The sequence below is a fragment of the Chenopodium album genome, chromosome 1 (genome assembly GCF_948465745.1).
Source record: "Chenopodium album chromosome 1, dcCheAlbu1.1, whole genome shotgun sequence".
NCBI classification, from domain to species: domain Eukaryota; kingdom Viridiplantae; phylum Streptophyta; class Magnoliopsida; order Caryophyllales; family Amaranthaceae; genus Chenopodium; species Chenopodium album.
In genome coordinates, this window is record NC_137834.1 from 28,024,734 (window position 1) to 28,096,822 (window position 72,089).

At 41.4% G+C, this 72,089-nt stretch overlaps 1 long non-coding RNA gene across 3 annotated transcripts; it reads left to right on the forward strand.

Moving 5' to 3' along the window:
• Positions 1 to 50,377: 50,377 nt before the first annotated feature.
• LOC145643045 (uncharacterized) lies at positions 50,378 to 55,881 on the forward strand. Of its 3 annotated transcripts, none has more exons than XR_014115740.1 (9): positions 50,378 to 50,826; positions 51,622 to 51,740; positions 51,867 to 52,003; positions 52,172 to 52,311; positions 53,109 to 53,344; positions 53,439 to 53,527; positions 53,637 to 53,714; positions 55,266 to 55,415; positions 55,616 to 55,881. It is a non-coding gene; the product is annotated as an uncharacterized LOC145643045 (long non-coding RNA). The 3 variants fall into 3 exon arrangements; XR_014115739.1 differs by having other exon boundaries at positions 51,867 to 51,988; XR_014115741.1 differs by having other exon boundaries at positions 51,867 to 51,988; positions 55,661 to 55,881.
• Positions 55,882 to 72,089: the final 16,208 nt, after the last annotated feature.

Below are 72,089 nucleotides of genomic sequence, written 5' to 3' on the forward strand. Positions count from 1 at the left end.
GACAAGATGGGCGTCTCTCATCATCTACGTCCTCCGGCGCCGTAGTTTATTCATGTGCTTTTTTTTTTTTTTTTTTTTTAATTTTGACTTTGTATAGAACTTTGCCTTTATTAGACTCATTTATTAGACATATTTGTATATACATACCACTATGAGTTTATTTATTTAACATTTATTTATTATTTTTTTTCATTTTTATGTGCATGTTTGCGTGAAAAAATTCCATCATTTTTATTATTGATGGAGGGTATCCGACTTTCTCCCCCAAAAAAGAAAAATAAAAAAATAAAAATATTGGATTTACAAAAAACTTAAAAATTAAGTCTAAATAAAATCCAAAAAATATAATTGATATATTTGATATATTAATTAAAAAAAAGAAAAAGGGTATAAAAAGAATAAAAGATTGTAAAGTCATTGTTTAGACTCGAATCAGCCAAAAAATGCGGTTTTGTAAATCTAGGATATCTTCTCCTTCCTTGCCCAATGATGTGAAGAGGTGGCTTCTGGAGAAACCTTCGAAGGACATGAAGAAAAATCAGAGCAAAACTGACGTGAAGAGTCGTCTAGGTGACAAAGTGGTTCCCGTTAAGGAACACTTGGGTGAAAAGGTTGAGTTCAAAACACCTACAATGCCTAGGAAGAAGAGCTCTACGAAGGATAAAGGGAAGAAAAAAGCTAACACTTCAGAGAAGAAGGCTTGGGTAGAGAAGAAACATGGAGTCCTAGCTAAGGGAGAAACTATTTACTCCAAAATTGAATGTTGGTCCTCTAAAGGATGCCTACTAGCTAAAGTCATGTATGATGAAGAGGATACAGACAAATATTGGAAGAGAGCAAAGAAAGAGAAAAAATATTAAAGCATTACTTAACTTTCACTTATTAGACTTAGTTTTAAATTTAAAGTTAATTTGTTTAAGCTTTATTTAAATTCCATCAATAATGTAATTGTTAGTTTATTTTATTAATTAAATTTCAGCTTTTTAATTAAATCATCTTCTTTAAATTAAATTTATTAAAGCAATGAAAACTGAAAATTTAATTTTCCAGAAATTTTTTCGAGTACGGAAGTCGAAAATTTTCCGAAAATCACCGAAATATTCCCAGGTACTCCCAGAAAAATAGCGCCGCTCTTTTACGACTGGCGCCAGCTGCGGCAGTTTGGCGTCAGGCGACAGACACTGTCGTCTGGCGCTAGAGTTAATCGGCTGGCGACGGGATTTTTTCCGTGACGCCGATGCTTCGTCGAATTTCTGTCGAATTTATTTTTAAGTCTAGGATGCGAGGTTTGCAAAAAAATAAAGTGGCCGCACCCATAAAGGGTTGCCTACGTATCCTTTCTTAAGGAATCAAGCCAAACGTAGCTCTCTTGAGTACCCTACTCAAGTAATTATGGGTAGTACTTTTTAAGTTGGTCAAGGTTTGTCATGTTCGAGTCATTGCCATCCATATCAGTTAATTTTGCTGCACCTCCTGATAGGATTGTTTTGACAATATAGGGTCCAGACCAATTAGGCCTAAATTTCCCCCTTGGATCTAAAACATTCTTCCTTAATGTTTTTAACACCATGTCTCCCACTTTGATGTTTCTTGTCTTGACCTTCTTATTAAAATGCCTAGCCATACGAGTTTGGTAGCATTGAGTATGATGTAGAGCTTCTAGTTTTTTTTCATCAAGTAGAATTAGCTCCTCAAATCTCGCCCTAGTCCATTCAACTTCATCGAGTTTGCTTTCTAATGCAATGCGTAGAGATGGTATCTCTAGCTCTACAGGTTGTACGACATCCATTCCATAAACCAAGGAAAATGGCGTATTTCCTGTTGATGTGCGAATTGACGTGCGATAACCCCACAATGCGAAGTGGAGTTTGTCAGGCCAATCCTTGTAACTTTCTGTCATTTTCTCGATGATAGTCTTTAAATTTTAATTAGCCGCTTCGACTGCTCCGTTTGCTTGAGGTCTATAAGGAGAAGAATGATGGTGTTGAATGCCATATTTTTGTAACAATTCTTCACACTCAGCTTGAAAGTTATATCGACAAATAATATTTCTTTCGATAAAGAGTGCTACATGTTTTGCAGTGAGTTTAGCGTATGATTGTGCTTCGACCCACTTTGTGAAGTAATCAATTGCTACTAGGATATATTCATGACCTCCTGTTCATGGGGGGAGTGATTTTACCAATAATGTCAATTCCCCATGTAGAGAATGGCCATGGTGAAGTGTAGGTGTATAGTAGAGATGGAGGAACATGTTGTAAATTGGCATAAATTTGGAACTTAGGGCATCTTTTTACGTATTGATGACAATCCCTATTCATGGCAGTCCAATAGTATCCTTCTCGCATTATCTTTTGGATTAGCATTTTTCCATTCACATGAGTTCCACAAACTCCTTCGTGTACTATCCTCATTGCTTTTTGGGCATCCTTTTTACCTACACATAAGAGAGCTCGACCCTTAGGTACCCTTTTATGTAACTCGTTTTCTATGAGTACGTATTGGGAAGCCAAGAGTCTTAATGCTCGTTTTGCTCTTTTGTCAGCACGGGGAGGGTATTCTCCTTTGGTGATATAATTAAGTATATCCGTATACCACGGTTCTTCTTCTTCTTCTTATTCTTCTTCTTCATCTTGGATCACTTCATCATCTTCTATAGCTTGAATATAAGCCGGTTTATGCCTTTTTTCTATAGTTAGAGGCATTTGCTCAATTTTCGTAGGAATCCTAACCATTGAGGCTAGTCTTGCCAAGGCATCAGCAAATTAATTTTCCTCTCTAGGTAGATACGTGTATTCTACCTTCTCTAACTTATTGGTAAGAGTTTCTAGATAAGTTTGGTTAGGGGCTAGACTTTCGCTCCTTACTTTCCATCTCTTAGAGATCTGATTGATGATCAATGAAGAGTCCCCGAATATTCGTAATTTCTTCACTCCCAATGCCAAAGCTATTTCAAGGCCTACCACGGATGCTTCGTATTCAGCAGCGTTGTTGGTAACGTCGAAATCTAGCTTTATGGAGATTGGAACATGCTCTTCTTTAGGTGATACTAGTAATACTCCAACGCCACATCCTTTTTGGTTTGAGGCTCCATCGAAATATAAGGTCCAAGTATCATCCTCCGTGACCATCAAGTCTTCGTCTGGAAATTCATTGTCGTGTATTGGCGTTGAATCTTCTATTGGAAAGTCCGCTAGAAAATCTGAAACCACAGATCCTTTGATAGCTTTTTGAGGCATGAATCTTATATCGAACTGGGCTAAGTTGACTATCCATCTTGATATGCGCCCATTGAGTGTAGACTTCTCGAATAAATACTTGAGTGGATCCAATCGGGAAACTACAAAGACTATATGCACAAGCATGTAATGTCTTAACTTGGTTGTGACCCACACCAATGCGAGGCATAATTTCTCAAGTGGTGTATAGTGTACCTCATACTCGAGCAACTTTTTACTTAGATAGTAGATTGCATTTCCTTTGCCTTCTTCTTCTTGTGCGAGCATGGCTCCCATTGTTTCTTTGGTGACTGTTAAGTACAACCTGAGAAGTATTCTTGGAAGTGCTGGTGCCAATGCGGGAGGATTTGAGAGATATGCTTTGATCTTTTCAAAGGCTTTTTGACACTTGTCATCTCATATTACTGGTACATTCTTTTTAAGCTTTGGAATATTGGTTCACATATTGTTGTCAATTTTGATATGAACCTGCTTATGTATTGTAACTGGCCAATAAATCCTCGAATTTGCTTCTCGGTTTTGGGCGGTGGCATTGACATGATTGCCTTGATCTTGGTTGGGTCTATCTCTATTCCACTAGAGCTTATGACATAACCCAAAAGCTTGCCTGAGGTGACTCCAAAAGCACACTTGGATGGGTTTAACCTCATGTTGTATTTTCTTAGCCTTTCGAAGAATTTTCTCAAGGCTATTTGATGGCCTGGGCGATCTTTTGACTTCACAATCATATTGTCCACATATACCTCAACTTCTTTGTGCATCATGTCATGGAGCAAGGCAGTCGCTGCTCGTTGGTAAGTAGCACCTACGTTTTTCAACCCGAATGGCATTACCGTGTAGGAGTAAGTACCCCATGGTGTTATGAAGGTTGTTTTCTCCATGTATTCTTCCGCCATGAGAATTTGATTGTACCCCGCGTATCCATCCATGAACGAGAGAAGTGCATGATTCGCTGTATTATCTACCAAAATATCGATGTGTGGTAAAGGGAAGTCGTCCTTTGGACTTGCCTTATTTAGATCTCGATAGTCGACACACATCCTTACCCTTCCATCCTTTTTCGGAACTGGGACGACGTTGGCGAACCATTCGGGGTATTTGGATACCTTTATAAAACCTGCAGTTATTTGTTTTTGAACTTCTTCTTTTATTTTAAGAGCTACGTCGGGTTTCATTCGACGCAACTTTTGTTTCACAGGTTTCATTCCTGGAATTAGCGGTATGGTGTGTTGAGCTATTTCTCTATTAATGCCTGGCATATCTTCATATGACCAAGCAAATACATCGATGAATTCTTTAAGTAGATTGATTAAATCGGTTCTTTCTTGTTCATTAAGTGTTAATCCGATTTTAACTTCTCTTTTATTGGTTGAATCATTTGAGATATCAACCGTCTCAGTTTCCTCAATTATCAGCGTTTTCTTTTCATGTGTTTCCATTTCTTTAATAAGTTCTATGTCATTTTCATTGTTAGTTAAGCAATGCTCGTCATCTTGGGTTAAAGAAAAGCACGAGGAGTAAGAGGAAGAAGACATATTATTAAACTCAGAAATCATTACATCGAAAAGAGTTATGTCCTCAGGGACTTGATTGCTAACTATCCTAGGGGAAGATATAGAAGAAGGGGGTGCTACAACTAAGGACTTAGATGACTCTACAGGAAAAGACTCTGACTCTGACTTAGACGACTCTTCGAACATCGGTCCTTGCCCCGTCGTAATAGAGATTCTCCTTCCACTTGGAGTTATTTTGGGTGTTTTTGTCCCTCGGGAGAGTTACAACACGAAGACTGATCCGGCGTGAGCTGTACCTGCAAAACAAACGGAGACAACGGTTGGGTGGTGCTCCGCCTCCGACGAATAAGTTAGTAACTTGAAGGGAGAGAAAAAGGTGCGGAAGTTTTGGGGGGTATCTGCTCGGATTCCAAGCTTAGATGTCTCTATCACAGGGACAGTTTGTAATAAATGGTAAAACGTGCCCTCCAAAAGAGGGGAATCTCCCTATTTATAGGGTCCTCGGGATTTGTGCCCCTGATTAGGTCACTGAACCCTAATCATTGGTAGGCTGCGCCGCATTGCGGCTTTCTCGGGATTTGGGCCTGAAGGCCGCCATTCCTCCCAGGTTTCTGGAGTGACACGTTTTAAGCAGGGGTAGGTCCACCTTGGGCCATCCTGGGGCTGACACGTGTCATCCTCTAATTGGACCACGTGGCGGGGTAAAATTACCCTAAACATTTTCCCCTCACAGATGTGACGTGGCACGCCACGTGGCATCTGTGACACGCGTCACGCTCCGATTGGTGGTAATTTTACCGCCAAAGAGTAACCGTTCACCTTCTGAGTAAATTACGGGAATTCCCCCGCATTTACCCTCTATATATAGCCGTTTACCCTCATAATTTTGTACGTTTACAAAAATTTTCAAGAGAGACAACTTTGAGAGAGCATAAGTCATTCGTTTGAGTCAAGCGCAAGCAAGAAAACTCGTTCTTTGTCAACCTAGCCGGACCCGTCTATCTTCAGATATCAAATCTAAAGGTACCGTTTCTGCCTCTCTCAGCTCTTTTTCTTGTTTCACCGCTTGTACATATTTCTTGCAATAAATGGATGCATCACCAACACACACGGCACAGCCTAGGTTAGAGTCCAGCTGGTCACCAGGGACGGCTGAGTCTAGGACTGGGAGTGCCGTCTCGGGGTGTTGGGACCACCCTTTTGCTTGGATTCCGACCATTTATGTGTCTGTGCAGGACACAATGGCTCGGACTATGCAGACGGCCCCCGATCCGGACTACAGAAGCGAGGGCTCAGGCGGTCAAACGCCTGAGGGAGAAGCGTCTGGTCAGAGAAACCAGACGGCTCTGGAGAGATCCCCTCCGCGTGCCCCTTCAACTCCCGCAGATCCCTTTTTGGAAGAATGCGACCAAGACGGCGATGAAGCCGTCTCAGCTCCTTTGCCACAAAATGAGGAGGAGACGGAGAGCGACAGCTCCGCCTCCACTTCTGAGAGCAGTGACGACTTGCCACCGCTTGAAGATAGTGAGGAGGAGGAGAGGAAGAAGTGGAGTGAGAAGAATGACCCCTTCAAAATCCACATCTCAGCCAAAGACAAGGGTCACATGGAGGAGAACTTAAAAAGATTTTAAAAAAATTCACCCGTTAGGAGACGGGTACAAGATCAGAGTGCCGCCTGAGGACGGCACCATCGCCTGGGAAGACGATTAACAGAACGCCAACAGCTACTTCGGCTGTTATGAGGTGGCGTTCAAGGCCGGTCTTCGCTTTCCCCTTCACCAGGCGGTGAAGGCAATCTTGAGAGGCTACGGCCTCGGAGTCTGGCAACTTACCCCCAATTCTTGGTCAAACATCTTGGGGTATGTTGCCGCCTGCGAACTCCAGGGGCTCCATCCCGGCTGGGAAGCTTTTGCTAAGATGCATTATCTTAGCCGAAGCCCAGGCGGCTGGAGGGCGTGGTACACTTTAACCACGTATCCCCAATACATGATGACCTTAGACAAGGTCTCCAAATTTGACGGCTGGAAGCACAGGTTCTACCTTCTGTCGGCTCCCAGCAGGCGGGAGAACTACGATTTTCGCCAATACAATAAGAAGCCCGAACCGATGGGCCGGAAGTGTGCTCTTCCCCGGATCCTAGATGAGGACTTCGACAAAATAATTGAGGCAGATTTTTTCGGCCTCACAGACGCAACCTTGTCAACCGGGGAGACAATAAAAGTCCCCAAGAACTGGATCCCTAAGAGCGCCTGGTTCAGGGACTAGTGTTTCTTAGCCGCCTGGGGGCTAGGAAACATGTTTACCAAACGTATGCGCCTGAGTTCACATCCGCCTGTAGTACTTCTGTATCAGAATTGCTTGATGATGTATTAATCAACTTTTTTTCTTTTTGTAGAAGAAGCTTTAAGCATGTTGCAGACGGAGAAGACACCCAAGCGGTCCTCTACAACCATCCGCAATGAGCTTGCGGAAAAACAGGCGGTCGCAGTCAGGGCCAAGGTAAAAAACGCTTGGCTCTTCCTTAGATTGGCCTCAAAGTTTATTATCTCTGGATGTTAACGTTAACTTGGTTATTTTTACAGGGAGGAGAGGTAGGAAAGACGTTTGAGAAAGATCTCAAACGGGCCAGGGAGGAATCCGCCTCCACCCCTAACAAGACCAAAAAGTCCGCCTCCGCCTTAACTCCTGGCGCCTCAGCCGGGAACCAACAGATGCGGATAGGGGGGCAAAATGAGAGGATAGGCGGCAGTCTGTGCCTCGACCTCGTCAACCCCCTATCAGCAATCGGGGGGTTCACCACGCCTGCAAGCGGCTCCCGCTTGGCCGGCTCCGAAGGTAAGAACCCATTTGAATCCCCGCCTGAGCTGGGGTGGCCTTTGCGAGTTAAATCCCACTCCCAACAAACGTCATCCTCAGACGGTCGGCAACAGATAGGTGTTGCCTTAATTTCGCACTCATCACCTATTGATTATGGTGCAGATCAATCTCCCCGCTGGCCAGACGTCTAGAAGCATGCTAAAGCCATGCTGGAGGCGGTGAGCAGGAAGGACAAGAACGCTATCCCTAGGATAGAGACGTTCAACCTGGAACGAATCTTGTCCCTTCTGGCTGAGGTAAGATACTTTACAACTCTTTCCAAATGCTTTACTCCACCTGCAATATTAACTTGATTTGTTTTTGCAGGCTCTGCTGCGGGTAGACGAGCTCAAGCGTCCTTATTCCCCCAAACGGGAAGAGGTAAAAAGGGCCAAGAAGTCCGCCACAAATGCTGATAATGTTGCTTTATACTCCACTATCGTAAATGAACTTGAAACTAAAGCTATCACAATGACACAGGCGTCGAAAATCCAGCAACTGGAGGCGGATCTGAAGACGGCCAACCAGCGGGTGAGCGACGCTGAGATGGCTCAGAAGAAGGCGGAGGAGGCCTAGAAAAAGGCAGATGAGGGCCTCAAGAAGGCCCAGGCGGACCTTGGCACACTCCAAGGTGTTTCTGAAGAGAACACCAACCTAAAAACCAAGGTTGAGAAGCTGGAGAAGGAGGCTGCCCAGGCTCAGATAAACTTTGCAGCAACTCTGGAGGCGGAGCAAAACCGCCTGGTTGCTGAAAGCGATGCTGACAACGACGCCCGCATGAAGATCGCCTGGCCTGCCTTGTACCCAGACAAGGATTATGGCATCTGGGCACTGGCTCACAGGTACGCCGAGGACGTGGTGTACTTGAGAGAGAAAGGTGAGCTAGAGCCTGAGTCCTTCGACGCCTGGGCTAACGCCAACACTGAGCTTCCCGCGCCTAAGCTACCTAGTCCTGGTGAAGCGCATGAGATTCCCTCAGATGATGAGGAAGAGAAGGACCAGGAGGAGCCGCCTATGGGCCAGAAGTGATTTTCAGCGGCAGTATGCCAACTCCTCTTTTCCGGCATGCGTGCCGAGTATTCTTGTATTTTTCGGCTGAGGAGCCGGGTAATCAACAATTTCTATCTTCTCCCGGACGGGTTCCGGTTAACATTTGATCCACTACAACTGTTTGGTTTGGTGGACTTTTTATGAATGCACCGACTGAGTCGGTTTTGATCTTTTTGCATTTATGTTTGGATTTCAATTTTTGCATTTGTGCGTATATGCCTGATTTTTGTCCAACTTATGAAAACCATGCGGCAATTTGTTTTCCTAACTTATTAAAAGCCGGTTGTCCTTGCCCATGGACGGATGTGTGGTTGGTTTCAAATTGAGTTGGTTGATTAACTTGGGAACGTTTTATGCTACAAAGAGCATGATACGTTTGTAATTCAATCATTCACAGTAGTGATTGCCCCAAACCAAGTGCACAGCCGTACACCAACAGGCGTTCCAGTCACTAACCAAACGGTTTTTCTCCGTCTTGGTAGAGATTGCATAGCCATTGCACAACCCTTTTGCCCCAATTGGGATAGAAAGTGCAACTTTGGAATAAATAACCTAAGTGAGAACTTCAACCGGTGACTGACTGATGCCTAGGGGCATCCGGTATTCGGTAACTTGATCGTTCTTCACAGATCATTCTGGTTAGACGGCTATGAGTTGACCAATTCGGTCGTTCAATTTTTGCCGTCTGCATACGTATGTAGAACTGACAAATAGTCTGTTCTCTGCGACGATTTCACCCGGAGGGATGTCGCCAGACGCCTTGGTCCATGTTGGGACAGACGGTTTTATAAAATAAGCAACCATCCGGCTGTTTTAGCCTTTGGTCTTGTTTAGGACCGGTTGTATAGCCACTAAGCGTTTTTGTGCTTAGTTTTTAATCGGGGCATTGACCGAGCGTTATTACAACATTGAATTTACACTAAGTGTCGAACTTAGTTGGTTAAACAAAAAAGCCCATCTGGGTATTACCCAGACGGACAGACAATTATTTAATCATACCAAGTATCAAACTTAGTTAAATAAACAAAGGATCCATCTGAGTATTACCCAGGCGGTCAAACAAATGTAACCTTTACTAAGTATCAAACTTAGTTAGGTAAATGAAGAATCCGTCTGAGTATTACCTAGGCGGATAATCACAAAACAATTTTGCAAACAAAGTCTGAATTCTCATTAATTGACTCACTTTTTACAAAAAATTTACATTCTCAGAAGTAGTACTTTTTCAAATTGTCTACATTCCAAGTTCTAGGCAGGCGTCTGCCGTCTGGAGTTTCCAGGCGGTAGGTGCCACCTCTTACTTCTTCATAAATCCGGTAGGGACCTTCCCAATTTGGAGTTAGCTTTCCCAGCTCATTGGCCCTACCGGTTGCCTCCATTTTCCGTAACACTAAGTCGTCAACTTTCAAGGGACGCTTGTGTACTCTCTTGTTGTAAGCTCTGGTCATTCTCAGACGGTAAATCTCATGACGCAAGGAGGCATTGCCCCTGCATTCTGGGAGTGAATCCAATGCCAAGCGCATTGCTTCCTAGTTTGCCTCTTCATCATATAGCATGACTCTGAGAGTCGGCTCGTAATGTTCAATGGGCAAGACGACTTCAGCACCGTAAACCATGAGAAATGGGGTTTCACCGGTTGCCCCCTTTGCTGTTGTCCGAATAGCCTATAGGACATGGATTAACTCTTCTGCCCACAAGCCACCAGCTCTTTCAATTTTCTTCTTAATGCCCTCCGAGATTAGTTTGTTGAAGGCTTCAACTTGGCCGTTTGCTTGGGGTCGGACGATTGATGCATAACAGCTTGAGATCCCTTGATCTCCCAACCAAGTTTTGAGCTGAGGTGTCTCAAACTGAGGACCATTATCGAACACTATAGACATAGGCACCCCATACCGAGTGATAATGTTCTTCCAGATGAAGGAAATTACATATAAGGTCTTGATGTTCTTAACCGCCTCAGCCTCCACCCACTTGGTGAAATAATCCACAACCACCAAGATGTAGCACTTTCCGCCTGGAGCAGGTGTGTAAGGACCTAAGATGTCCATGCCCCATTTTGCAAACGGGATTGGGCTGTGGATGGTCGTCAGATCAGTAGCCGGACGGTGAATAAGTTTGCCGAATTTTTTGCACTTGTCACACTTCTTCACCAACTCCTTGGCGTCTGCCTCAAGAGTAGGCCAAAAATAATGTCGTCTGGCTCTGACGGCTAGGGACCTGCCGCCTATGTGGGAGGCGCAGAATCCCGAGTGCAAGTCTTCGAGAACTTCCTTCCCCTTTTCCGGGGTGACACACTTCAACAGAGGCTTCAAAAACCCCGCCTTGAAGAGTTCTCCATTTCTCAACTCGAAGCTTGCAGCTCGCTTCTTCAGGACGGCTGCCTCCTGTGGCAAATCAGGAAGTGTACCGTCTGAAAGGTAGTCCCGGATGCCATCCATCCAGGTAGAGCTTCGGTCAAGAATTCCAATGGGCTCTTCATAGATGCGTCTTTTTTCAAGTACTTCCCAGAAGACTAATCGAGGCGTATCATGGCTGGCGGAAGATGCCAGTTTTGACAATGCATCCTCCTGGTTGTTGTCCGACCTAGGCACTTGATTCAGACGAAATTTCTCAAGTGCCCCAGCCTCTTCTTTGACTGCCTGAAGGTATTTGATCATAGCCGGATGAGTTGCCTCATATTTTCCCTCATACTGGTTAACGACCAACTGTGAATCAGAATAGGCGTCAATTCTCATTCCCCCTGCCGCCTTACACATACGGATACCGGCTAGCAGGGCTTCATATTCCGCCTCATTGTTAGAGGCCTGAAACTTGAACCGTAGTGCATCTCATATATGTCCCTTTCCGAGGACTCGTAGATTACACCTGCACCACATCCGTTCTTTGTGGAGCTCCCGTCTACATACACTTTCCAAACCTGATCAAGATTATCCGGAGCCACCGGACGGGTCATTTCAGCAATGAAGTCGGCAAACGCCTGACCTTTCACTGCCTTTCTTGGTTCGTAAGTGATTTCAAGACTTTGCATTTCAATAGCCCATTTCAACATTCTCCCGGATGACTCCAAGGTGGACATTAGCCGCTTGAGTGGCTGGTCGGTGTAAATCACCACCGAATGTGCTAGAAAGTAAGGCTTCAGCTTTTTGAATGCCATATACAAAGGAAGGCCAAATTTTTCAACCATGGGGTACCGGAGTTCAGCATGTTTGAGAACATGGCTAATGAAGTAAACCGGGAGCTGAACGCTGTCTCGCTCAGCAAGGAGAACGCCACTGAGAGCATGATCTAAGACGGATAAATACATGTACAACGTCTCCCTAGGCAAGGGACTGACTAGCCTAGGTAGAGAATGAAAATGTTCTTTTAACTTCTGGAATGCCGTCTCAGCATCGTCCCCCCATTCAAACCTGGTCTTCTTCCTGATTGCTTGGAAGAAGTAAAGGCATTTGTCGCCTGACCGGCTGAGAAACCTCCCCAAGGCGGCCAGGCAACCGGTGAGTCTCTGAACTTCCTTGACAGAACGGGGTGACTTCATGTCAATCACCGCCTGTATCTTTTCGGGGTTAGCCTCTATTCCCCTTTGATCAATCAGGAATCCGAGAAACTTCCCAGACTCAACACCAAAGACGCATTTTTTAGGGTTTAACATGACCTTATGCCGCCTGAGGGTGGTGAATGTTTCTCGGAGATCAGCAAGGTGATCCGCCTGTTGCTTGGATTTGACTATCATGTCATCAATATACGCCTCCACATTCCTCCCAATTTGATTAATGAAGACCGTATTAATCATCCGTTGAAAAGTGGCAGGCGCATTTTTCAAGCCAAACGGCATCACAGTATAACAGAATAACCCCAAATCAGTGACAAAGGCCATCTTCTCTTGATCTTTCTTCCAGAGGGGTATCAAATGGAAGCCAGAATAGGCATCCATAAAGCTCATCAAGGCGTGACCGGTTGTAGAGTCGACCAGACTGTCGATCTTTGGAAGCAGGTAACTGTCCTTTAGACACGCCTTGTTGAAGTCTGTGTAATCAACACTCATGCGCCAGGTCCCATTCAATTCGGTTTTTTAACAAGGACCACATTGGCCACCCAGTCGGGGAAATTACAAGGCCGAATGAACCTGGCGTCTAGCAGCTTCTTGACTTCGGCAGCTGCCGCCTGACTTCTTTCCTCGCCGTGGTTTCTTTTCTTTTGCCGGATGGGCTTCTTTTTGGGGTCCACGGCGAGTTTGTGGACAGCGAGATCCGGGCTGACGCTTGGCATCTCTTCCACTTCAAAGGCAAAAATGTCTTTGAATTCTTTCAGCAGAAGGTGCAAGCTTGCACCCAGAGTAGCATGAGCAACCGTCCTAACCTTTACAGTACGCTCTGGACGGCTGTCATCCAGAGCGAGATCAATGTTTTCACCAGCCGGTTGGGGACGGAGCTCGTCTGACCGTTCACTGGTCAGTGATTGCTATTTTTTCTCTTTCTTCACCTCCACCAGCAGAGGTGCCTTTCTTTTCTTCCCGACTGCTGGTGGGGCAGGTACCGGCTCGGCATCCTTGACATTGTCAAGATCTATTGGTTCCTGGCCGCCTAGGGCCACAATATCTTTGACGGCTGAGAGATAGCACTCCGGGGCCGTCTTCTGATCCCCATTTAAGGAACCAACAGAGCCGTCATCCCTCTCATACTTGATGAGCATGAGAGACGGGATGATTACCGCCTTGGCTTCGTTGAGAGTTGGCCAACCAAGGATAATGTTGTAGGCGGTCAACTCCTCAACGACCAAGAATCTGACGACAATATGTCGTCCCTGGCCTTTCTCTCCCAGTCGAATGGGTAAGTCAATTCTTCCGGCTGGGTAGACCATCCCACCCCCAAAACCAACCAAGGGGTGGGTGACCGGATGCATGCTGCTGACATTGTATTTCAGCTTTTGCAGGCACCAGAGGCTAATGATGTCTGATGAGCTGCCGGTGTCAATAAGGATCCGTCCAACCAGCTGGTTGGCAACCTTACATTCAATGACAACCGGGTCATCATGCGGACGGCGGACGCTGCCCCTGTCCTTCTCAGTGATCAAGACGTCTGGGAAGGAGGAGCTTGCAGACGCCTGCTCATCATCATCTTTGTCCATCTTTCGAAGATGGCTTTGGTGCCCCGGATGGTAGGGCCACCGCATGAGAACCCGCTTGCTATTGTGTAGACCGGCTCCTTGTCGGTATCCGAGCTACTAGCAGGCTGGGGGGTAGTCTTGGAGGACTGACCCTTGTTCTTCTTTTTTGCCCCGGCTGGGGACTTAGAAATGTAGGACTTTAACATCCCCTTGTCAGCCAGACGGTCCAACGCCCGTTGAAGGCTGAAGCAGTCGTTGGTGTCATGGCCAACTTCCTCATGGTATTGGCAGAATTCGTTTTTATTCCTTGATTGAATGGAACTTTTCATTGGATTCGGCTTCTCTAGGGACAACCGGTCCTTAATTTCTATGAGGATGGAGTTGCAGTCCTTGTTAAACTCGTACTTAGGAACGTACAATTTAAATTCTTTCTTTTTCTTCTGGGACGGCTGGTCAGAGTCACTAACCGCCCAGATTTCTTTTCTTTTCTTGCTCTCTTCTTTATTTTTGGTCGGCTGAGCAGGCCGGCTGTCTTTCTGTTTTTCAGACTTCTTGGAGTCCGACTGATTACCAGGCGAGCAGAGGTCGATTCTTGAATATAGCTTTCCGCCTCCCTCAGGGCCGCCTGTAAAGTGAAAGCCCCTTTTCTGACTAGGTCGAACTTAAAAGTCGACCCGTCTCTCAGACCCTTGAAAAAGTCTGTAAAAGCTACCTCATCAGACAGTCCTTGGATCTGAATTCTAATAAGATTGAACCGCCTGACATAGGAGTGCAACCCTTCTCTCTCCCCCTGCTTAATGGTGCTCAAGTCCAGGCTTGTTTTCTTAGTAGGGATGTTCATTGAGAAGTTGGAAGCAAACAGGAAGGCAAGCTTCCTGAAACTATCAATGGACCCGCCTGGCAAGTTGCCAAATCATTGTTGGGAAATGCCCTTCAATGTAGCCGGGAAACATCGACACCAAGCGGCATCATCCAACCCATGTAAGTACATGAGGTTGGTCTTGCGCCACCCTTGTAGTGTTCCTGCTGCTGGAGTGATGAGCTTTGAGGGGTCAAAGCTTTCGCTTTGTAGGACCGTTTGTATGAGCAAGGAGTTATCCTTTATGTACGTCGGCTCATCTTTTTCTCGCCCAAATAGTAATCCCATGACATTAAAGTCAAAGCATGGGGGTGGTTTCTCCTTGAGGATAGGAGTTGGGATTTCATCTAGAAAATAGCAATCTAGGAAAATTTTGAATCCCGGTTTCCTTATGCCATTTACGACAAAAGGTTCGGGAAATTCGTAGCATGGATAGTCCTCTCCTTCTTTTATGAATTGTCCATTGAGAGTAAGAGGATACTGATCCATTGGGATTGCTTTCTTTTGGATGCGAGCATTCCTACGTGCCTTTGACTTTTCCTGGGATCGCTTGAGATCTTCCCGAGTCGGTTTGAAACCAAGTCCGAAAGTGTCTAATTTAGGGAGGCCAGGTGATTCCAGCGATTTTGCTATTCCTTTCTTCTTTCCTAGAGTCATACCAGGAAAATGTCCTTGTTTCTTCAGAGTAGCGTTCACTGTCATATTGGAGTGGGGGTCGTGGTAGAGAGGGGTCCTTTCATCCTCCTCGATTAAGGAGACCTCTTCATTAAAGCCCCACAAGTCTTTATCGTCTTCATCGTGCTCTACGTAAATGATGGGATTTTCTATAGCTTTAATCCTCATGGGTAAAGCATCGATTGTGATGGGAATTCCTCCAACTATGGCCTTTACCTGTTGGTGGAGCGATGAAGGGACGACCTTTAGGTCATGAAGCCAAGGGCGTCCTAACAGTAAGTTGAATGAGGCTTTTATATCTACCACTTGAAATGTAGTACCGTGTTCTATCGCTCCCGCCGTTATATTCATGGTAATCTTGCCAAGAGCTTGACGACGAGTGTTATCATAAGCTCTTATTCCTTGTGTTGACGGGGTTAAGTCTTCATCCCTTATGCCTAGCATCCTCGCAGTTCTGAGTGGACAGACATTAATGGCCGATCCATTGTCTACAAGAGTCATAGGGATGTTCATTCTCTTGCAAACTACTGTGAGGTTTAGTGCCTTATAATTCTTGTCACCTTCCGGAGGTAAGTTCTTGTCGGAAAAGGTGATCAAGTTGATAGGACTAGGGAGATCACTCGTAAGGAAGTTAACCAAACCCTCAGGAGTGGTGTCAGAATCTATCCATATCTTATCCAAGACATTCATCACTGCCAACCTATGCTCTCGAGATGTTGCTAGAAGCTTCTATACATTCATTTCATCCTTGGTTTTCTTGAATTGTTTGACAATATCATTGTCTTCTATGATAGGTATGGGAACTTGCTGCGTAGTTGGTATAGGTTGTGTTGAAATGGGAGGTTGCATTCTCCCAGATCTCGTGAGGACGTCTATAGAAGAATCCTCTTCAACCCAGAAATCATCCATGGAATATGACACTGAAGGTGGAGGTCCTTCCATGTCTTTTAAGTAGACGTCTTCTTTATCAATATCCCAAACCCCATTAATGCTTATGTCTTCCTCTTGTGGAATTCAGACTAGATTTTTGTCATCAATCATTTTCTGAATTAAATCTTTAAATTTAAAACAGTTTTCAATAGTGTGACCCCCTGATTGATGGTATTGACAGTAGAATCTATCTGTCCTTTTTAGCAATTCAAATGGTCTCAGTTTGAGAGGTTTAACCTTGCCACTCTCGGAGAGCATATTGAACATTTTAGCGTATGACATCTCAATTGGAGTATAGAGTCTATTACTCTTCTTGGGTCTGTCAATTACTTGTAGAGAGAAGGGTTTCCCAGTTTTCTCGTTAGCTAGAGGCAATGGGATCTTGTTTGCTTCCATGAGATCTTGAAAGAGGTTTTGAAACCTGTAGCATTCATTTGTGGTATGACCGTTTCCTCGATGGTACTTACAATAGGAATTGGGATCCCATCTTGAAGATCGCTTCTCTGGTGTTGGATCCTCGGTAGGGCCAATAGGTTTGATTAGTCCTTGATCAAAGAAGCGATCAAAAGTAGCATCATAGGTCATTCCCATGGGTGTGAACTCTCTCCTGGGTTTATTTTTTGTGGGTGGAACCTTGTCACACTTTTTCTAAAGCTCATCTAATTGTTTCTTCGCAACTTCGAGAGCTTCATGTAGCAAGTTTGATCCCTCCAACATGGACAATGTTAGCAACCGTACATCCTCTTTACTTGCTAATTCTGGAAAGTCATCCATGGCATCGAAAAAGATCTCCTCCTCTTCTACGATAGCATGGATTTCTTCGATAGGCTTGATGAGAGATGAGGGATCAACCTCGTTTTCTTCATCAGAGATGGCCAAGGAGTGAGCGAGAGGTGCATTGTCAATGCTTGGCTTCTTACTGGCAGGAGGCAATGGCAGTTTGTTGTTATCGATTAAATCTTGAATAGCTTCCTTAAGCTTCCAACAATTTTCGGTAAGATAGCCCTTACCTTGGTGATATTTGCAATGTGCATTGTGGTTCCAGTTAGCTGTCCTCTTCTCGACCGGTGGGTCCCCAAATGGTCCAATAGGAGTTATAAGATCTTTTGCATTTAGGCGGTCAAATGTGGTGTCATAACTCAAATCTATAGGAGTAAAGTTCCTCCTAAATGGTTTCTATTGTCCTTGATTATTCATAGCAAGGACTTCACTTAAGTTAAAGGTACTAACATTGTTTGAGTGGGTGGTTTTGGAAGAAGAAGGATTGTCGTTCTTCTTGCCTTTCCAGCCACTGTTAGAGTTACTGTTAGCAGCTTTCAGCTTAGCTAGGTCGTCTTCAATATTAATTCCAATGTCATCAACGACCTTGAAGGTATGAAGATTATTCTGGTATTTGAGATGCTTGGAGTACTTCTCTTGAAGGTTTTTGATGAATAACCTCACAGATTCTTTTTTGCTTGCTACTTCAATCATCTTAGCAGAGGTTTCTCTCCATTTGTTGAAGAAAGAAGTGAAACCTTCATTCTCCTTCTGCTTGAGAATTTCCAGTTCCCTAAAGTTAGTTTCAACTTGAATGTTGCACTTGTACCTATCAATGAAAGCGTTTACTATAGACTCCCAAGTAGAGGTTCTTTCTTTCTCAAGAGAGAAGAACCATTGTTGGCAAACGGTTTCAATAGATAGAGAGAACAAAGAGGGAAACACCTTCTTGTCAATACCCTTAATGCTCATTATTGTTTCGAAGGCTCTTAGGTGAAAATAAGGGTTATCAGTTGCTTTGAATTTCGGGATGTCGTTGGCATTGAACTTCTGCGGAAGAAGATCCTTGTCCACCGAGACCCCTTGTGAGCTAATTCCTTGAAACTTATAGTCACTAGACAATTTGCTCAGACTTTCTTGCATGAGGTCCATCTATTGTTGCTTCACAGGATCATCGATTTTGAGGGTTAAAACCTTTAACGCCTCAGTCACAGTAATCAATTGGTTCCTGAGCTCATTAACTTCCTCTAAAGTTGCCATTATTGTCTTAGCTTTCCTTTTACGAGCAATTGGTTTGTCAAAAAGTTGAACTTGAATAAAAAGGTTGTCTTTGATCAAACGCCCTTCCTTTCTTGACCACGCACTGTAAATTAAACCATTTTGTTTTAATGACTTGACTTAAATTGACTTTGACTTTACGGGTTTTGAAAAAGAAAAAAGCAAAAATATGGTGCATATTAGGGTGCATATTTTTGGCAAAAATAAGGTGTACATTTTTGGGGATTAAGTATAGGGTTCAAACAAGTGGTTTAATTGGAGGATTAATATCCGACTTACCCCCCCTAAAAAAATGACGGAAAATACGCGCATACAAGACTCTCTTAGACATGGTCAAAGTGTGCATTAGTCTGTGCTTTATGTGGTGAGTGTAAGTGACATGCTTTGACTCTTGTGTAAGACCATGGGACTTAGTTCTTAGACTCGATTAATGACTTGACATGGTATTATTACCAGTAAAAATTAACTGAATTGACTAGTGTAGACACCTAAAAATGTCTCCCCAAAACCAAACCCGATGATGAACAACCTTTCACCACCACTATTGGTCGGGTTCAGTATTTAATCCCGAGAGTGCTTAAAAAATTGTATTTGATTAAATTCATATTTTTGAACAGCCTATGGATTAATCTTGATGTTTGGTAAAAGCATAGTTTTAATTTCAGCCCAAATTTATTATTTAATTTTAGCCCAAATCTTTTATTTATTTTATTTAATTATATATTTTCTTATTTTAGCCCAAATAATAATAAGTCAGAAAAGGCTCGAAATTATCAATCGGCACTTAAAATGCCGAAGGAAATTAAGGTTAAAAATGTATTTAGACGGAAAAGCGGGCTAGGAATTCCCGCGCCACGGCAGGTACCCACCGTGTCACGGGAATCATTCCCGTCTGACGGTGGGATTTCCCGTGACACGGGAAATCTCTGTGTCTTTTCCACGTAAACCCTTAACGCGTTTTCTTCCCCGTTTACTGAAAATTTCCCGCGTCACACTAAAAATGCACCATGTCACGGGTATGTTTCCCGTCTGACGGTGGGACTTCCCGTGTCACCGTACAGTTTGCCGTGTCGCGGGATACTTTTTTAGGGTTTTTACCATTTTAGGGTTCCGTGTGCTCCCTCGGCACATTTTCTCTATAAACACCCCCTCATTTCTGATGTACGGGGCATCAATTAATTCTCTAGTTGATTTTTCTCTCTTCTATGCTCTAGCCTAAACACTAGCCTACCCTTTTTCTTTCAAAATTCCTTCTTCAAGTACTCCAAGGAGTCCATACTTTACTCGTGGTTCTGTCCTTAAGCCAAGGCGTGAAAGGTAGAACTGTTTGAGGGTTTGGCCCCAAATCAACTCTACTTAATTTAATTTAATTTAATTATTGTTCTATTATTATTATTTCCTTGAAGCAACTAACTCGTTTATTATTTTGTAGTTGCAAACAAACAGAATCAAAGTAAGAATTATGTTCCTTTTATTTCTATTATTTTTCTAACGATTTTATATTGTTGGAATTATGGCTAAATTGCTTCCAATATTAATGTTTATTCTATTATTGTTATGATCACCATATTGCATGTTTAAAGGGAATATGTAATTGAAAATCACGCCTAATAAGATAATTTGGATAACCGGTTTAGGTCCCTTTTTAATCTTGTTGTTTAATTCAAGTGATCACAAATATTTTTGAATTATATGTTGCATTAATATTAAACCAATTTAGCTTAATAATAGATTGGAGCAAATTGAATCTCTGTTTGTATGCCTTTGAGATCGCAGGAATCATTTTCCACTATAAGAATCGAGTAGAGGCCAATACGGGCGAATGTGACTCCATGACTCACTTCGTACCATCATCCCCGATCCTCCTTTCATGGTTCCGAACCATATGGAGCTAGTAATCTCATGGATTATGAATGGGGTGTAACCTTCACGGGTCAATCGTTGTTGCCTATCGTTGTCCCTTAATCGTGGTTGTCTTTTATGATCCGTGAACGGTTTACAAGTTCCTTAAAAACTTGTTGGCGGCTCCCTACTTTATTTGTCCCTAATCGTATTATGTCAATTCCCACTTCCTATGAGTGCCAAGCATATTCACACATGCTTTAACATAGGCGCACTTCGAGCGACGCCTACAATTTGGCGACTCCACTGGGGAGGATTCTTGGTTATTTATCGATTTGAGTGATCGGTATTTAATTAAGATGAGTGGATGAGACTTGAAAGATTCTTGAATTGTATTCCTGCGATTTAATTGGCATTGTCACATATACATATGCTTTTTTTTAGGTTACCTATTTTGCCACAATAGTACGTGTTCTACGTATGTGGCTAGCTCGGGGGATTTATGCTCTATCAACCCGAAAACGCTCATGGCAATAAGGGTTCATCCGAGTTTTTAAATCCACCCAAACCATGGAGTCGAGTTCGATTTCAACACGAACTCGCGGAGTCGCCCGTTGGCATATACCCTCAAGGGAGGCTGCCTTGCTAACGCGTTCAAACTCTTAACCATGGTACCCTTTTGACACCCAAAGCTTGACCAATAGTTGAACATAGATCTTGACTCTAGGTTGCGAATTTTTTTTTTTACATCATCGTGCCTAAATGCTATGTGGTTGTTCGGTGCTAACCCTCATGTGTTTACTCTTTTGTTTAACCCATGACCGAGGGTTTTTATTCTCACATAGTAATTAATACGGACCTAAAATCGATTAAAATCTGGAAAAATCACAAAATTGACCTGGAACTGCGCACCGTGTCACGGTATGTTCTGCCGCGCCACGGTGAACAGTGCCGTGACACGGGGCTTTCTACCGTCTGACGGTAGACTGCATTGTTTCACGACAGTCAGCACCGTGACACGGTGCCCAGGAAAAGTGTCCTGTCAGTCTTTTTTCGGTTTTTGTGCGTACGTATGTGGTTTCTGTGTCCAGTTTGGTGTCATGTCTAGCTATACGGTCAAAACACGCGTCCATAACCTCACTTAATCACTCACATATCGTGTTCACACACTTTTTTCCTTAGTCGTGCACTACTTTTTTACCGTATTTTAGGATAGTCTTGTTTTTTGTGTCGTTTTTTTTTCGGAGTAAGTCGGATAGTATCCTCCCATATATCTTTTTTTAAAATAAACAAATAGAATTTCAAAATTATAGTTTTTTTTTTTTTTTTAAAAATTCATTTTATCCGGATGGGTTAAGGTTAAGTTTGGTCATTAAAGGTGTGTTTGTTTCGGTGTCACAACACTTGGTCAAGAAGCAGGGGTAGATTGTTACGGTTCGAGTCAATACCTCAACAACCTCTTATACTAAAGAGGCATACAAGGAAACCACCACAATCATCTCCAAAAGATCCATCTCCAGTCTACTTCAACCAATGGCTACTAAGGAAGATATCGAGAACATCAACAAGACAATTGAAATGTTGTCTAACATGATGCAAACACTCACCACTAGAGTCAGCACGGTAGAGCAAGACAATCAAAACAATGTCACTACCGCTGCGATGGACAAGATTAAGGAACAAATGAGCAAAATTTCTGAAGAATTCACTTATGTGGAACAGCCTGTCACCTCTTCGTCCATAAGGGACAAGCTTCCTGAGAAGTTTTCCACTGCTGATATTCCCAAATTCAAGCCTACTGATAATCCGCTTTTCCATTTGAAGGTTTTTTTTGCAACTATGGCTCTTAAGGGAGTAGATGTGACACTCTTCCCTACAATATTCCCTCTTTCCTTGGAGCATGCCTGTCAACAATGGTTTTACTCTTTGGAATCCAAACATGTCGCGACCTGGGAGGATATTGCTGAAAGCTTTATGAACCGTTACAAGTGTAACATTCAGGTCAAGACTTCTGAACGTTAACTCTCCATTCTCAAACAGAAAGAGAATGAAGGCTTCACCACTTACCTAAGCAGGTGGAGGGAAACAGCCGCGCTCTTGGTGGATCCCCCCAAGGAAAAGGAGATGGTTCGCTTGTTTATTGCCAATCTGACTCATAAGTACAAGCAACACTTGAAGTTTCTGCCTCTAAGTACCTTTGAAGATGTATACGATATTGGAATCAATATCGAGGACGAACTAATGAAGACTGCTGGTAGCAACAGTAATAACAGCACTTGGAAAAACAAGAAGAACGACACTCCTTCTTCTTCGTCTTCCAAGCCCAATAATGCTACCAACAATATCAATATCAATGATGTGATGGCCCTTAATGCTCCTCCTCAAAGATTCCAAAGGAAAAGGAGGGTTTACACGCCTTTGGGAATGACTTATGATGCTGCTTATGAACGTTTGCATGGTCAAGGATTGATTATGCCAATTGGACCATTTCCAGAACCTCGACCAGAGAATAGGACCGCTAGCTATGACCCCAATGCTTATTGCAAGTTTCATCAAGGCAAGGGTCATAATACTGAGAAGTGTTGGAGGTTGAAGGATGCAATCCAAGACCTAATTGATGCTAATCAACTTCCTGTCCCTTCAGGGGGCAAGAAGCCAAAAATTCAAACAGGTCCTCTTTCTGATGCTTTGGCTATCATGGGAGATGAAGTCTCCTTTGATCCGTTAATACTCATTCAACATGTGAATGAACCTCTGCCGGAAGTTGTGTTTGTCTCGAGTTCTGAAGAAGTGAATGGAATTTGGGATAGTGACGATGAAGACGTCTATCTCAAGGATATAGCTTGTTCATCTCTTGGCACGAGTGAAGATGTTTGGGGAGACTTTGAGGTCAAGGTTGTAACACCCCAATAATTCTCTCTTTAAACCTGTGAGGACCCTGAACAATATTCAAGAGAATTACTGGCGTGCTACCGCCACGTGTTCAAACGTTAAGGCTTTATCAGAAAATAGCAGCGGAAAAACTAAATCAGTTATAAATAAGTTTCAAAACTAACGAATGAAACCAAATTAAGTCATACAACTTGGAACCATTAAGGCCCTTATTCAAAACCCAATAAAAGTAGTAAGTGATTAAATTCAGTGTTCAAATAAATTCAAACCCAAAAGAAATAGTGTCGAATAAAATCGAATTAGAATAAATTCAGACTTGCAAAAGAAATAAAATGCTAACAACCAACTCTCTACTCAAGATCCCATAACCCTGATGAATGCTGCATGTGTAAGAACCAGTGGTAATTCTGCTCCCCAATATTACAAGTGTAAAAATTGGATCGTCACAGGGTCATTGAAAGGCGAAGGCCATGACCAAAGAAAGACACACAAAGCACGCAATCAGCAAAGCTGAGTACATACAAGCTGCGAAATAAATTAAGAAATCCATAACATGCTACTAATAATCAATCATCATGCATCATTAAATTATAGACTCAACACACGACTCAGCTATTTATATTACTAAGACTCCATTAATTAATAATAGGTAAATCATTATTTTTATTCATTGGATTACGCAATAGACAAGGTTGTCCAACCCATGCTCCATTTGGAACATCAATAAAAGAAAAACCCCATGCCTCCTTTCGGAAACATCAATAAACATCCAACGACCACGGGCGCGAGTCTGTGACCGTAGTTAGTATGAGATCTCACCTAACTCCTAGTTTTGAAAAATATTTGAAATAAGAGACTCGTAGATCAGACGGCCTCGAGAAAAGTACACGGCTAATACCCCATGTACCCCAACCCCTGATTGTCATTACTCCAGAAGTGCACCATTCCAGAGTTTTATTGCTCATCCATCTTGCACTTTACGTGATTTACAGGTTTATACTTAGTGATGACTCTTATACATATCAATACAAACATCCCAAAAGCAATTCAATCAAACATGGCAAATTCTCAATTTAGATTCTTAATTTATTAGTGACAAACAACATTTATTAATTATTCCATTACTACCTCGGTGTATAAACACCTTGAGTGCATAAGGATCCCCAAAACCTTAACCTCGTCTTACAAGACTTGAATTTCTCCTTTACTCATCCTGTTTACATAATCATGAACGAGTAATAATTTGATCTTTACACCAATCACATACCTTTGCCTTTAAGCGCACCTTACATAATTAAAGCACAAACAATACTTGCAATATAAAATAGTGCACGTCATACGAAATTCACAATGTATAACCAAATAATTTAACTCAGTCATCCCTATACATGATACTAAGTTCTCGATCCGTCGTCCTTAAACATGCACCTAAAAGAAAGGTTTCGTAACTTGTACGTACTTTGAGCAAACAAATTGGTATGCCACTTTACAAACTAGAAATCACCTTCAATAAACTCCTCTCCTAAGCCAAATAATAACATCTCAATCAATACCCAATCAATCAAATTTACAGCAATACTAACTTACTTTAAAACCTTCAAAATCCAAATCAAACAACACTTTAAAACCTTCCCTTTAGTTAAAATTAAAGGCTTATATATAGTTCTTTAAATTTTCTTCATAAAAACCTTAAAATACACTCTTATACATGAAATTACAACAAGTTCAAAGTCTAATAAAAATCTGAAAATTATATAAAAATCTCCTAAAAATCTCCCTTTTTAATGGGTGATTAAACCCTCTTTATAAAACATCAAAAGTAGTACTTAAAAACTATTTCTAACACTTAAAACTTCAATAAAAACATATATTTATGCTTAATTAACTTTAAACATAATTAATTTTATTAATCAAACTCAAGGATAATATTTTAAGTATAAAAAAACTTCGTTAAAATCAAAAACTGCCCGAAAATCATATTTAGAGGCTGAATTTTCTTAAAACGTTGTTTCCACATAGAAAACACTACTTTTTCATCAAAATCGTATGATTTCAGAATCTGATCGGGATTAAAACGAGATTAATATTAACGAACGAAAATCTAAAAATTAAAACACGAATCTACGTGTTCAAAATAATCTGGAATTAAGTTAAACTAATCAGTAGTTATAATCACCAAAATTTCAAAACATCATTACTATAAAAGCCCTAAATCAATTGTTCATAAAAACCCTAAAATCATGATTTTTAATAAATTGAAACCCTAGGTTTATAATTCATAAAATATAAAATTTATAACATAAATATAATCTGAAATTTATAATCTTTATACCATTAAAATATAATTTGATACTAAAAATATAATCTTTATACTAAAATCAAAACCCAAAACAATTAAATTAACATTAAGCAAAATAATGAAACAAAGGAGGATGAAAATAAGACTAACCTTTTTGTGTGGAAAATTTTTGGAGATTCATGGGGTATTTATAGGAGAGAATTATTGTAGGGTAAAAAGAAAGATTGGGCCTCATAAAAATAATGGGTTGATTAAGTAAACAAATGGGTTAGGCTTGTGTGATTGGACATAAATTGTAGAATAAAGGTGCATAAAATAATTTGTTCAAATAATTTTCGACCCAGATTAATAATTTGAAACTTTTGAAATTAAATTATGAAAAATAACAAATAAATATTATAAATAAAATAAATTTTCATTTATAAAATATTTAAAAATACGGGGGATTACAAAGGTTCTCACCAGAAGTGGACGGTTGCAACAACCTAGTCCACCTCCACCTCCGCCACAATCACATCCGATAGTTGATCCCATCTACCCTGTGAACAGCGATGTGGTCAAACAATTGCAAAAGACCAAGGTGGAGATGAATGTATGGAAGCTTTTGGCCACCTCCCACGAGCATCGAAAGGCTGTGATGAATGCTCTGGTGAAAATAGGAGTTGATGATGACATGACTCCCCAAGGACTGGTTAACTTTCTCACTACTGAATTGCCAAGTACTAGTAATCTGATTTCGTTTTCTGACAAGGATCTGACCCCGGAAGGGGACCAACATAATAAGGCCTTACACCTCACTGTGGTGTGTAGGCAGATGAATGTTCCTATGAGCCTGGTTGATAATGGCTCTGAAATCAATGTGTGCCCACTCCGTACTGCAAAGAAGTTGGGCATAAAGAATGAAGAACTGACTTCCTCCACTCAAGGGATTCGCGCTTATGAAAATACTCGCCGTCAAGCCGTGGGTACTATCATACTGAACATAACTACTGGGGCCATTGAACGTCGCATTAAGTTTCAGGTGGTAGACATTAAGGCCTCCTTCAATCTGTTGTTAGGACGCCCTTGGCTTCATGAGCTAAAGGCGATTCCATCATCACTGCACCAAAAAGTGAAAGCCATAGTTGGAGGGGTTCCAATTACCATTGATACCTCTCCTATGCGCATTCAAGTTATCGACACTCCTATCGTCCATGTCGAACATGACGAAGAAGACGAAGATCTTTGGGGGTTTTCACTCGATGATGTTCTCGTAATTGAAGAAGAGGAAAAGTGTCATCTCGACTTCGATCCCTATTCAAACACCAACATTAATGCCATTCTGAAGAAGCAAGGGCATTTCCTTGGAATGACCCTCGGACTCAAAAAGAAAATGGCTGAATTTTGGGGCCATCCTGGTGCACTCAAGAAGGATACTTTTGGCTTGGGATTCAAACCAACAAAAGAATATGTGAAACAAGCCCTCTTGAAGATGAAGGCTCGCAACAACGCTCGAATCATGAAGACGGAAATGGCCATGGATCCATATCCATTAACCCTCAAAGGCCAGTACATCAAAGAAGGGGAAGACTTCCCATGCTATGAATTCCCTGACCCATTCATCTACGATGGGAAGCGTGAACCAGGATTTGAGATGTTCCTCGATTGTGACTTTCTTGATGAAGACGAAGAGCTCTTCACAACTGAGAAACCAGCTAGCCCAAGCTCTGATGATCTAGGCATTAACCTTCTTTTTGGAATGGAGAAGAATGAATCTAAGCCCGTCTGCATTGATAATTCCGAGCTCGTTCAAGCTGTTGTAGCAAACAAGGATTTTGACCCCTCCGAGTTAATTGTCCAAGCTGATAATATTTCAAGGGGATGGCGCAAGACATTGAGGATCACTACACCAACCGGAGAGAAGTTGGAAATAACCGCTGGCGAAGGTCCTATGTTTGATGAGTCTGAGTCGTTTGGGTCCGAGTCTGAGTCTGAGTCTAAGTCTGTAGACGAGTCCTTAGAGTCTGAGGCCGACCCTCTTTCTGCTATAGAGTCCAATCCTGAGTCTCTTGTTGAATTTTCCCTTTCCGGTGAGGTCACAGCTGACCTTGCCCCTGCTGATGTATTAGCCAATGAATTCAATAAAATGAGTACCTTTGCTTACAATGCGTGTCATTCCCCTAGCCCTGATCAATATTGCTTTGCTAATGATAAAAATGACAAAGAAATAATAAAATCAATGGAAGAACACGAAAATAAAACATCAACTATCGAAGATACAGAAACAGTTAACATTTCCAATGATACAAATGTTAAAGAAGTAAAAATTGGATTAACACTAAGTCAAGATGAACGCAAAGAGCTAATTAACTTGCTTAGTGAATTTGTTGATGTATTTGCTTGGTCATACCAAGATATGCCAGGAATTGACAGGGATATAGCTCAGCATACGATACCACTCATTCAAGGTATGAAGCCTGTCAAACAAAAGCTGCGCCGTATGAAACCGGATGTGGCTCTCAAAATCAAAGAAGAAATCAGAAAGCAGTTGGCCGCAGGTTTCATCAAAGTATCCAAGTATCTAGAATGGATAGCAAATGTGGTTCCAGTTCCAAAGAAGGATGGAAGGGTCAGAATGTGTGTTGATTACAGGGATCTCAATAAAGCAAGCCCAAAAGATGGGTTCCCTCTACCTCACATTGACATTCTGGTCGATAACACAGCAAACCATGCACTCCTATCATTCATGGACGGTTACGCCGGATATAATCAAGTATTGATGGCTGAAGAACATATGGAGAAAACCACATTCATCACACAATGGGGTACATATTGCTATACGGTAATGCCATTCGGGTTGAAAAACGCGGGCGCCACCTACCAAAGAGCAGCTACGGCATTGTTACATGACATGATGCACAAAGAGGTGGAGGTCTATGTCGATGATATGATCGTTAAGTCTAAAGATCGCCTAGGCCATATCAATGCACTTCGCAAGTTCTTTGAAAGACTCCGCAAGTACAACATGAGATTAAATCCAGCAAAGTGTGCATTCGGAGTCACGTCAGGCAAATTACTTGGATATGTGTAGGCGTGTTCAAAAAAACCCGAACCGATTTCCCGATGACCCGGTAAATACCCGATGGGAAATTTGGGAAAAAAACTATTTTTTCGGGACGGGTACCCGACCCGGGAAAATTGCTTGTTATCCGAGTCGGGACATGGGCCGCATTTTTTAACTGCGGGTACCCGGATTACCCGATATTTTTTTTAAAAGAAAAAGCCCTCCCTTAAACTAAGCCCAAGCCCAAAGTAATATAACAGATTACCCTAGTTAGTAGTTATGTTTTCACGCCTCTCCCTTGCCCCCCCTCCCCCCCCCCCCCTTCTCTCTCTTCTTGCATCTCTCTGACTCTCTCATTCCTTGTCTCCTCTCTCTCTCTTCCTACCTTTCTTCTTGCATCTACCAACCTTGAATTGATTTCCTTCAATTCCCAGATACAGAAAGAGAAGAAGAGAGGAGAGAGAATGTCTTCATCGAATTACTCCGGCTTCATCGACGGGAATCGGACGGCATCATTTTCTGCCATTTGAAGGGAGTGATAATATTGTTGCCGGAAATTGTTAATTGAGGGGTTTAAGACGGTGGTTTTTCCGGCGAGAGGAAGGGGTTTATGCAGCCATGTACGACGGTGAAGAAGAAAAGAGGAGGGGTTTATACAGCCATGTTCGATTGTTCGTCGGCTTCTATTTCTCCTATTTATTATTTTCCAATTTCATTAAATTGTCAACCCTTTTTATTTATTTATTTTTCGCATCAAAGATTCAATCTTTAAGCTGTTAATTTCATGGTTTTTTTTTCTACATTTTTCCTAGAAATTGTAAATTTAATTTTGGATTTTACATTATGTTTTTGTTATTTTTGATGATGATATGCTTGTGAAATGGGAAATCAATGGTTATAATTTGTGTTTACCTAACAAAAAAATTAAATTACAGCAAGTATAAATAACCAAAATTAATACAAGTATAATGTTATTTTTTTTAAAAAAAAAAAAGAAATCCGGGTACCCTATGTCTCGACCCAAATAATTCGGGTACCCGAAACCCGGGTACCCGAGATATTCGAGTCGGTACATGGGACGAATTCTCAACTACCCGAAACTCCGGGTACCTGGGTTTGCGGGTACCCGAAAACCCGGGTACCCGGATTTGAACACCCCTAGATATGTGATCAGTTTTCGAGGGATTGAAATAGATCCCACAAAAGTAAAGGCGATCATGGCCGTGCCACCGCCCAAGAATGAGAAGGAGATTCGAGGTTTCATTGGAAGGTTGCAATATATAAGTAGGTTCATATCAAAGCTCACAGCGATATGTGAACCTATATTCAAGAAGCTTAAGAAAAATATCCCAGTCACATGGGATGACGATTGCCAAAAAGCTTTCGACAAAATCCAAGAGTACCTGGCAAACCCACCCGTGCTAGCGCCAGCAATACCTGACTTTCCTCTTCGACTCTACCTTACGGTCACAAGAGAAACAATGGGGGCAATGCTAGCACAAGAGATTGAAAGCAAGGAGAATGCAATCTACTACTTGAGTAAGAAGCTTCAAGGATATGAGACACGATACACACCACTTGAAAAATTGTGTCTCGCACTTGTATGGGCCGCACAGAAACTAAGACATTACATGCTCACTCATACAGTGCATGTCGTGTCCAAGATGGATCCTCTCAAATACTTGTTCGAAAAAGCAACACTCAATGGCAGATTATCAAGGTGGGTAGTCAATCTTGCTCAGTTTGACTTGAAATTTGTACCACAAAAAGCCATCAAAGGTTCTGCGGTTTCTGACTTCTTAGCAGACTTTTCGCTAGAAGAAGTTGAGAAAGAAGAAGATGAGTACGATTTCCCTGACAAAGATTTACTCATGACCGAAGATGATAGCTGGACGCTCTATTTCGATGAAGATTTAAACCAAAAAGGATGTGGTGTAGGAGTCTTGCTTGTATCACCCAATGAAGAGCACAACCCAATTTCCACGAAGCTCGACTTTGATGTCACCAACAATGCCGCAGAATATGAAGCATGTATTTTGGGGTTAGAAACAGATGTCGCCTTGGGCATTAAGAAACTCGGAATCTACGGTGATTCTTCACTAATCATTAACCAAATCTCCAAGAGATGGAAAGTGAGAAGTGAAAGTCTCTCTACGTATCAAGCTCATTTAGAAACTCTCATGGAGCAACTAGATGAAGTGGAATATACGTATTTGCCGAGAGAAGAAAACCAATTCGCTGACGCACTAGCTAAATTAGCAACAATGGTGCGAATTCCAACGGATACAATCAGAATGCCGTTGACCATAGAAAGAAGATATGAGCCGGCTTATGTTCACGCACTCGACGATGAACAAGAACCACAAGAAGAAGATGAAGAGCCATGGTATACAGATATCCTTAACTAAGTGACAAGAGGAGAATACCCTCCCAATATTGATAAAAGGGCACGCCGTGCTTTGAGGCTCCTGGCCTCACAGTATGTGCTCATCAGGGGAGAACACCACAAGAGAACTGCAATGGGGATAAATCTCTTATGCATAGCCAAGAAAGAAGCACACAGAACCATGGAAAACCTCCATGCCGGTATATGTGGAACGCACATGAATGCAAAGATGTTAGTCCAAAAGATTCAACGACAGGGTTACTATTGGACTACTATGGAGAGAGATTGTCACGAATACGTCAAGAAATGTATGAAGTGTCAAGTCTACGCAAATTTACAGCATGTTCCACCTTCGCTTCTCTGCACATATACTTTTCCATGGCCTTTCTCCACTTGGGGCATCGGCATCATTGGAAAAATAACACCACCAGGACAAGGGGGGCATGAATTCATCCTCGTAGCGATCGACTATTTCACCAAATGGGTCGAAGCTGCCTCATATGCTAAGCTGACGGCGAAACACGTAGCTCAATTCATTGAGAAAAATATCATATGCCGCTATGGGGTACCACATGAGATGATCAGCGATAATGGAACGCATTTCCAAGCCGAATGCGCAGAATTATTACAGAAATATCATATCAAGCATCACAGATCATCACCTTACAGACCACAAACAAATGGTGCGGTCGAATCGGCCAATAAAAATGTGAAAACTATCATCGAAAAGATGAAAGAAAATTGCAAGGATTGGCCAAGTAAGCTACATTTCGCCCTTTGGGGTTATCGAACCTCTGTTCGTACATCAACAGGGGCTACCCCTTTTTCTCTGGTTTATGGAGTTGAAGCCGTACAACCAATAGATCTCGAAATCCCTTCTCTTCGAATCGCATTGGAAAGTCAACTAGATGAAGTCGACTGGATTAGAGCAAGATACGATGAACTAGTCTTACTTAATGAAAAACGCTTGGCAGCTTTGCATCATGTCCAAACCTACCAACAGCGTATGGCGTGACATTTTAATAAAAAAGTCAAGACTAGGAACATCAAAGAGGGTGACCTGGTGCTTAAGGCAATTTGTAAAAATGTATTAGATCCAAGAGGAAAATTCAGACCAAATTGGTAAGGCCCGTACATTGTTAAAGCCATCTTGTCTGGTGGAGCGGCGCAATTGGTAGACATGGACGGTAACGGTTTCCACAATTTAACCAATTTGGATCAACTCAAGAAATTCTATGCCTAGTCGCATGGGTTCATGACCCAATAGAGCTACGTTCGGCCTGATTCCTTTTTAAGGATACGTAGGCAACCCCTCAAGGGGGCCCGGCCACTTAAAAAAATAAAATCCTCTCTCCGTCGATCAAGTGTATGCATCAGTTCAGCATTGCGTCACGACAAAAAAAAAAGGGTTTTGCCGTGACACGGGACATTCCACTGTGTCACGGTACAGTCCACCGTGGCACGGTGGACCTGGCAAAAAAAAAAGGGTGGTTTTGCCGCGACACGGGACAGTCCACCGTGTCACGGTACAGTCCACCGTGGCACGGTGGACCTGGCAAAAAAAAAAAAAAACGTCGTGACACGGGAATTTCCAACGTGCCACGGGATTTTTCACCGTGGCACGGTGGAATTTCAGTTTTCCGATTTTTTTTAGTGACGCATTCTTTGCGAATTCATTATTTATTCGAGGTTTTTATTTTCATTCTTCCATTGCGTCCGACTCCTTGACTCAGATAAAAAAAAAAAAGTCATTGTAATTTTTTATTTAAGGCTAAAATAAATATGCTATTATTATTGAAATAAATGTGACTACAATTATTGGCATCATACGCCTGATTTTAAATAAAAAAATTATAAATCATAAAAGCAAAGCAATACTGATCTAATCCTTCTTCACCTTAGGAACCTGATTCTTTTTTTCAACCAGGTCGGCCTTCACCATTAATGTGTCTTTTGTAGCCCGAACCGTCACACCCCTAGTCGAACTTTCACCCCTTTCACCTTTCTTAAAATTCTTCGGTTGTTTCTCTCTATAGACCATCTTCTCTTTACCCTTCCCTTTCACATAATTCTTCCTTTTCGGCATTATAGGAGTCTTAAACTCAATCCCTTGTGTTCTTGGACCTAGACGATCTTTAGGAGGTGCTTTCTTATTGCCAAGACGACTCTTCACATCAGATTTGCGTGATCCAAATCGTTCCCTCCTACTTTTAGGGTTCAACCATGCCTTGTATGCACTGGATAAAGGAGGAGGAGCTTGGTCACTTGCAGAAACGGTCCACAAAGGTCTTCCAATCCAATAAGTCTCGTACTTGTGAACGTTACTTTCATGCAACGATACTTCACGAGGACTATTGTTATAACGTGGAACTACTTGTTCAAGTCCATACTGCCGCATCAGTCGAGAAGGACAATAAAAAGTCAGTTTTGAGATACTAGGAACACGACAATATGGAGTATCATTCGTACCAACCATCCTAGTAAGCCTCCACCAAGGCACCACCCAACGAATGGAAAATTCTCTCTTTGCAAAGAAATTTTTCCAGTCTTCATACGACATGTTCATAGAGTAATTCTTCTTCCTGCGGACTAGATCGTTAGGGCCATATTTTTCAACATCGTCGGGGGCTTTAAATAGCTCTAAACGCTCCATCAACCAAATCTGCAAAAAAAAAAAAAAAAAAAAAAAAAAAATTAAATCAGTAAAAAAAAAATGCAGATTTCCCGTGACACGGCAGACTTCACCGTGTCACGGCAGACAGCCACCGTGACACGGTGCCTGTTTTGTGTTACGGGGGCTACTCGGAGCGTATTTTTACCTGCAGCAATACCAGAGAGCCCTTCCTGGTGGCTTTCCGGTCTACTTTTACTTCGTCAAGACCACGAAACGTTTCTCCAAGGCACGTAGGCATAGGGGATCTCCCAGATTCAACATGTTCAAGCACAGACGCTAGACAAGCATGTCCTACCCTACCGTTTGCAAATAATAGCTTGCTAAACATGCAAAAAATATATGCCCTTCTACAATATACATGATAAGACTCAGAGATAGGGCGATTAGAATATAAATTTGCAAGTTTTTCTATGTCTACCTCATTACCACACACAATTCTATTTAAATCTGGATCTGTTAGATTCAGATGGCGTTCAAAATCTTGGTAATAATATTCACGTAGGGTAAGCATGGCAATAAGATTTCTAGCAGGAAATCCAAAGATTGCACCAAATTCCTCCGGCAGGGGACAGATTTCATCGTAATCAAATTTGAAACAATGTGTTTCTGGACTCCAATAGTCTAATGCTGCCCTAAGAAAATCATGTTCAATCGCCACATGCCTCAGGGCTAGTAAACCCTTGACATGAAACAATTCTAACTCTCTTTTGTCAGCATTGGTCAAAGCATAAGACCAGTCGCGCAATGTATTATCAAAATTCTGAGACATTATTATTGAAATATGAAATTCTAATTATTTTGTGTTTCGTAATTATGCATATCACGAATATACTGGTCCTATTTTATAGCAAAAGCGCTCGGAACTACTCAGAAATTATCTTTTCGTACGCGTAAACCACACCGTTGTAGAATACGCGCACCGTGACACGGGGAATCCCACCGTGTCACGGGAATTTTTGCCGTGACACGGTGTACAGTGCCGTGTCGCGGCACCCCACGCGTTTTCTTTTTTATCTTTTCCCGTATCTATCCTGATTTTTTTTAGTATTTTATCTTCACCGTTTATTTTTTTCAGTTTTCTGAGAGTTTCATTCCTAATAAAATTCTCAACTTCTTTTTTCTTTTTATTATTATTTTTATTATTTTTATCATTTCTTTTCATTATTTATTTTTATTTTATTTATTTCTATTTTCTCTTATCATTTATATATTTACTTTATATTTATTTTTTCTTATCTTTTTATTTCTTTTTCCTTTGGGGAAGGTCGGTACCCTCCACTTACTCCACTTACGTTTTTGTCGCGTCATTAATAAATGCACGATCACACACAATGAGTCTCAAGCACACACTAATACACACTAATAAACTGTGAATAATGTACAAAATGAGTCATAATAAATAAACAGCGTCAAGTGTCATCACAGTATGTACAAATAAAGTCCCTCGGTCAAAAGTCTACAGAACTAGAAGAGTTAGGGTCAGTATCATCTCCAGCCTGTGAATACGGGAATGGTGAGCCAAAGAGTCCCGCCATCATCCGAGTACGGGGAGTAGTGTCCCTACTAGTCCTTGTGACTCCAGCAGCAGTCAAACTCAAAGCAGGACCCGTCCAACTAGCAAACGGTGTAGACTGACTTAAAGACACGGGAATCGTTGGCGGAGGCATCGTCCCATACATTGGAACTGAGAACAAGCCCGACACCGGTGGAGGAATCCAAGACGATGGAGCTGAAAATAAACCAGGATCCACGGGAGTCAAAACAGGCCTAAACTTAGGCTGTGAAGGCTGTGAAAACGACTGCCGCTGCCCCTGACCCTGAAAGCGCTGGGAAGACTGAGGCTGCTACCACTGAGCCTCCTGAAACGGCTGAGTAATCTGAGGCTCTCGCTGAGACTGAGAACGCCGATGAACCACAGGAGATCGTCTACCACGACCAAGCTCCTCCTCGTCCGAGCCTCTATGCCTCGAGCGCGAGCGGGACCTTCGTTGCTCCTTAAAGATACAAAATCAAAAGGCGTCAACAATGCAAAATAAAACAAATGGTAGAAGTGGAAAAAATGAGCATACCTCAAGAACATCGCTAGAACTGCTCCGACAACTCGCACCACGCCGAAGCTTGATGATGCAGTACTTCAGAGCGTCAACCAGCTTCATGAATCCCATCATCTCCGAGCGGCTAGGCTGAGAACAAAACAAAGAAAAATCAGTAACAAGCGATGTTAAAAGGATGAATAATGCATCAAAAACTTACCGGCTCAAAAACCTCGGGCAGAGACTCCTGCGCCTGTCTGTAACCCTCTGGCGCGTCAGCAATGTGGTCCTCGGTAATACCAATCGGTCCTGGGTAGCGGACAGACTGAGGCGGATTCTCGATCCTCCCCACAGGGCGAACAATCGTCTGAAAATACGATTGAATAATCAAGTTGTTTGACTATTTAAACAGAGACTAGTAGTAAAATCCTCAAAAGAAATCATACCTCAGGAAGGCGGGGTGGAGGAGCCAGAGAGGGAAGCAAGTCCTGCGCGTAATCACCCTCCATGTGCACAAGCTCCTGCCAAGGAAAAGTGTAGCGCTCTCCCCTGTTTATCAACTCCCTAAGCAAGCGCGAGTCCAGCATCGACTCCGGTGGAGATGAGGGCACCACAAAGCGATCACCGCTATGCTGACGAACGACACGCTCCCCCAAATACCAGACGAAGCGTCCGGTACCAACCAAAATGGTGCGGTGCGTTGAAAGATGCAAGGCCTTGAGAAGATCAGTCATCCCAGCCCATGGACGATGCTGGACATCAATGGCAACCTGAAAACCATAAAAAGTTGGCATGAAACACCGGAAATAACGTCAGAGAGAAAATAACAGGCAACAAAACTAATTCTTACGCCAACAGAAGAGGTGCCTCGGCGTAGCAGCCCGCGCAGCGCAGAGACAGACTCCACTCGTGACTCTCCTCAGTCACGCCAGCTGGCCCCGACATGGAAGTCATGAACCGCTCCAAGACGCCGTCGAGGAGCCAATCCTGGGAAGTACTCGTAGAACCATAGCTGCAATGAAAAGTAATCTTTGAGCACATGAGTCGAACAAATTAAAATAAAACAAGAAGAGGAAAGGATCATCACCTCTACGACTCTCCACAGACCGTAGACAGTGACGGGAGACCCGTCTTTCAGCAGCCTACACCCATGACACAACGACAAGAGAAGGTCGGCGTATCCGAGGCTGGCCCAGCTAAAGGATCCTATCTCACTGATCCTGACTAAAGAAGGGAGGTAGCAAAGGAGTTCACGTGAACTCCTATCTGGAGAAAGAGTCATGGAGATGAGAATCAGAATGAAGATCCGCACTCATTGCTCAGCTGACGTCTCCTCCATGTCAAAACCACAGGCAAGAACCGAAGCCAGCTGCGATCGCCCACTCCTAGGACCACCTCGAGACACTGGCTGAGTCCTGATATGATGAACGATCGGACCTAACAAATCGGCTGCCTCAGCCGCTCCCCAAGAAAGATCAGACATCTGCGCTACAGCCCGGTCAGTGAAGCGCAGACCGCTAATCATGCTAAAGTCCAGAGGGGTCACTGTCATCTCCCCCCAAGCAAAGTGAAAGGTGTTGGTAGTATCCCAAAAATACTCCAACAATGCGCGAACGACGGTCACACCGCAACCCCGGGGGCTGCGAAACCCTACGACCGTCGAATAAAAATCCACTAAACCAGCCGATTCCCATAAGGCGTTCGTAGCAGGATCCCTCGTGATAATCTGGTGAAGTCGAGGAATCAAATCTCCGGCTTCAGAACCGTGGTGGCGAAGCGTCCCGTCAACTATGCCGGCAAGTGGGCGATGAGAAACATGGTTCTCACGACAGAAAACCAACTGGTCTGGAGTCCACAGAGGTGGAACCCACCTACCCCTACCCGTAGAGGCCCGAGGCTCAGACTCTAAGACGTCATCGTCCATACCCTCGGGAATCGTGGGAGTGTCCTCCCGAAAAGCCTGATGCCGGCCATGGGTGGAAAGATCGCGATCCCGTCGCCTATGCATGCTATTATAAAAATAAAAATCTAAATGCTTAGCATCATTTCCTAAGACATTTAGTTTGAGTTGCATTTTAATAAAAAAATCTAAATGCTTAGCATCACTTCCTAAGTTATTTAGTTGTTTATCGCATTATACGCTAAATTTTTACCTCAAGGCTAAAAATTGGCAAAATAATGGAATTATTTATAGTATTTAGTTTCTCCATGACGAACTAATACTATGTTCTCCTAATTGCATGATACTATGTTCTCCATGACAATGTAGTACATACGCAATACAACACATGTCTCAAAGTTGCATAAAAACAATAGATCGACGCATCATAGCATATTTTACAAGATCTACAACCAACATGTCATCAATCCAAGTGCAAAAGAACAACATGAACAATAAGGAACACCATTTACCATAAGTAGTGTCAAAAATGGTGATTTTGCTCCATTCTTCACCAAATCATGCAATTTTTGTCTCAAATCGCTCACAAACACGCATACATACATATACAAGTAAATTCATAGCAAGAATTTCAACATAAACCACAAAATCAAAAAATCCCCAAATTGATTTTTTTAGGGTTTTTCATGAAATTACTCAATCGAAGCAAATTCGAGGCAAAATCAAGGGAAACTTACATAGATCCTTGTATGAGGAAAGCGGCAAAAAATTAGAGCGGAATTGGTGAAGATTTGAACTCCAAAAGCTCAAAAAACCGCGAAGATCAGAGTAGCTGCCGCGACACGGTCAGGCCACGCCGCGACACGGTGAGCAAATGACGTGTCACGATGATAAATGCCGTGTCACGGTAAGCATAGGGGATGCCGGAGGTCCGATTAACAGCAAACAGCAACACGACAGTGAGCAGCAAGCAGCAAGCAGTAGCGAATTTTTTTTTTTTTAAAAAAGGGGGAGGCAGAACCGCCGTGACACGGGAGGTGATTCCGGCTGACGGGAGCAAACTCTGAGCGCCGGTGAGAAGCCGCCGAGACACGGGAATCCGAGCAAAAAGAAATTTTTTTTTTGGGTGAAAACCGGACAAGAAAGAGAAATGGTGGATAAGCAAAATGGGAGAAATGGTTGAATTTAAAGCCAAAAGTAACCGTTGCATGTCCCCGTTTCTCGTGCAACGGTTCCGTTACCATGTAACGATAATATATTGCGTGGTGCACGTGGTCTGACTGGTCAAAGATGCCAGTTGACTGATTTTCAGCCAACTAATTTCCCGCGTCACGGGAATCTGCTCCGCGTGACGGGGACCTTCTGTCGCGTCACGGGAATCTGCTCCGCGTGACGGGGACCTTCTGTCGCGTCACGGGAATCTGCTCCGCGTGACGGGGACCCGTGCCGTGTCACGGGAAGTCATTTCGTGACACGGTGGCTTTGTGCCTGCCCTACATAGCTATTTGCGAATATTCCTGGCATTTTGACCAGAATTGCACGATTTTCCGCGTAAATTGGACAATTAATTTTTCGGTAAAATTACGAGGAAAATTCTAACTGACGGTTGGAGGGTACCAAAATTACTATTTTGCCCCTAGAAGCATTAAAGTCATGTTGTCGATATTTTAACCACCTAATATGGTCAGATAATCGACTTGAAAGGTGTGGATCATCTGTGGCCCACGTTCAGGGATAATCGAACTATCATACACTTGCAAATTTCAACGATTACAGTAGTCGTCGGCTTTCCTTAGGCTTGGAAAGCGTTATCGGTGGATTTTTCTTCAAGTATAGAAAACCGCCAAGTCGGCTTTCCTCAGGCTTGGAAAACGTTATCAGTGGATTTTTCTTCAAGTATAGAAAACCGCCAAGTCGGCTTTCCTCAGGCTTGGAAAGCGTTATCGGTGGATTTTTCTTCAATTATAGAAAACCGCCAAGTCGGCTTTCCTCAAGCATGGAAAGCATCATCGGTGGATTTCTTCAAGCATAGAATGACACCAAATTCATACGCCGACTTTCCTCAAGCATGGAAAGTATTATCCGGTAAGTTTCTTCAGGCTTAGAAAACTACCAAACTCCTCAGTCGGCTTTCCTCAAGCATGGAAAGCGTTTCAACAAATGTCATCCGGTGGTTTTCTTCAAGCATAGGAAGCAACCAAACTCATTTGTCACCGATACACTGGTGCTAGATACGTATTCTATCCTTTTACTCTTTTATCTGTGGAATTAACATTTTTCTGCAGGTATCGGCGTATACAGAGTGATTTAGGATCGCAGAACGTCTTAAATCATTCTCCGTCCCTATCGAGTACTTTGACTATCGTTTTCAAAACTGACGTTTCTACAAACTCAGTCAAAGTGGGGGCTTCTGTAGACACCTAAAAATGTCTCCCCAAAACCAAACCCGATGATGAACAACCTTTCACCGCCACTATTGGTCGGGTTCAGTATTTAATCCCGAGAGTGCTTAAAAAATCGTATTTGATTAAATTCATATTTTTGAACAGTCTATGGATTAGTCTTGATGTTTGGTAAAAGCATAGTTTTAATTTCAGCCCAAATTTATTATTTAATTTTAGCCCAAATCTTTTATTTATTTTATTTATTATTTTCTTATTTTAGCCCAAATAATAATAAGTCAGAAAAGGCCCGAAATTATCAATCGGCACTTAAAATGCCGAAGGAAATTAGGGTTAAAAATGTATTTAGATGGAAAAGCGGGCTGGGAATTCCCGCGCCACGGCAGGTACCCACCGTGTCACGGGAATCATTCCCGTCTGACGGTGGGATTTCCCGTGACACGGGAAATCTGCCGTGACACGGGAAATTCCGTGTCTTTTCCGCGTAAATCCTTAACGCGTTTTCTTCCCCGTTTACTGAAAATTTCCCGCGTCACACTAAAAATGCACCGTGTCACGGGTATGTTTCCCGTCTGACGGTGGGACTTCCCATGTCACGGTACAGTTTGCCGTGTCGCGGGATACTTTTTTAGGGTTTTTATCATTTTAGGGTTCCGTGTGCTCCCTCAGCACATTTTCTCTATAAATACACCCTCATTTCTGATGTACGGGGCATCAATTAATTCTCTAGTTGATTTTTCTCTCTTCTATGCTCTAGCCTAAACACTAGCCTACCCTTTTTTCTTTCAAAATTCCTTCTTCAAGTACTCCAAGGAGTCCATACTTTACTCGTGGTTCTGTCCTTAAGCCAAGGCGTGAAAGGTAGAACTGTTTGAGGGTTTGGCCCCAAATCAACTCTACTTTATTTAATTTAATTTAATTATTGTTCTATTATTATTATTTCCTTGAACTAACTAACTCGTTTATTATTTTGTAGTTGCAAACAAACAGAATCAAAGTAAGAATTATGTTCCTTTTATTTCTATTATTTTTCTAACGATTTTATATTGTTGGAATTATGGCTAAATTGCTTCCAATATTAATGTTTATTCTATTATTGTTATGATCACCATATTGCATGTTTAAAGGGAATATGTAATTGAAAATCACGCCTAATAAGATAATTTGGACAACCGGTTTAGGTCCCTTTTTAATCTTGTTGTTTAATTCAAGTGATCACAAATATTTTAGAATTATATGTTGCATTAATATTAAACCAATTTAGCTTAATAATAGATTGGAGCAAATTGAATCTCTGTTTGTATGCCTTTGAGATCGCATGAATCATTTTTCACTATAAGAATCGAGTAGAGGCCAATACGGGCGAATGTGACTCCATGACTCACTTCGTACCATCATCCCCGATCCTCCTTTCGTGGTTCCGAACCATATGGAGTTAGTAATCTCATGGATTATGAATGGGGTGTAACCTTCACGGGTCAATCGTTGTTGCCTATCGTTGTCCCTTAATCGTGGTTGCCTTTTATGATCCGTGAACGGTTTACAAGTTCCTTAAAAACTTGTTGGCGGCTCCCTACTTTATTTGTCCCTAATCGTATTATGTCAATTCCCACTTCCTATGAGTGCCAAGCATATTCACACCTGCTTTAACGTAGGCGCACTTCAAACGACGCCTACAACTAGCAAACTGTTCAATTAGACATAAGGTGATAACTCGAGCAATAAACCGAACTGTCGCCAAAACGACAGGACTGACGCCTCTCTTTGCAGTGTAGCGCCAGACGACAAGAATGTCGCCAGGCGCTACGCTCCACAGAGTGGCGCTGCAGTTTTAATCTTGGTACCATTACTGGAACGTCGATCTGGAACTGCTTTCAGTATTATTACTCTACAGGGTATGCCTAAAGTCGTACTAAGTCAACTCTGATTAAATTATTAGACTTTAATTACTCAAATTAATTAATTAGACAAAGTTCTTTTAGTCATAAATCAGTTTATTTAATCTTAACATAAGTTAAACAAACGGTTAGGAAAAAACACATAGAATATGCACAACCAATAATGCACAACTAGTCAAGTAGGCACCACATAATGCAATGAGTTTGCAACCTAACCATGGCTCTAGTTCACTAAAGTTCGGGATATGGGTTAGTCAAAGAGGGTCCATGGTTAATTGTTTGGATGCACTGCGCGGAAGCCTAACCGTGAAGGGTTGGCGCGAGTGGATGGGACACTGCGAGTTAAGAAAAACTCGCTTCCATGGTTTGGTGAATTCAACATTCTCGGATGTACCCTTTGTTGCTCAGAGCGTTCAATTAGGTAGATGGAGCATGAATTCCCACAGGGTTATGTCCATATGTAGAACACATATGCGTTTTAGAATAGTGAGAAAAACTCAATCAGGAAGTAGGATCGAGCAAACAGTGCTAAAAACTGGTCGAAATTAGAACGCATATTTCTGGCTCGGTATTGGAAGAACTTGGCGCCAGCAAACAGAGGCCAGCGCCACAATTTGGCTTTAGCGCATGGCGACAGTAGCTGTCGCCTGGCGCTAATGTCAAATAATTGGTGCTAGACTTTGTTCCCTGACGCCAGTTCCTACATGCCTCAGCAGCTTTCTGTGCTCGATAAAATTTTCCAGTTTCGCGCAGCATTATTTCGATCATAGTTGTGAAAGATATTCCTCAAATTTCCTACGTGTAAAAATCCTATGTTTTTAACTCATTACGGATGGTCTTTCCAATGAGATCTTTTTTATGCATATGACAATAATGTTAATCAAAATTACGCACATGAAATACTTAGAATTTTTCGAGTCTCATCCACTCATTCTAAATCATTGCCGAAATAAATTTCAGGAATTAAAATAGAAATCCTCCCCAGTGGAGTCGCCAAAAACGGTAGGGAATCTTTTAAGCATTATCCCTAGCTTGAACCCCATTGTGATCATACACTAAAATACGATGGCGTCCAAAGGGAAAGAAGATAGAGCAAAAATGTCGCCAACAAGTTTTAGGAACTTATAAACCGTTCACGAGGTGAAGGTTACACCCCTTAACGATCCAGAAAATCGTCAACTCCAATAGGTCTGGAACGATGACTGGTAGTTCGGGGATGAAGGTACAAATCCAACCTAAAAGAGATTGAACCTGCCCTAACAATAGGCCTCTACTTTATTCTGATCGTATTCATGTGCGCTTTCTGACTAACATGCAATTAATAGGATTAACCCTAAACCTGTTTAATCTATGTTGGTTGAATATTAATTTACAAATAAAACTATTATTGGCGATCACTTGAATTATAATCAAATTAACCCTAAACTAGATCATTAAATATCTTATTAAGCGTGATTACAAGTACCAATTCCCTTTAAACATGCATAAAAGGCGTGATCAAGCAATAACAATAAAATATAATAAAGCAACATAATAAATCAAAATAATAATCATAATAATAATTATTATAATAATAAGCATAATCATGTTAAAGAATAATAATAGCAAGATCCTAGGCTTGATACTAACAAGATTAATAACAAACCCTAGCATGTCACTAAACAATAAAGATCAAAGCTTTAATCCTAACATGATACTAACATGAATATTAAGAAAGAACATAGGAAGCATCATAGAAATTATAATTGTCATATTTGATATTAGAAATTATAGTTGTTACCCTAAACATGATACTAGGAAGATCAAAACGCCGTAACATGACACTAGGAATCAAAATAACAACCTAGACATGATTTCTATATCATAATATCAATAAATCAATTAAAGCACTTACTTGGATGCCTCGTATCTCTTTCTAATGACAAAATACACGCGTTAGTAACTTCAAGGAAAATAATAAACAAACAATTAAATTAAATAATTGAAATAGAGATTTGGGACCAAATCCACAGAAATTAAAACCTTTCACGTCTAGGGCGAAGGCAACTTCGAATTTGGCTAGGTGCTTCTTGGTCTTGTGAATGCGGAATTTTGGCTAGGTACAAATCCAATCTAAAAGAGAATGAACCTGCCCTAATTATAGGCCTCTACTTTATTCTTCTCGTATTCATGTGCGTTTTCTGGCTAACATGCAATCAATAGGTTTACCCTAAACCTGTTTAATCTATGTTGGTTGAATATAAATGCACAAAAAAATCTATTATTGGCGATCACTTGAATTATAATCAAATTAATCATAAACAAGATTATTAATAATTTTATTAAGCGTGATTACAAGTATAAATTCCCTTTAAACATGCATAAAAAGATGTGATCAAGCAACAACAATAAATATATAATAAGCAACATAATAAAGTTATATATAAGTAATTATCTGTTATAACAAATAACATGAAATAATTCATAAACTAACAAATTACGTAAACAATTCGTAAATTAACAAATTACGTGAAACCATTCGCGAATTAACAAATTACGTGAAACAATTCGACACAACTGTATCATCATCATGATAATAATTAGAAAAATTTAACAACAACAAACAAACCTTTGCCCCATTCTTCCAAAATGGGCTAACCTTTAAATCATCCCAAAATAGACAGAAGTTTGCATTTTTTTTCTCCCAAAATGAACCCAAATGACCAATAACCTGTACAACCTATCATTTTTAATTTCCTTTAATTATCTTTTTTTTTAATTTTAAAAAAAAAAAAAATCAAACCTCTCTTCCTTTACCCCCAGTGCCAAGACTGCCAACCACCCCATCCTCCACCTTTCTGGCCACCACATCCCCTCCCTTCACGGCTTCACCTCCCATTTTCGACCATCCCTTTCCAGCCACCACTCCCCCTCCCCTTTCCACTGCATTTTCCGACCATACCTCGCTCCCCATGAAACCCCCAAATCGACAATCCCTAAATCGAAAAGCAATGAGAAATTAATGTAAAAAGAAAGAAGAATCGGAAGATTGAAAAATTAAGGGTTTTGGTGGGTGGGTTTCAGATCTTGGTGATGGTGAGAGGATGGTTATGGCAGGTTTTGGGTAGTGGGTTTTTGGATCTTGGTATTAGTGGGGTGGGTTGGTATGGTGGTTTTGGTGGTTGGTATGGTGTTTTCGGTGGGTTGGTATGGTGGTTTCAGTGTTTTTGCTGGGTTGGTATGGTGGTTTCAGTGTTTTTGCTGGGTTGTGTTGGGGTTTGGTGAGTCCCACTCACCGTGAAAAAAACCCGAGCCAAGGATCACGCTCGCAATAAATGTTATCACTAATGCATAAATAAACATGAAAGGGCAAAATAGGAAATTTACCTTTATCGCGTGCTTTGCCCCACAAATTGGGCTCTTACTTGAGAAGCTTAGCCCCGAAAATACGAGAGCCTTCGACGGAGATCCACCCGCAAAAACAACAACCAACTTTTAGGTCTGTTACCTCGAAGTTAGCGAGATCCGACCAAAACTTGAGTATTATGTGAGTTTAAGATTTTTTGCTAATGCAATGCTCTATTGAACTTCTACTCAAGCACTCTTCCCAAAAACCCAAGATGGGTATTTATAGGCAAGAGGGAGAGTGGGAATTTCTATCCCATCAATGTGGGAGCATGAAATTCCACAATTTATTTTAAAGCTAAATTAAAATAAATAAGCAAACTAATAATAAATCTACAAGTGTCACTAATACATGTAAAGGGAAGTGAGGACCCCTTGGAGAGTAAGGGACCATACTTGCTCCCCACTCCATACTCTCCTTGTGCCACATGTCCCTCACCCACTTGCTTCCCATTTGCTTCGACCCTATTACCCGTGCCTTAGGCCTAGCCGAAGCCCAGCCCCCGCACTTGGAGTTGCAGGTTGCTGCTGTGGCTACCAAGCCACGCACTCCAAGTGCGGGCTGCTGCTAGCATGTCGCGCACACCATGTGCGGGCTGCTAGCAGCTGCTGCCTTAGTGTGCTTGCTGCTTCTAGCCTTGTGATGCTTGCGGCTGCCTGCTGCTGCTATGCATGGTGCGCTAGCATGCACCAGCCAGCCACCCTTGGCTCGGCATGGTGCGCATGCTAGCCACCTGTGCTAGCATATTATGCCCCTAGCATTCGGATGCTCGGGGCATTCCGATCCTAGGGGTATTTTGGAAATATTGTCGATTTATTATTATTTTACACGTCTCGTCATTTACTATTTTTGACTCGACTTCCGACGCTCGGTTTTGACGCTCTAAGCTCAAATTTCAGACGTCTAAATATTTAATACTCAGGCGTCTCATTAATTTCTTTCGAATTAATTCGTCGAGTTGGTTTGTTAATTGCTTGGGTGTGACCCGAAGGGTTCAGTCAACATTGAGCTGCAATATTAACTATACATTAATATTACTGATCGGAAGCGGCCTCCACCTAGGCATTCCGATCACTTGACCTTACTGAATATATTAACTTTCTAATAATTCTGAACCCATTATCAGAATAATACACTTGTTCGAAGGACACCATTCTTTTCAGGTTGGTAGGTGGTTTTGGTGTTTTCGGATGGGTTGGTATGGTAATTTTGTTGGTTATTGGTATGGTGATTTCGGTGGTTTGGTGGTTGGTATGTTGGTTTCTATGGTGGTTGTTGCTGGTAGTGTACATAGGTGGTGGTGTAGTGGGTGGAAGTGATGGTGGTGAAGGTTGAGAGGGTGGCTGGAAAGGGTGGGAAAGGGTTTTTTTTTTTTTTCTTTTTTTTAAAATAAAAAATCATCAAAATTAAAAATTAAAAATTAAAAAAACCTTTGACCAATGATTTAATGACAAGTGGTTCTTTACCTGGTATAACAGGTAGGGTGAGCTGCTTGGTTCATTTTGGGAGAAAAAAAAAATGCAAACTTCTATCTATTTTGGGAAGATTTAAAAGTTGGTCCATTTTGAGAGAATGGGGCAAAGGTTGGTTTGTTGTTGTTAAATTTTCCTAATAATTATAACAATTATAAAAATAATCATGTTAACAATAAAGCATAATAATATTAACAAGATCCTAGGCATGATACTAACAAGATTAATAACAAACCCTAACATGTCACTAAACATTAATAGATCAAAGTTTTAGCCCTAACATTATACTAACATGATATTAGGAAAGAAAATAGGAAGCATTCTTGTAATCATTCTTGATATTAGAAATATAAATCATTACCCTAAACATGATACTAGGAAGCAATAAAACATCCTAACATGATACTAGGAATCAAATTAAAATAATAATCTAAACATGATTTCTATATCAAAATATCAATAAAAAAATTAAAGTACTTACTTGGAAGCCTCGTATCTCTTTCTAATAACAAAATACACACGTTAGTAACTTCAAGGAAAATATAAAATTAAAGAATTAAATTAAATAATTGAAATAGAGATTCGGGACCAAACCCTCAGAAAAATATCAAGCCTTTCACGTCTAGGGTGAAGGAAACTTCGAACTTGGCAAGGTGTGTCTAGATCTTGTGAATGCGGAATTTTGTTTTGTAAAAGGTTAGTTTAGAAAGAGAGAGAGAGAGAGAGAGAGAGAGAGAGAATCAAGAAATTCTTGATGAGAGTTGGTTGAAAATGGAAGTCTAAGGACCCTATTTATAATAAAATAGTCCGGAATTGATAGAAACGAATCAGAGTTCGAAAAAGAAGAAAACACGCCTCTGTCGCCAACAACAGGACCTGTCGTTAGGTGACAAACCTGTCGTCCGGCGCTGCAAGACAGTTTTTGCGGATTTTTTTTTTATCACATCTTTTGATCCATATGTCCAAATAAATCATATAATATTTTGTTGGAAAGCTCTTGAAATCTTCTTTCCAACCCAATTAGAATAATATTAAAATATTTTGTAGACAAAAAGATATGGCTGAAATAGTGGAAGGGTGTCAGTTTTGGATAGAGTTTCGTATCTCATTCATATCTTTTTCGTTATAGCTCGGAATTAATATTATAATATATCATTGGAAGGATAATTTCAAGATATATCCAACCACATAAGATTTGGATAAAGATTATGAGGCACGAAAATAATATCTGAATATATTCCATTTCGTACAAAATAAGGATTCTCAAAAGGAGTAGTTTTATTCAATTTCAAACTCTTTGAAACATAATTATCAATCCTAACTCCATTAGGATTTAAGAGGACCTTGTATAGTATTCTAGAAGACTATAATCAATCCTAATATATTTAGGAATTATAATTGATAATAGGCCCTCCTCTAGATCATTAGGCCGCATATAAGAACCAAACCGGGTCTTCCTTATTTTGTTCTTGCCGTTGCTGTTCGTTGATCAGTTTCGCTCCAAACTTTGAACTTGGTCGTTTCCTTTCAACCAAATCCGCTCAAATCTTTTGTAAATTAAAGCTCTTCATCTCTTATTTACTGATATATGTAACTCCTCTTACCTTGGAAGAATCTCATGTGTCATATTCGCGGTTTTTTGAAAAAATCCGGGAATGTTTTTGCTTGTTGGGATGCACCTGCATTTATATTTTTGACTATAGGACTTTGCTCATCTCTTTAATTATCTTAGGTTTGACATAAGGCTTAGTGTTGCTTGACTCATTGACTTGACATGACTCAAGGCATAAACTTGACTTAATGATGACTCACTTCGTGTGACTCGTGTGTGCGTAGTGTTGACTCATGAAACTCGATATGTACATGACTCAAAATGCAGAAAAACAAACAAAAATTTCCGTCATTTTTTACCAAAATTTCCGTCATTTTTGTGGAGGGTACCGACTTTCTCCCGGAAAAGAAAGGACACAAAAAAGAAGAAGTTTTTGATGATGCATGTTAAATGAGCTTAGTCAAATGTTGTTTGATACTATCTCTCAAGGTGCAAGGATTAATTCATCCTAGGCTATCTTTGTTGAAAATATTTAGGTAACTTAGGCACGGAGGCTAAGCACTTAATACTTCGTTATGCAATGATGATTGATGATGATATGACAAGGCATGTTTCAGCATTGTGTTAAGATTTCATGACACAGGGTTCCTAAGGGAAGTACATTTGGTCATGTATTTGTGATGTGTGTGATAGTGACACTAAAGTTAGGCCGCGAGGGCTAAGTGTGTGGAAAAAATATACTACCTCTGTTACATATTATTTGCAACGATTTGACATAAAGTAGAGAGGAAAAATGTCTAATCGTTGCACATAATATGTAACGGAGGTAGTATTGAAAAGAGTCAAATGGTGGTGACTCTTAGGCTGGCAGGCTAATAATGTAAGGATCAAGCCCCTAAATCTAGCTCTAAATAGATAAGGATGAGCATTGGAGATCTCTTGATATGATCATGATGAATATAAATATAAATGAATGAATGCATTTTTATTAAGGTCGCACCCCTTTGTGAGGTTGCCTACGTATCCGTTAGGAATCAGACCGAATGTAGCTCTAGCCGAACCTCGCACAAGTGTGTGTGTGTATACCTCAAAAAGGTCTTTTTAAGGGTTCTAACGTGGTTAGGCTAAAGGTTTGAAGAAGAAGGGGATAAAGGCTCAAGACCCTAGATAAGTCCCCAAGGTATGCAACCTTGCTTTTGAATTTTTGTATTATTATGCTTGAGGTTGCTCACTTTTGAGCTCTTCCATTTTTTTTTCTTTTTGCTCTTTTTTTTTTTGCCTTTGCATTTTTTTTATAAGTGTGGGCAATCCTGATCATGCGGTCTATCACTCACTTGACATTCATGTTACTCAGGCACGGTACCGAGCACTCGATAAGAAACGCAATCCAAGACGTCTTCTTATCAAAGACATGTTCATGTCAAAGACGTTGGAACACTTGCCCTTTTGTACACTTTTATTGTTTTTGCTATTTTAATCTTTTAATTCACTCAAGCTTTTGTTCTTTGAAAATTGCATAAGTTACACACCATCCCATCCCAAGGTTAGGTAGATGTGGGTTGAAGAAAGAAAGGTCTATCGTTAGACGAGGCTCAAAGTGGTTTATCAAAAAAGGATTGTATATTTGAAAGGTAAAAGATGATGTGGCTACAAGGGGTGCATCAAATCATTGGTATACCTTGTGCTTAGTTCGATAATGATTTTTTTTTTAAAATATGATGTAATGAAATGATCATATGTAAGAAAATAAATGCTCAAATTTATTAAAGGAAAAGAAAGAATGATCCTACAAAATAAATCTAAGAGGAATAAAAAGGTGTCTATGCTACACTTGTTGGGGAAGGGATAAATAAAAGAAATAGAAAAAAAGAGGTCACGAAATCTTGTCATTGGAGCTCGCCTTGTGTTGTTTGCTTTATCATCACTCGCTCTTCTTGCTAGCTGGAGGTATGGGAAGCTTGTTATTATCGATCAAATGTTGGATAGCCTCTTTTAGCTTCCAACAACTCTCAGTAGTATGACCCACTAGTGGAAAAAATCTCATTCGTAACAGGCTATTTGTAACGGGCAAAGCTTTGCCCGTTACAATTAAGATATTCGTAACGGGCAAAATAGTGTCCATTACAAATACTTATTTATTTGTAACGGGAAAAATAGTGTCCATTACAAATACGTATGTATTTGTAACGGACAAATTGGTGCCCGTTACAAATAAATAAGTATTCGTAACGGACACTATTTTGCCCGTTACAAATACTTGGCCCAACTTATAGTGAAGCCCATTAGGCTTTTTATTAGGGTTTCATGGCTTTCACCTCTTTCCCTCATTTCACGGCCGTCATTCACTCTCTCTCTCTTTCCTCTCATTTTGGCTGTCATTCACTCCCTCTCCTCTCCTCTCATTTCACGACCGTCATTCATCTCTTTCCCTCATTTCGAACTCAGTCCTTCTCTCCTCTCCTCCATCAATCTTAGAGAAAAAATAATTAAATTGGGGGTTTTGATTTGCTTTATAGATCCAAGGGTTTATTGACGGGGGTTGCGCCGGATCCTTCTCAAGGTCTTTCCTCAACGCAACCAGAAGAGACGGGGGATTGACGGGGGTTTCAAATTTGCGCAACAAATTCTGGGCAGCGTGTTGTTGTTCGTTGCGAGGAGATCACACTTTCTGGTGGTCTTGTTAGGCAGAAGATGAAGTATCTTTGTAAGAGGATGAACACCAAACCTTCTCATGGTCCTATTCATTTCTTGCTCCTTCTAAGATCTTCTGGCATACTGTTCGAGGGTACTTCCTGATTTTCTCTAGATTTTTTGTTTTTTGATCTATTTTGTTTGGTATTTTATATGTTTGATTGATACATGATGATATAGGATTGCTTCTATGTTTGAGAAATGTAATTTATTTCATGAATTTTTTGCGATTTTTTACTTAAATTATTTATGCTTGAAAATTGGATGTGAATTTATTTAGCTAAGTGTGATATTTAGAGGATAAAGTACTTATTTCTGCCTGTTTTTGACTAAATCATAGTGAATTTAAAGATGAAGTTTAATACTACTAATTAGGAGAAAATAGAAATAAAGGAAATTTTAAAGATATATATGCTTGTCAATTTGAATCAGCTCAAGACTTCAAGTTGATTATTCAGTAAGATCATCAGACATTCTTTATCATGAAAATGAAAATGAAAGCTGCGAAGCAACTCTGTGCTAAAGCATTGTAACATTGCTTGCTGAATCTCACACAACTGACCTGACAACTTTATGTATAAGATGATGATTATTATAATTTTTCCAATAACTCGAGGCATCACTCGGACCCAAAAATCAGTCCCTAGTATTCATAGTCATTTGTATAGTAAGTAAATGATACAGATACACAATTTGATAAATAAACTACTGTATTTATTCTTTATCAGTATGTGCAATTTGTGCTTTAACATGACAACAATGGAATCACATATGTGTGCCTCATCACAGTTAGTTAATGTGGTGTTGTTATTGACTAGTGTTTTTGTTGAATTAATCTAGTTGGAATTTAAGAGCTAAGGATGATTGATGTTTTGCTTGCAAATTTCAGAATCTCATGGAGGTAGCTTATCAGATGATGGAGTTTGGTTGACTGACTGTGATGAGGAAACAGATGAAGCTTTTTATTTGGATAGAGAAGGGAAAAGGAGACGTGAGGAATTCTAAAAGGTATGAGTCGATTTGTTAAAATTGTTGATTTTAATTTTTTAATATCTTGATTTTTCTGGTTTCCTTGTATTTATCTCTACACCACTTGTACCTAGCTGAGTGAAATTCTTTCTAATGATCTGATAGGCTAGATATCGTGATGGTTTATCGGCTGGAAAAAATGTTGCTGCACAAGAGGGTTTTAATCAGGGTTTCAAGGATTCCGTGATGATTGGTAACAAGTGGGGCATTGTTAGGGGTGTTACCAGGTAAAGAGCATCTAGGTAACTATGAGTTTTATGGTACCTTTCTATTTTTGGTGATGGTTTTTATGAGTCATTTGGTCCCTTGAATTTCTTAAAAGCTATCTTTCCTTAAAATTTATTCTTGTAATAAAAAATATACTCTAGAACTCTTAAAATTGATCATGTTTTTTTTGTTCTTCTATGAAGGGATGCTGGGGAAAAAGAGAAAATGAATGAGTGTTGAACGATTTAAGCCAATATAATCTTACCCTGGATTTCCACTCAATCTTTGGTCACCTCCATTGTGTATTTTACAGGATCACACACCTGTCCCTGTGCCCTTATAGGTAATTTGTGTTATTAATTCTCCCTCTGCCCCTTTTTGTTTTCTCGGGGCAATCTTTAAGCAACGAAAGTAGTACTTGTTTCAAAATAGAAGAAAAAGTTACGGAAATAAACTATGTTTGATTACAAAGACACACTTTGGCAGCCTAGCAATCAGCATAAGGATTTTGGAATATAATTTTCTGGTTTTTAACACTTTGTCTGAAGGATCACATAGTTGATGACACTCTCTTACAGTTTCAAAGCATTCAAAATATGGAATATAATTTTCTTGTCATTTATATTCATGAACTATGATGCTGCTACTTCCAGGACCGGAGTATATATTTTCCTATGTGTTTCTCCAACATTTTGTTTTGACATTTATCTGTTATCTTTGACATTATATCCAATCTGCAGGGTGTTGGCTAAGTGTAGGAAATAAAATAGATAAGTAAAGATTTAAAGAATTTGAATAATTGAATTGTAGATTGGTATTGATTTAGGGAGGTAGTTTTGATAATAGTCCGTATTTCATTTCTGCACTTATTAGCATGTCACCTTGAATTTAAGATATTTGTACTTTTGTGATACAATTATCTTACTTCCTGAGATCATATGAAGATAACATAATCTACCCTGTGAAGTGTTTGATTGAGCAAGTGCATCAAAAATCTTGCAGTGTAAAGAGTAATAAACTTTCTTTGTCAGAGCATCAACTTTGACATGAAAGAATTGTTAAACATTATCCTTGTCTATAAGGCCAACTCAAAACATATCTTTAATTCCATTTAAACCTTCTGTATGTTTAATTATGAAGGGAACCTATAGAGAAAGATGAGATATTTCCTGCTACAAGCAATCAAGAAGGTACTCCTTTACGAAAGCATACACATTAGAGTTCTGGACCTAAATTCAGAATGAGATCCGCTGAGATTGCTTCTACTTCTACAACACAAGAGAGAACTATAGGAAATTCTTTTAAGTCCGAAGCACAAGAGGAAACTACGAGAATTCTATCTACCACAGAAGATGTGAAGCATGTCACTGAGTAAGGTAACTTCTCACAATGTTTTAGCCTTTCTGTTCGAAATCAATTGTCTTATCATAGCCTTCAACCCTTACATTAATGACTGTTCTTGTTGATCAGCATTTCATCTAGAGGCTTTAAGTGTGGATTGCAACAATACTCAGATCACTCGCTCAGAATCAAGGGTTTATATAACTTCTACGAGTCAGGTATTGAATAAAATTTACACCTGTCTAAATCTTTTCAGATCCTTTGGCTACTATTACTTGCAAGGAAGTAGAAACCCTGTTCACTTTGATACCTCTGTATTTTTGACAGCACAACCAAAGTGATAACTCGACAATCATGTTTGAAGGACTTGAAATACGGTTTACTTTACTTCCAACGTTGCAAAAGGTATGGTCTAAGCATGGAAACTTGATAGAAAATATAATCATCTGTAAGAGCTGAGCATGGAATATTTTTTAATGAATTTTGTTTGTCTTCTAGTCTTCTGTTGTTTGTCGAAACGTATGACATGGAATTGAGAGTTCAAGTTTGTGTTTAGTTTTAAATAATCATCAGCTTTAATAGAATTCTAGCTTCATATAATAAGGGAAAAGGATGCCTTATAATTTTGTTGTTCAAAGTGTTGTGCCGAGTTAAAATTATTGCCTCTCATATTGAGTTTTTTTCTGACATTATATAGGAGGTCTAGCTTGAAGTAAATTTTCTTATAAGGTCAAGGTCGTTTTGAATCATTTATCCCCGGGATTATTGGTTATTGATGACGCTTTTCTCCTTTTTAAGTTTAGATAAGCCCTGTATTGACTATTCTATCTATTATAGATTTCATTTATGCCTATCCTTGTCTTAACTGCAAAATTATGTCCGGAAGGTGTTGAAGCTACTTTGTTTGCAACATTACAATAAAAAAATGGTTAAAAGGCAGGCATAGAAATGAAACCGTATCCTAAGAATGAACTAAAGAACAAATATTTGGCCCCCTTTTTTTCACTTCTGCTATTTCTTACTTAATGACTTGTGGCCTTTCAATCAACCTCTTATACCTTGATGTTCTGAAAAATCATCTATTTCTCTCTTTCTCTCTCTTATTTATTTACTTCCATGAATCTGGTCCAAATGCTAGGTTGTCCCTGCCATACCCTTTTGTTTGGTATAAGAAATTTGTAACCCCACAATAAAAATAACTTCCCTTCTTTTTTTCTATTTATAAGAAGGAAAAACTAAAACAAAAACAAAAATAATGCAAGTACCAATTTCTCAACTAAGATAACAACCTCCCTTGCACTAATTCATCCATCCTAAACAATGCTTAATCATCAATAAACTCGATTATTATCCCGGGATTTGTTATTGGTCGATCAATTGAGCTTTGTCAGTCTGGAAGATCAGGATTTTTGTTAGTGTCTCTGAATGTTAGCTTTCTCTTTGTGCCTGATGTACTTGGTTTATCAGTAGTAGTAGTTTGTTCAACTTCAGTAGTCAAGGTACGAGTACTTGGAATTTCCCTAGAACACAATCTCTGCATCAAGCTATAATAGGAAACCAATTGCTTCTCCTGCTGCTCCTTCTGTTGCTGCAGCATTACAATCATGTAAATAGAATCAGATTACAGTTGCTCCAATCTACTACATTTCACTCCAGACTTTGTTTTTGGTTGAGGTGAAAATTACCAAAAACAAAAGTCGAGTGGGGGGTTCAAGATTTTTTTTTGGTTGATGATTTGAGTTAGATCTCGATGATTTTCTACTTAGTTGATGTTTTCTATTTATATATTTTATTATAAAAGTTAGAGGAAACTTTGAAATGAATGTGAATTGTTTTGGATATCACGTGTTGATAAAGGTCTATACTACACAACCTTTGTTTTTTGTATTTTCTTTTAGATTATATTCACCTGGTTTGTACTAAAAGGGTTCCTGCTTTCTTGTTGTTTGATATCAGCAAGTGATGTGGATTTAGCAGTAATGTTGGACGAAAAAACTATCAGTCTCGATGAACTAGATGACTTTGCTCCAGAAGAAGGGATGATTCATGTAAATACTACATCTGTTGGAATGAAACCAAAAATAGCCGAAAACACCTATTTCTAAGGTTCTGCCCCCTCTTTTTTCTTATGCATATATACCTTTTATTACTTATGCTATTTTTAAGTATTGTTAATGCAATAATTTCTACCTATGCTTTGCTGGAAATTTAATCGTTTCAAGTGTTTACGTTTGACAAAATTAAAGATTGGGGACGTTTCAAGTGTTTTTGTGATTTTGATTTTTTTTTTTCTTTGATTGGATTAGGTGAGAAGGAAAACATTAACAATTGGGGACTTTTCTATGCTGCAGATGCTACTGTTATCGTTGCTGCTGTTTATGGTTGCTGCTTCTACTGTTGCTCTATGAAGCTATTTAAGCTATAATATTATTTACATTTTTTTAATCATTAACCTTTTACATTATTATGAGTTTGTAAGAAGTTTATAATTGTAAAATAAATTTGGTGTGTATGATATGATTGATAATATATATTTGTGCCATAAAAACAAATATTTGGATTTGGTGGGAAATATTATAGTTTATGTGAGTGGTGAAGGGATAAGAAATAGGGGTATTTGTAACTGGTACCTATATTGTGCCTGTTACAAATACCCCTAATATTTTGAATTTTCTAGACATTATTCGTAACGGGCAGGTGAAATGTCCATTACGAATAACTACTTATTCGTAACGGGCAGGTGAAAAGTCCGTTACAAATAAGTAGTTATTCGTAATGGACATTTCACATGCCCGTTACGAGTAAGTAGTTATTCGTAACGGGAATTTCACCTGCCCGTTACGAATAACTTTACCCATTTGTGTCTCCCCAAAAAATAACCCAGTGATGAGTACCTTTCACGTCGAATCATAATCGAATGAAGTGAAAGTGTGGAAAGTCTAGTGTTGCGGTTAGTTTTAATTCTTTTCTTTCTGTTTTTGAAAACCCATTTTAAGAAAATAGCCAATCCAGTTTGGTTTGGTCCATAGCAAGGGTCCAATAATAGAATAGTTGGATAGGGCTTGAAAAGAGCTTTCCAACGATATATTAAAAGCCTAATTCTGATGAATAATGAGGAAGTTATGGCCAAATTACTAAACTGGGTCCGGTTTGATCTTTATGTACGGCCCAATGATCTAGAGGAGGGCCTAATATTGATTTATCATTCCTAATGCAATTAGAATTGATTTTAGTCTTCTGAATTTTTCTAGAAGGTTCTTTTCATTCCTAATTTAATTAGCATTGATAAATTGACTTTGGTTGACTTTTTAGAGTTTTAATCAGAATAAAAGAAGTGTTTTTAAGGAAAATACGATTTTGCCTTTCTGTACGGTTAAATTTTATCAAAATTAAGAAAACTCGTGGAAACTGTTTTTAGCGCCTGACGACAGGATTAACGCCTAGCGCTAATGCTTGGCATCTGGCGCTAGCCTTAGCGTCTGGCGCTAATGTCTGGCGTTTGGCGCTAAGTTGTTTTATTCTCTTCGAAACTGATTTGTTTTTTTATCCATCCGGCTGATTTTCTCTATAAATAGCTTCTAAAACCTCCGTTTTCCATCATCAATTCTCATCAAAAATCAACAAATCTCATCAAGAAATTCTTGATTACTCTCTCTCTCTTTTCTAAACTAGCCTTCTCTCATACAAAATTCCGCATTTACAAGATCTAGAAACACCTAGCCAAGTTCAAAGTTGCCTTCGTCCTATACGTGAAAGGTTTTAATTTCTGAGGGTTTGGTCCCAAATCTCTCTTTCAATTATTTAATTTAATTGTTTTGTTTTTATTATTTTCCTTGAAGTTACTAACGTGTGTATTTTGTTACTAGAAATAGATACGAGGCATCCAAGTAAGTGCTTTAATTGATTTATTGATATTTTGATATAGAAATCATGTCTAGATTGTTATGATGATTCCTAGTATCATGTTAGGTTGTTTTTATTGCTTTCTAGTATCATGTTTAGGGTAACATCTATAATTTCTAATATCAAATATGACAATTATGATTCCTGCGATGCTTCCTATTTTCTTTCCTAATATTCATGTTAGTATCATGTTAGGGCTAAAGCTTTGATTTTTATTGTTTAGTGACATGCTAGGGTTTGTTATTAATCTTGTTAGTATCATGCCTAGGATCTTGCTATTATTATGCTTTAACATGATTATGATTATTATGATTTTTATTGTTTGTGATTATTATGTTGCTTGATGTGATATTTATTGTTATTGCTTGATCACACCTTTTATGCATGTTTAAAGGGAATTGGTACTTGTAATCACGCTTAATAAGATAATTAATAATCTTGTTCAGGGTTAATATGATTATAATTCAAGTGATCGCCAATAATAGATTTATTTGTGCATTAATATTCAACCAACATAGATAAACTGTTTTAGGGTAATCCTAATGATTGCATGTTAGTCAGAAAGCGCACATGAATACAATCAGAATAAAGTAAAGGCCTATTATTAGGGCAGGTTCAATCTATTTTAGGTTGGATTTGTACCTTCATCCCCGAACTACCAGTCATGGTTTCAGACCTATTGGTTTTGACGATCTCCTGGATCGTTAAGGGGTGTAACCTTCACCTCGTGAACGGTTTACAAGTTCCTAAAACTTGTTGGCGACTCTTTTGCTCTATCTTATTTCCGTTTGGATGCCACCGTACTTTAGTGTATGATCACAGTGGGGTTCAAGCTAGGGATAATGCTTGAAATATTCCCTACAATTTTTGGCGACTCCACTGGGGAGGATTTCTATTTTAATTCCTAAAATTTATTTTGGCAATGATTTAAAATGAGTGGATGAGACTCGAAAAGTTCTAAGTATTTCATGTGCATAATTTTGATTAACATAATTGTCATATGCATAAAAAAGATCTCATTGGAAAGACCATTCGTAATGAGTAAAAACATAGGATTTTTACACATAGGGAATTTAAGGAATATCTTTCACAACTAGGATCGAAACAATGCTGCGCGAAACTGGAAAATTTTATCGAGCACAGAAAGCTGCTGAGGCATGTAGGAACTAGCGTCAGAAAACAGAGTCTAACGCCGAAGATTTGACTCTAGTGCCAGGCGACAACTTCTGTCGCTAAGCGCCAAAGCCAAATCGCGGCGCCGACCTCTGTTCACTGCCGCCAAGTTCTTCCAATACCGAGCCAGAAATATGCGTTCTAATTTTGACCAGTTTTTAGCACTGTTTCCTCGATCCTACTTCATGATTGAGTTTTTCTCACTTTTCTGAAACCCATATGTGTTCTACATATGGACATAACCCTCTGGGAATTCATGCTCCATCTACCTGATTGAACGCTCTGTGCAACAAAGGGTACATCCGAGAATGTTGAATTCAGCAAACCATGGAAGCGAGTGTCTTTTAAACTCACGGTGTCCCATCCACTCGCGCCAACCCTTCACGGTTATGCTTCCCCGCGGTGCATTGGGACAATTAACCATGGACCCTCTTTTACTAACCCATATCTCGAACTTTAGAGAACTAGTGCCATGGTTAGGTTGCAAACTCATTACATCATATTGTGCCTACTTGACTAATTGTGCATTATTTGTTGTGCATACTCTATGTGTTTTTTTTCCTAACCGTTTATTTGACTTGTGTTAAGACTAAATAAACTGATTAATGACTAAAAGAACTTTGCCTAATTAATTAATTTGAGTAATCAAAGTCTAATAATTTGATCAGAGTTTGACTTAGTACGACTTTAGGCATACCCTGTAGAGTAATAATACCAAAAGCAGTCCGAGATCAACGTTCCAGCATGGCGCCAAGATTTGGACTGCAGCGCCACTTTGTGGAGGGCAACGCCTGGTGACAGCTCTGTCGTCTGGCGCTACACTACACAGAGCGGCGCCAGTCCTGTCGTTCTGACGACAATTCGGTATATTGCTCGAGTCATCACTTTGTGTCTAATTAGACAGTTTGCTAATCAATTCGATTAATTTTTATTAATAATAATACCTTGTTAAGTCCTTAATCGAGTCTAGGCACTAAGTCCCATGGTCTTATACAAGATTCAAAGCATGTCACTTGCACTCACCATATAAACACACACTAATATGTATGCACACTTTGACCATGTCTAAGAGAGTCTTGTACGCGCGTGTTTTCCGTCATTTCTTTAGGGGGTAAGTCCGATATTAATCCTCCAATTAAATCCCTTGTTTGAACCCTATACTTGATTCCAAAAAATATACACCCTATTTTTGCTTTTTTCTAAACCCGTAAAGTCAAAGTCAATTTGAGTCGAGTCATTAAAACAAAAATGGTTTAATTTACAGTGCGTGGTCAAGAAAGGAAGGGCGTTTGATCAAAGACAACCTTTTCATTCAAGTTCAACTTTTCGACAAGCCAATCGCTCAAAAAAGGAAAGCTAAGAAGATAATGGCAAGTCAATATGAAGTTAATGAACTCAAGAACTAATTGATTACTGTGACTGAGGCGTTGAAGGTTTTAACCCTCAAAATCGATGACCCTGTGAAGCAACAACAGATGGACCTCATGCAAGAAAGCTTGAGCAAGTTGTCTAGTGACTACAAGTTTCAAGTCATTAGTTCACAAGGGGTCTCGGTGGACAAGGATCTTCTTCCGCAGAAGTTCAATGCCAACGACATCCCGAAATTCAAAGCAACTGATAACCCTTATTTTCATATAAGAGCCTTTGAAACAATAATGAGCATTAAGGGTATTGATAAGAAGGTGTTTCCCTCTTTGTTTTCTCTATCTCTTAAAACCGTTTTCCAACAATGGTTCTTCTCCCTTGAGAAAGAAAGAACCTCTACTTGGGAGTCAATAGTGAACGCTTTCATTGATAGGTACAAGTGCAACATTCAAGTTGAAACTGATTATAGGGAACTTGAAATACTCAAGCAGAAAGAGAATGAAGGTTTCACTTCTTACTTCAACAAATGGAGAGAAACCTCTGCTAAGATGATTGAAGTAGCAAGCAAAAAAGAATCTGTGAGGTTATTCATCAAAAACCTTCAAGAGAAGTACTCCAAGCATCTCAAATACCAGAATAATCTTCATACCTTCAAGGTCGTTTATGACATTGGAATTAATATTGAAGACGACCTAGCTAAGCTGAAAGCTGCTAAAAGTAACTCTAACAGTGGCTGGAAAGGCAAGAAGAACGACAATCCTTCTTCTTCCAAAACCACCCACTCAAACAATGTTAGTACCTTTTATCTTAAGTGAAGTCCTTGCTATGAATAATCAAGGACAATAGAAACCATTTAGGAGGAACTTTACTCCTATAGATTTGAGTTATGACACCGCATTTGACCGACTAAATGCAAAAGGTCTTATAACTCCTATTGGACCATTTGGGGACCCACCAGTTGAGAAGGGGACAGCTAACTGGAACCCCAATGCACATTGCAAATATCACCAAGGTAGGAGCCATCTTACTGAAAATTGTTGGAAGCTTAAGGAAGCTATCCAAGATTTAATTGATAACAATAAACTGCCTTTGCCTCCTTCCAGTAAGAACCCAAGCATTGACAATGCACCTTTCGCTTATTCCTTGGCCATCTTTAATGAAGAAAATGAAGTTTATCCCTCATCTCTCATCAAACCTATTAAAGAAATTCATGCTATCGAAGAAGAGGAGGAGATCTTTTTCGATGCTATGGATGACTTTCCTGAACCAGCAAGCAAAGAAGATGTACGGATGATTATATGGTCCATGTGGGAGGGATCAATTTTGCTACGTGAAGCTCTTGAAGTCGCAAACAAACAAGTAGAGGAGCTTCAGAAAAAGTGTGATAAGGTTCCACCCACGAAGAAGAAACCCTTCTATCTACAAGTAACTGATGGACCCAAGAAGAGTAATAAACTCTATACTCCAATTGGGACTTCATACGCTAAAATGTTCAAAATGCTCTCCGAGAGTGGTAAGGTCAAACCTCTCGAGTCGAGACCATTTGAATCGCTAAAGAGGACAGATAGATTCTACTGTCAATACCATCAATCAGGGGGACACACTATTCAAAACTGTTTTAAATTTAAATATTTAATTCAAAAAATGATTGATGATAAAAAGCTAGTCCAAATTCCACAAGAAGAAGACATAAGCATCAATGGAATTTTTATTAGGACAGTGATGAAGAAGATGTCTACCTAAAAGACATGGAAGGACCTCCACCTTCAGTGTCATATTCAATAGATGATTTCTGGGTTGAAGAGGATTCATCTATAGACATCCTCACAAGGTCAGGGAGAATGCAACCTCCCATTTCAACACAACCTATGCTGACTACGCAACAAGTTCCCATACCTATCATAGAAGACAATGATATTGTCAAGCAGTTCAAGAAGACCAAGGTTGAGATGAATGTATGGAAGCTTCTAGCAACATCTCGAGAACATAGGTTGGTAGTAATGAATGCCTTGGATAAGATAAGGATAGATTATGACACCAATCCTGAGGGGTTGGCTAACTTCCTTACGAGTGATCTCCCTAGTCCTATCAACTTGATCACCTTTTCTGACAAAGATTTACCTCCAGAAGGTGACAAGCATTATAAGGCGCTAAACCTCACAGTAGTTTGCAAGAGAATGAACGTCCCAATGACTCTTGTAGACAATGGATCGACGATTAATGTCTGTCCACTCAGAACTGCGAGGATGCTAGGCATAAGGGATGAAGACTTAACCCCGTCAACACAAGGAATAAGAGCTTATGATAACACTCGTCGTCAAGCTCTTGGTAAGATTACCATGAACATAATGGCGGGAGCAATAGAACATGCTACTACATTTCAAGTGGTAGATATCAAAGCTTCATTCAACTTATTGTTGGGACGCCCTTGGCTTCATGACCTAAAGGTCGTCCCTTTATCTCTCCACCAACAGGTAAAAGCCATAGTTGGAGGAATTCCTATTACGATCGATGCTTCACCCATGAGGATTAAAACTATAGAAAATCCGACTCGGGAAGATCTCAAGCGAGCCCAGGAAAGGTCTAAGGCGCGTAGGCATGCTCGCACCCAAAAGAAAGCAATCCCAATGGATCAGTATCCTCTTACTCTCAATAGACAATACATAATAGAAGGAGAGCACTATCCGTGCTATGAATTTCCCGAACCTTTTGTTGTAAATGGCATAAGGCAACCGGGATTAGAAATTTTCCTATATTGATATTTTCTAGATGAAATCCCAACTCCTATCCACAAGGAGAAAGCACCCCCATGCTTTGACTTTAATGTCATGGGATTATTATTTGGGCGAGAAAAAGATGAGCCGAAGTACATAGAGGATAACTCCTCACTCATCCACGGTCCTACAAAGCGAGAACTTTGACCCTTCAAAGCTCGTCACTCCAACAGAAGGATCACTACAAGGGTGGCGCAAGACAGTCAAGATGACTACTCTAAGTGGAAGGAAAACCTCCATAACGACAGGGCAAGGACCGATGTTTGAAGAGTCGTCAGAGTCAGAGTCAGAGTCTTTTCCTATAGAGTCATCCAAATCCTTAGTTGTAGCACCCCCTTCTTCTATCTCTTCCCCTTGGATAGTTAGCAATCAAGTCCTTGAGGACATCTCTGTTTTTTATGTAATGATTTCTAAATTCAATAATATGTCTTCTTCCGCTTATTCCTCGTGCTTTTCTTTAACCCAAGATGACGAGCATTGCTTAACTAATAATGAAAATGACAAAGAAATTATTAAAGCAATGGAAACACTTGAAAAGAAAACACCGATTGATTTGGGTATTTTTACCCAGCCAGGTGGCCCAATCAGAAAATGCCACGTGTCCTCAGTAAAGGTGCCATTTGGACCTATGAGATGATGACACGTGGAGGGAAACATTCCTCTGCCCTAAAAAGACTGATGATCCAGCATGGACCAATCAGAGGGCTACGCATGTCACCCAAAAAGATGCCCAAAGGCCTTTTGGGCTCAGTGACACGTGTCATTCAGGCATTGCCTCTGGAATGACGGCCTTCAAAGGCCCAAACCTTGAGGCGCCGTTTGGCGGCGTGACCTAATCCCTAGGTCACCAGATCCTAGGGAGGGCACACTATCCAAAAGGACCCTATAAATAGGGACATTCCCGCATTTATGGCGAGAAAGAAATATATACACAATACGAGACAATACGTCACTTACTACAGAGTTGTCATTTTCAAAGAACAGAAAACACTTTACCTGAGCTTGGAATCCGAGCAGATAACTTTACTTCCGCATGTTTTATTACCGAACTCTTACTAACTTAATCTTCGGAGGCGGACCATTAACCATCCGGCGGTCCGTTTGCTTTGGAGGTACAGGCGTCCTTTGCTGAATCCAGTCTCAGTGTTGTAACTCTCCCAAGGGACAAAAACCCCCGAAACATTTGGCGCCGTCTGTGGGGAGAGTACCTCTGAAATGGCTTCACAAGTACCTGTACCGAATCTAGAGGCCAATCGGCCTCCAGAAGACATAGTGGTCCAGACGGACCATGACTCAGGTGACGACGCTGACGTCGAAACCTATGTGGATCCAAATGGATCCCTCATCTCTAGACGCATCCGCAGTAAGGAAAAGCGGGAGCGTCACCCTGACCAGGCAAGGCCAAGCAAAACTGCTGGTCAGCCAAAGAAGCCCTCGGGGCGACCGGGTGATCCTTCCTAGGCGGCAGGATCGACTCCCGTAACTCGAGATGAACTAATGAGACTCCTGAGCAGTCTTAGGGGTGAAATCAAACAACTCGCCTCAAAGAAGTCGCCTACTCCTAGAAAGGAGCAGTCGGCCAAGAAGCCAGCCCAAGCTGGCAAACAGAAGTCGGTCAGGGACCGTTAGCCGACTCCTCATCCTGCCCCTACGGAGAAGGCTCGGCCCCAATTTGACCTTACCAAGCCCCGTTTCCCAGAAACGGGCACAAGAAAAGCCATCCGGCACATACAGCCGGATGGTAGCAAGAAAACATTCTCTGATGCTCGGCAATACATTGAGCAGAAGAAGACCCAGCTATCAGAGTCGGCCTCAACGTCGACTTATCATGATAGCTCTCGGAGTACCTCTATAAGGTGTTCCCAGTCTGTACATGAGACCCTAGCAAGCAGCCCACGGGTTCAGTCTGACCCTCATACGATTCAGTCGGCCCAGTACATGACTCAACCATTGTACCAGGCGCCGGTTTTACCTTACATGCAGCCTGCCCTCTTTGGAGGACATGCGGCATACGACTATCAGCCGGTGGACTGGCAGCTTAGGCTGCAACACCTTAGAGATCAACCCTCTGCTTTCTCCAGGGAAATAACTGAAGCCGTACAGCCGGCTAAAGTTAAAAATGTTCTTGTTGGAGCCTATGACGGGACCTCCAACCTAGAAGACCACCTGTTAGCATACACCCACCTCATGTATCTACAGGGGTTGGATGATGCCGCATGGTGTCGTTGCTTTCCAGCCACCCTAAAGGGCATAGCCCAGTAGTGGTTTGGCAATCTGCCGGCTGGTTGCATAAATAGCTTCAAGACGCTTGTGTTCTTGTTTGCTTCAAACTTCTCTATGAACATCCCTGCCAAAAAGACAAGTCTTGACTTGGGCAATGTACAACAGGGAGATAGAGAAGGCTTGCGGTCCTATGTCAGGCGGTTCAATCTGGTCCGAATCCAGATTCATGGGCTGTCTGATGAGGTCGCTTTCACAGACTTCTTTAAGGGTTTGAAGGACGGGTTTACTTTTAAGTACAAACTCGTCCGCAAACAAATATTTACTCTGCAAGGAGCCTTGCAAAAGGCGGAAGCCTATATACAGGCGACCGAACTCTGCTCCTCCAATAAGCAGTCGGACCATAAGAAGTCCGACCGACAGAAAGAGAGTTAGCCCGCTCAGCCAGCTCCTAAGCCAGAAGAGAACAAAAAGAAAAAACAAGTCTGGGCCATTGATAACTCTGATCAACCGGCCCAGAAGAAGAAAAAAGAGTTGAAACCGTACGTCCCAAGGTACGAATTCCACAAGGACTGCTGCTCCATCCTCTTGGAAATTAAGGATCGGCTGACTCTTGAGAAGCCGACTCCCATGAAAGATTCCGCTGAAAATCGGAACAAGAGCAAGCATTGCCATTTCCATGAGGATGTTGGCCATGACACGAACGACTGCTTCAGTCTCAAACGGGAGCTCGACCGTCTGGCCGACCAAGGACAGCTGAAGTCCTATGTGAAGTCCAAAGTGACTTTAAAGGCAAATCCGGGGCAGTCCAAGAAAAAGACTCCTCAGCCTGCGGTGAGTGCCGAAACTGATGAAGAGTCGGTATACACCATAGCAGGCGGCTTTGCTTGTGGTGGCCCGACCATTCGAGGCACCAAGGACCATCTAAGGAAGATGGTCAACTCTGTTGAGGAAGGGGATGCGGCAGGCACATCCGCCTTCCCTAAAGTTGTCATCACCGAGCAGGACAGAGGCAAAGTCCGTCGGCCGCATGATGACCCTGTGGTCATTGAATGCAAGGTGGCCAACCATCTAGTTGGTCGAATTCTGATTGACACAGGAAGCTCCTCTGACCTCATCAGCCTCAAATGCTTATCCAATCTCAAGTACAAACCGGATAGCATGATGGAGGTCTCCCACACCCTTGTTGGGTTTGGGGGAGGACTTGTGCACCCAGTCGGACGCATTGACTTACCAGTCCGCCTGGGAAGCAGGGGAGACGGTCGGCACATGACCATCCGTTTCCTAGTGGTTGAAGAGCTCACAGCTTACAACCTTATCTTTGGCCGTCCCACTCTTAATGAGTGTAAGGTTGTCATCATCCCTGCACTCATGCTACTCAAGTATGAGAAGGATGATGGAACAGTCGGTTCCCTTAATGGGGACCAAAAGACGGCTCGAGAGTGTTACCTCTCGGACGTCAAGCCTGCGGCCGTAGCATCCGGTCGGGGCAAGAAAACGATCGACCTCGACGATGTCGAGGAAGAACCGTCAGCCCCACCAGCCGGAAAGAAAAGAAAGACCGATCAGCTGGTGGTGGTCAAAAAAGAAAAGCAATAGCAATCACTGACCGGGGAACGGTCGGATGATCTCCGTCCCCAGCCTACTGGTGAACACATCGATATCCCTCTGGACGACAGCCGTCCAGAGCGGACGGTTAAGGTGGGGACGGTTGCATTTGCAAAGCTGGGTGAAAGCCTTCACCAGCTGCTGAGAGAATTCAAAGACATCTTTGCCTTTGAAGTGGAGGAGATGCCAGGCATCAGCCCGGATCTCGCTGTCCACAAACTCGTCGTGGATCCTAAAAAGAAGCCCATCCGGCAAAAGAAAAGAAACCACGGCAAAGAAAGAAGTCAGGCGGCATCCGCCGAAGTAAAAAAGCTGCTGGATGCCAAGTTCATTCGGCCGTGCAATTTCCATGAGTGGGTAGCTAACGTTGTGTTAGTAAAAAAGCCGAATGGAACTTGGCGGATGTGTGTTGACTACACAGACCTCAACAAGGCATGTCCAAAGGATAGTTATCCATTGCCTAAGATCGACAGTCTGGTCGACTCAACAGCCGGACATGCCCTGATGAGTTTTATGGACGCCTATTCAGGTTTCCACCAGATCCCCCTGTGGAAAAAAGATCAAGAAAAGACGACATTCGTTCTGTTATACGGTGATGTCGTTTGGTTTGAAGAATGCGCCTGCTACTTTCCAACGAATGATTAATACGGTCTTCATTAATCAAATCGGAAGGAATGATTAATACGGTCTTCATTGATGACATGATATTTTAATCCAAACAACAGGCGGATCACCTTGCTGATCTCCGAGAAATATTCGCCACACTCAGGCGGCACAAGGTCATGCTAAACCCAAAAAAGTGTGTCTTCGGCGTTGAGTCTGGGAAGTTTCTCGGATTTTTTATTGACCAAAGGGGAATAGAGGCCAACCCTGAGAAAATACAGGCGGTAATCGACAAGCAGTCGCCCCGTACTGTGAAGGAAGTGCAAAAGCTAACAGGTTGTCTAGCGGCCTTGGGGAGATTCCTCAGTCGGTCAGGCGACAAGTGTCTCTACTTCTTCTAGGAAATCAAAAAGAAGACCAACTTTGAATGGGGGGATGATGCAGAGGCGGCCTTTCAAAAGCTGAAAACTCATTTACACTCTTTGCCAAGGCTTGTCAGCCCTTTTCCCAAAGAGAAGCTCTTCATGTACTTAGCCGTCTCTGATCATGCCCTCAGTGTCGTTCTCTTAGCTGAAAGAGACGGCATCCAGCTCCCGGTGTATTTCATTAGCCATGTTCTGAGGAACGCGGAGCTTTGGTACCCCATGGTTGAGAAATTCGGCCTTGCCCTTTACATGGCCATCAAGAAGCTAAAACCCTACTTGGCGCATGCGGTAGAAGTCTATACTGACCAACCGATCAAACGACCACTTACAACCTTGGAGTCTTCTAGACGAATGCTTAAATGGCCTATTGAAATGCAAGGATTAGAAATCACTTACGAACCAAGGAAGGCAATAAAGGGGCAAGCATTCGCCGACTTTATTGTCGAAATGACAAGGCCGGTTGTACCGGACAATACAGACCAGGTTTGGAAAGTGTATGTGGATGGGAGCTCCACTGTGAACGGATGTGGTGCAGGGATTATCTGTCAATCTCCTGAGGGAGATAAGTATGAATATGCACTACGGTTCAAGTTCCAGGTCTCTAACAATGAGGCCGAGTATGAGGCCCTGCTGGCCGGCATTCGATACTACAAGGAGACAGGGGCAAAGAAGATAGCCGCCTGCTCTGATTCTCAACTAGTCGTACTCCAGGTTAATGGAACGTACGAGGCCACTCATCCGGCCATGATAAAATATTTGCATGCGGTCAAAAGTGAAGTTGGTACACTTGAGGAGTTTCAGTTAACTCAAGTGCCCAGGTCTTCAAATAACCAGGCGGATGCTCTGTCAAAATTTACACCCCAGGAGGCGGCTGCTCTGAAGAAGAAAGCGACAAACTTCGAGCTGAGACAAGGAGAACTCTTCAAAACGGGTTTCTTGAAACCCTTGTTGAAGTGTATTACCCCAGAGAAGGGTAAAGAGGTCCTCGAAGATTTGCATGCGGGGTTCTGCGCCTCCCATATAGGCGGTAGGTCTCTGGCTGCCAAGGCAAGGCGACTCTATTTTTGGCCAACTCTGGAGTCGGATGCTATGGAAATGGTCAAAAAGTGTGACAAGTGTCAAAAGTATGGCAAGCTCATCCATCGTCCGGCCACAGACCTAACGGCCATCCACAGCCCAATACCCTTTTCCAAATGGGGCATGGACATACTTGGGCCTTACACCACGGCCCCAGGCGGCAAGCGCTACATATTGGTAGCTGTGGATTACTTTACCAAGTGGGTAGAGGCTGAGGCAGTCAAAAACATCAAGACTAAAGACGTCATTTTCTTTATCTGGAGGAACATAATCACTCGTTTCGGGGTGCCCATGTCTATGGTTTTTGACAATGGTCCTCAATTTAAGACGCCTCAACTCAAGACTTGGCTGGGAGACCAGGGGGTCTCAAGCGTCTTCGCATCAGTCGGCCGGCCGCAAGCAAACGGCCAGGTCGAAGCCTTCAACAAGTTAATCTCAGACGGGATTAAAAAGAAAATTGAGCGGGCTGGTGGTCTTTGGGCGGATGAATTACCACACGTCCTCTGGTCCATCAGAACGACCGCTAAAGGGGCAACTGGAGAAACCCCGTTCCTCATGGTGTATGGTGCAGAAGCTGTCCTGCCCATTGAACACTATGAGCCGACTCTCCGAGTCATGTTATATGACGAAGAAGCTAACTGGGAGGCCATGCGGCTGGCATTGGACTCACTAATAGAGCGCAGGGGCAATGCTACCTTGCGCCATGAGATTTACCGTCTGAGAATGACACGGGCTTACAACAAAAGAGTACACAAACGTCCTCTCAAAGTGGGGGACTTTGTGCTACGGAAAATGGAGGCAATCGGTAGGGCGAATGTGCAGGGAAAGCTAACCCCAAATTGGGAAGGCCCCTAGCGAATATATGAGGAAGTAAGAGACGGCACCTACCGCCTGGAAGAACCAGACGGCAGGAAGCTGCCTAGAATTTGGAATGTAGACAACTTGAAAAAGTACTATTTCTAAGTACGAATGTAAATACCTCAAATTTTGTCATTTCAAATTTTGCTAATGAGAATATGCCTTCATTTTCAACTTGTCTTTTTATTAGTGTCGCCTGTACAAAATACAGACGACCAATGTATTTGGATAGCGTCTGTCCCAATAACAGACGCCCCAACCCCTCTGAAGGAGCCGACTGCTTTAGAGCAGTCGTTTCTACGAAGTTCTTTAAGTATTATGCCAACACTTAACGAATATATGCTTAAATCTTTAAAAGGCCTAAGGCCAGATAAAATCATTTTGAGGCCAATGGCCGGATATTAGGAAAAACATATAGAGGTCGAATGGTCACAGTCTGCTCCAACATGAGTATGACCGTCTGCTCCAACATGAGTCAGATAACCGACGACGTCCATTCGGGCGAATTCGTCGAGGAGAAGCATCTCCCATTTGGGTGGCACATTGCTCTACAAATACACAAAGCGGCCCTACCGAATGCTAAGGCAGCATTCGCAGTCGTTTGGTTTAATCGAAAGTGAAATCTTAAAGGCCAGAATTTTCTAACTGTTCTAGCACAGTCGGAAAAGGGTCACTGTTTCATAAGTAAAGGCTATTGAGGCATTAGGGCGGATGCGCCTGTTTTTTCTCTGGTGCAAGACAGGCGGAAAATTTTTACTGATTTACAAGTCAACTAATGGGGCCCTTGGCCAGATACGCCTGTTTTTGCCCAAACGCAGGACAGGCGGACTATTACTTACCAAGAAAACGAGCTAAAATACTTAGCAGATTAAAAAAGAGACTTGTGGGTCGAATTCGCCTGTCCTTTGCTCTTGAGGAAAGACAGGCGGATTATTCTAAAGTAAAATTAAGACTAACTTAAAACTTAGCATCTTATCTTGTCGAGGCCTTAGGCCGGTTACGCCTGCTTTTAGTTCTTGGAACAAAACAGGCGAGGGATTTCTTTTTAGTAAATTTGCTAAGTAAAAAATCTTGTATTTTGTTTGAGCCAATGGCCGAATGAAAATAATTATCCATTCGCTCCGGATGGTCGTCTGTCGCGTGGTTTGGGGCAATCACCATAGTGATTGATTGACTTAGAAACCATGTATACTCTTCTAAGTATCAATAATTTCTAAGTCAATCAATCCACTCAATCGAAACCACTCGACATCCTTCCAGGGGCAAGAATATTCGCATGGTATACAGGTTATAATACTTGGCCAAAAAACATGCAATGAAAAAATTTAAAGAACAACAATATGAATAACTTCAGCTAAACGGCCGAATGAATTTAGATTAAAAGACCCAATCGTCACCAGACGATTGGGTAAGGTTGTTTGCTGGCCACGCCAGAGAAATTGTCAAATTACCCGACCCCTCGGTCGGTAAAGATACATGGATACTCGGCACGCAGGCCGAAAGATGAAATGTATGGCCATTCGGCCGCAGAGATAACTACCAAAAAGCTTTAAGGGGCAGAGGGATTATCAGCATTGGCAGCCGCATCATTAGTTGCCGGCTGCTCTTCATTTTCATCATTCTCCTCTTCCCCGTCTTCGTCCTCAGAGGAGCCTGAAGAAGAGTCGGCCTCTTCACCATCAGCTTCATCCTTGTTCGCCTCCTCTTCAGCCTGGCGAAGGAGTTCAGCATTGAAATCCTCGTTTTCTTGATCAAACTTAGATTTCCAGATGCCAAAATCAGCACCCGGCTGTACCGCCTCCCATGCCGTCCGCATGATGGATTCGTAGTCTTCCATCATTTGTTTGACAAGGGCCTACTTCTCCTCCTCGGCCCGGGACTGGAACTTGGCCTTTAGCTGCTGCTGCTGGTTCGCCAGGCGCCCCTCCGGGCGTCCAACCCGCTCCTTGGCCCTCTCGGCCTCTTGAAGAGGCTCAAGCTTTTCCTTAAGGCCTTTAACTTCGGCCTTAAGATCATTGATTTTGGAGCGGGCCGAATCCAGGTCCTTCTTCACCTGCAGGTTGGCGTCCTCCTGGGAATACATCATATCAAGGGTCTGAAGCTCATTCTGAGCAATTTCAAATTAAGCTCGGTCCAAGGCGGACTCGGCTCGAGCTTCAGCGGCTGTTACCTCTTTAGATTTTTCCTATATTGGCCGTCTTAGCCCCTGGATGCGCAGCATGGCCTGGAAATAAGAAAAAGCCGGAAGGTCAAAACCAGTCGGATATGTGCTAAATATTAAGGAAAATTTAGCTAACTTTTTTACCTCGCAGAGGTTCCCCAAGATGGCATTCAAATTAAGGGTGCCGACTCCTCTTACGGACGCGTTGTCCTCTGGATCAAGCACCCGCATCATCTCCTTGGCCATCTGGACGACGGTCGGCCTTTGCACAGGAGCTGCAAAATTATAAGTTAGTCAAGTTCTAAGAAACTATCTTGATACTGGAACTCAATGGAGATGCGGCTCATACCGTCCGGCTGAACCTCCTCCTCCTTCCCATGACGTCTCTTCTCTCCTGTCGAGCCGACAGCAGTGCTGGGTTGCTTAAAGCCACCCTTCGATGCCTGAGTAGCATCCGGTTTGTTGACCTCCCTGTCAACTTCGAGAGCAGAGCCGTCCCCTCTCTTGGGCTTTTGAGCAATGTGTTTCCGGTTTTTGCCGGATGCACTCACATCACCCGCCCCAGTCTTTTGAATTTTGGGTTGGGATTATTTGAAGGGAGAAGGCCTGATGG